Below are 72089 nucleotides of genomic sequence, written 5' to 3'. Positions count from 1 at the left end.
GAGTCTCTTAGCACAAGTTATGGGTGCAGTTTAATTCTATGCATACCAATACCTCAAAACTGTATAAATAGTTTTAATAATATCTTATAGATCCTCCTTGCTAAATATAAGCATTTCGTTCTTCGAGTACTTTTTGCTAGTACTTCATCCGGTGTCGCCGTCTTTAATATCACCTGGTCATCTTGATGAATATCTTTTTATACCCTTGAGAAAACTACTCGTTTAAATTTAAGTTTTAAGGCTTTACAAACTTTTCAACTTGTACCTGTTCCTATCAGAACTTAATAATAATGTCAAATATAATTGATTAATTACCTTTTGAGGCACAGAAAAAACTACATAAAATTATACCTGATTAATCTTTACTTTAGTTATTTAAATACGAATATCTTAGTTTTTATAAATTACTCACCAACCTTCAAACCGTACACCACTTCTCAAATTGGATCATTTTTAGGCGACATCGACTTTTAGGCGGTACGAGGTTCACCGAGTCAGCTAGAAAGAATATAAATTAAACAATTTAATTATGGCGGTTGTTACATTTTACACTGTCTAGATATTGAGCTGATAGCCGTAAACCTAAAAATACCTCGACTTGTTTTCTATCAATGATAATTAGCGCGGGAATGTGAACAGCTGATGCGTAAAGGTTTTTATCTACTCCTTGATAATTACGGTGTAATTAAAGTACAATATTGCCTCGCTTAACAGGGCATTAGGCCAGTATAACAGGACTTGGATGTACTATATAAAATTCATTTAAAGTTACTGGCCAAGATACGATCTGAAAGGCTACCATCACCTGACAAAAACAGCTAAGACTTCTGGAGTTGTGAGGGCAAGACGGTGATATTCATATTGTAGAGCGGCATCTTTTGTTACCAGCTACAACTGTATAACTAGAAAAAGTGGTATAGGATATTAGACCACGATACGATCAATATTGTACTATAAAAAACCTCTTAAAATGGTATACTGTATTACACAGCATCGTATAGATCTGATCAGTCTCTCCCTGTAAAATACTATCATCAGCTCAACCATCCTTATAAATTAAGCTATAGAAATACGCAGGTACATTTAAAAAAGTATTTAAAACTTTAAATCGAGACATAGACAAGGTAATACCTTCAGTAACTTACAATAAACGGCATCTAATTACTAAAAACATGTTCCTTAATGTATATTAAACGCCGGCCGACGCTAATAACGTACCTTCACAATTTAGATTAAACGTTTAATGGTTTTCAAATGAATCATTCATCCTAGTTATCCAGTCGGTCTGAGGAATCCATTCTGAGAAGTGGTCAGTTGGTTTCACAGTATTTAAGCAGTATACGTAAGGCAGACACGACTAGAATCAACTTAATTTATTACCTATCAATTTAATTATGTTTTTACCTTGATGGCTTGTAAATTGGTGGGTTTGGTTGACTACTTAAGGCTTACTGAATATGCAAAAATAAATAATTGGTCAGATATCTTCTAACTTGAAATGACTCATAACATCACATCATATTACTGAGACCCGAAGACATGGTGTACCGAAATTTTGGTAACCATGCTCACCGAAATAAAAGTTGAATACAAATTAATGAGCTTTTAAAGTTAAACTATTACCATGATTTAGTAAAATACACAACTTTTCACGTCGCAGCGCCTCTTTCACACTTCCAAAGCATTCCAGTTTCAACTAGCAGTACCGTGTAAGCGCATAGTTCGACTATCACCAATATGACAGTTTATCTTTAAGTTTCGAACATCAAATAATATGTGTAAATGTTCTTCCTAATAAGTGACCTTGACCGGCGGTCGTGGGATCATATTCCACCTCTTGAACCATTGTGGTGAACTCCTGGCGTGAGAACCTGTAATTAACTTGCAGTGAGGGCTGACTCAGATGTTTACTTCTGCCTCACATTAACGTGCTATCATACTTTATATCTATGTAAACATTGTTGCTAGCTGCGTACAAGAGAATCACATGAATAGTCGAATGTAAGTAGCATGGATTTTCATGAATAGGGTAATTTGTTTTACCGGTGATGCTTATACACAAAATCTCATCGAAAGGTCTTTACGTATCTTTGTTATAATTCCGTACCCAAATTATATTAAAAGCTTATTTAGCAGTGATGTTATCACTAAAATGTTTAGACTAAGTGATTTATATTGTGGAACCTGCTAATATAAATATCAATTAAATTGTAGAGAAATGTAAGATTTATTGGGACTAGTTTCTTTGATTTGCAAATGTTAATGTATCTTGCATATGTCGCAAACGCTTGGGTGTTTTCGCTAAAAGCATGTGATTTTAATCGAACACTCGATTTATTATTCAAGTTAGAATTTTAATTGGAATCGAAATGTAGACTTGTTTAATTAGAGTAGTGTTTGTAAAATAATTAGTATTGATATATTCTGGTGTCCGAGAAACTCCGCTTTCTGCGGCAAAGGTCACTTGATTGATCTCAAGCGATTTAACTAGAACAGATCGCTTAGTTAGCGTGTACGTTTCAACGGTAAACGAGTGACACTTAACTCTAATGAAGTTTCTGAGATCCTAATGACTAAACACCATTAGAGAATGAAAAACAATTGAGTGCTAACAATATAGGCAAAAGAAGACCATCTTTAATATTGAATGTCATAAGTTCTGAAGTAGACATTTGAAGGAGATTTCCTTGGAGGACGCTCTGTATTTTGACACAACAAGAAAGGCTACCACAAAAACAGGTCGTTAAGCTCGGATACATATATTTGAACGTTTTATTTCGTTATTTAAATACAATCGTATCTCGAACTGTACATGTGAAGCGAAACAGGCCGCATAGTTCCGTAACTGCACCCAGATTGATTCGTTATCACATCCCGCGTCCCACACTACGTTGTATCGGACAGGAACGCGATGTTCCGACCACATTAATTGACAGCTGAATCGGTACGGACCACGAATTAATCGGGCGGCGTTTTGAATTATTTATAGGATGCAATGCGCGAGTGGCCAGCGGGGGCGCAGGGGCGCGGGGCTGAGGAGCGCGGGGCACGGGGAGGGCGCGGCAACAGGTCCGCATTGTGTCGGGATGCAGGGGATGAGGACCGCTTTAGGGCTGCCACAAAAATTAAATTTCCATCAAGATTATAAGCTCTCTACCCATGGTGATCTATTTAATGAAAGTAAACAATTGTTTATCTGTTTAGTTTCAATATACTGTAAAATGTATGTAAACGAAAGACTATTGTTTATTGTCCACTTAATAAGGTTCGGTGGAATGGTCTATACGACATTGATTTATCTACTTATTAACCTAAATAGGACCTACATTCCGAGATAATTGCGCTTACAATGGAAAATGTATATTATGATATTAGATTAAAGTAGCATGGACCTCATTATGGTAAACACAAAGTTTACCATATCAAGAATTTAAAAAAGTTAGGTAATTGACTTTGGTATACAAATTAATTTCTTTTAATCAAGTGTTTATTTAAATCATTAGATGTTATGGAACCGACTTCAAGAAGACAAAAGTTTTATCCAGTAAACATTTTCGAACTTAGAACCAAACAAAGAAACATCGTTCTGCCACAGACTTGAACAATGTTGCTACCCCGAAAAATATTAAGATATTATGAAAGAAAATTATTATTCATATGCGGTTTCCCATTACCTGTGCCTCATTAAACATTGATATTGCCATAGTGGTAGAGAGTCGGTATAATCCAAGGGGTAACGTGGCCTTGCTTCCACAAAGGCATCTCCTACTTTCAGATCTAAAAGAAGTCCATAGACTCAAACTCCGTCCAGACTCCAGAGGGTCGACCACCTGTGCTTAATAAAATAAATAAATGCGGACAACATCACATACATTGTTCTGAACCCAAAGTAAGTTGCTTAAGCACTTGTGTTATGGAATTCAGATACAACGAAGGTACCACAAACACCCAGACCCGAGACAATGTAGAAATGAGAATTTTTACATTGACCCGACCGGGGATCGAACCCGGGACCTCAGAGCTAGCGACACCTTGAAACCGGTGCGTACGCCACTCGACCACGGAGGTCGTCGAAAGCTTAAGGTTATACTATGGTAGTTTTAGAAGTGTGACAATAAACTATATTCCCTAGAGCGGCGTCTCTGTTCTACAATAATGGTGGTACAAAACATGGCAGTAAGCCTCCATGGTTAATGTCAAACAGTTATAAGCCCCAACCTTACAAAGTTAATTAAACTTGTACGTAGCAAATCGTTTAAGCAATTTCGTTAATTAACTAACATGTGCTCAGCTTAATAGTGTTTGTATGAATTTTATTTCTACTATACTAGCTATGAGTCATTCGTTTATTTTCTTATTGCTGTATTTTTCAATCACATACTTTTTCATTTAATAAATTGATGTATGGACTAAGGTTTAAACCCAATAAATTAATTAATACAATTATTATACACTAGTTATCCCGTGTATACTGTGTTCATTATTTTTCGGGTTGACCGTGGCACTCACAATTTTTATGATCTAGCTCTTTCATCATCATCAGCCCATTCGTCTACTGCTGGACATAGGCCTCCCCAATTGCACGCCATCGAGATCTATCTTCGGCTGCTCGCATCCAGCTCTTTATTGATTTAGAATTTTCAAAATCGCTGCAGTTTCAGATATTACTAATGATACCCCCTACCCTACAAACTTTACCTGCTTATATTATTAGAGTAGTAATTCTAAAACTGCCTTAAAATTTTTGAGAAGGCTTGGATATAGATTTGAACATTCAAACAAACATTGGAATTAAGGCGTGAACACAGAGATCAAATATTTCTATACAAAATTATAAATAATTCTATCGATTCCGCTTTCCTTTTAAGTCGTGTATCTTTTAGGTGTCCTAGGTCTAGTAGTCGCTCCAACGCTGTATTTTCGGTTCCTACTTGCAAAACGAATTATTCTAAAAACAGATTCTTAGTGAGAGCTTGCAACATACGTAATAATCGTTACCATGATATTGATATCTTCAATTGTAAACTACATGGCTTTATTTCGAGCATCAAGAAAGTTTGTAATGTATAATAACAGTACCTTCTTTTTTTTGTCTTAAAAAAGTAACATTTTTTATTTAATTTTTTTTTTAGATTTCAGCTAATTAGAATAATATATATATATATTGCATTAATTTTTTATTGTAGATTTTTGTTCTACATAGTCTTCGTATTGTTTTGTGTGTAAATTACTGTTGGAAACTGTTTTGGCTAATGAATAATTTACTGTCTGCTATATCTTATGTAATTATTTAAGCCGTATGTTTCTTTACTGATAAATAAATATTATTTTGTCAGTTATTATTTAGCGCGTGTGTTGGCACCCCTAGGCGGCGGGTGCGGGGGTACAGTGCGCGGGCGGCGCGGCAGGAATGCGCGCTCTTGTTCGTTTTGGGGAGCGTCTGCGCAGGTAGGCGCGCACCTCTCCCCGCGCCGCGCAGCCGCTGTTGCCAGGCGCATACCCGACTTACCAAGCCATGGGATATCGCTGGATGATCGGAAAAGGGTTAAATAATAAGAATTATTTTTGAAAATATTTTATTACAGTTGTAAAATATCGGTTTAGTTGTTACTAAGGGATTGAAATCATCTTAGAAAGAAGTAATTGAAATTAGTTTTTAATACAACGATGATTAAAGCTGGTATAGAGACTAGATTAAATTAAATCTTATCTTCAAAGTTTATTGGTTCAATTTAGATGTACACAAAAAATATTTTAACAGGTGTAACCTGCAAATCAACACAGTAAATACATCTTAATCCTTTTAAAATATCATCGTTTCGTCCTACATAAAGTTCGTCAGTCGAGTATACCCCGGCGGAGCCCTTCAATATTTTTTATTCGTTTACTCGTCCGGAGGTCATTCGAGTAGTAAAAGTAAAGTATTGAGTCAAAATAAAACCGCCCCGACCGCTCATGGGAGCTCAATCCAGGTCATAAATGGAGCCCACGAAAACTGCACTACTAATTAATTAGTACAGAAAATGCAATTATGAGACTTGCATGTTCAATACTCTACTTATACAGGGATCGAAATCTATATTTTAAAGCTAAGAGAAGAAGGTTATAGAAAAGCTAAATATAGATTCTGATTAGTAAATTATGGTTATAGAAAAGCGTTTCTCATTAAAAAAATGAAGAAGTATCAAATGATAAGCGCCATGAAATGCTAAAGGGTTCGCTTTGACGACGAGAAGTTTGTTTATTAAAAATGCAGATTCCCTACTAAGTTGCTCAAAGTGTATGACGTTAAGTTAAAGTAAGGTCCGTTACGTTAAATATATAAATTCTGGCGAATACGAGGAAATAAAATAAACTATTTGCTTAACGCTGCGATATTATTTTCCACACTTTGTCGCCACTTAGACACACTATGAAGACTTTTAATTTACGAGCATATTTACACTTTAAATAAACTTAACTACCAACACGTCCTACAAACTAGCGATGGCAACTCGATGATAGATAAAAGATTTATTTCGAGATAAGGGAAAAAATATAGCAACGATAAAATCCGGCCCTGTAAAAATTGACGCAAAAATACATACATTTTAATTAAACGGGAGGATCTGATAATTTAGGTAACACGCCTGGTAATTTATTTTGTATTAAAATGAACATGAGTTTAATATTATAATTAGTGTAATTAACGAAGTGGGATCACAATTGTAGGTGTTGCATTCTGCAGGTTCGTAATGTATGTATAAGTTATGTTAGGATATCAAAGTCTGTGGTCACGACTGTAAGAGGCTGCGGCCCGTCTGTGGTCGCGCCTTTCACCACAATCAATAATGCTTTTTGTTTCGCATCTATTGTCTTGTATTTTGAATGTTAATTTGTGGCGGAGGTGATGTTTTGTGGTTGATTGGCGTTAAGATAATTATTATGAGCGGTTTTCATCTAGGTTGCTTTCGTGCCTGCTTATTGTTATATTTTATGATTAGCCTTTTCTAAAAACTATTTTGTTTATTACAATTTTGTGCCTAATGCTAACCCTTCATTTGCTAGTGAATCATAGAACGAATAAAGACTTTTTGTAGAACTATAACTACCGCACAAAACAAGCTATTAATTTGTAAACAAAATGTTCACAACCACATCATCACAATAGACCACAAACCACACGAATTAGTCCTACTGTAGAAATATGTATATTTACGTTCGTTCTTCCAGTGAACATCGTTAAAACACTTTTGTGGTCAACTCACAATTCGAGTGGTACACAAATGGTAGCATGTCCACAATACTAGTGGTTATATTAAAACTGGGTGAATGAGTCAAATGCGATTACAAGCTCTTAAGAAATAAACTTTCCTTTATATATGTTGTAAGGATTTTAATCTTTTTGAATTGTTATAGCTTTTTTACGGGACTTTATAGATTGAAGTCAAGATTATGGTGCAAAAGTATCATTGGGCGTTGTATAGTAAAACGCGTACCTGTGTAGTAGCTGTATAGAATTTCTAACGGATTTGCAAAAAAAAACAACGTTTTAATGTAGGTACACAAATAGTTTTTAAACTAATTTACCAAAATACATTAAACTGTTTAGTAGAGCAATTGGTTCAGGAAAGTCATCACAGCCTTCCTCAACTACTACTAACTAAGCGCTTACGCCATTTCCCCACATAAAGAACTAGCATAAAATATTTAATCTACACCTCTATACTGTTTATACCCATATTATAAGGAGGAAAAAAACTTCATAATTTTTTTTTTGGTATGGACATATGTGTGCTACCTATATATGTATATCAACACGCCGTCGTCAGTAGGTGTACAGAAGAAATGGTGGAAATGGAAATTTTATAAAGTGACCTACGTATAAATCATCTATGACGGTTATTTTTCCCTTAAAACGTTCTAAAAATAATCTTATATGGTTGACCCACTACTTAGAACGATTTTTTAGTTCTAGTAAGTTTAGTTATAATAAGCTAGCATTAATTAAAAGACTAATATAACACCCCCTTAAAGCAATGACCGTACTCACCTTAAGCTGTCTTTGCTTTGGGATCTGGATTTGATTAAGGAATAGTATAAAATCTAAACATTCTGTTAACATAGTATACCTGTAAATCATTTCCTTATAATATCAGAAAGTGGGTTTTGACGGTTTTGTCGACGATTGAGAATTGCAATGATAAATATTATATTTACGTTGGTATTAAAGCTCGTTCACCCGCGGTCCGGCTTTATCTCCGACTCCTACATAACTTGACACTAATCGTTTCTGAATACATACAATTAGTGAATTAAAAATGTTCATATTAAAATCAATTAAAGCATATAGTAGTAGAAATAAACGTTTTAAATAAAAACTACGTAAATCTTGTTATGTTAATTGTTGTAGAAGCTAAGGTTGTTTATTATTTTTCATGACTTATGTTTAAATAAAGATCGTTGAGTAAAACACGAAAAATACTTTACACGCATTTAATTTAAGCACTGCAAAAGTTTAAGCTGGTAAACACCTAAAAAGACATCAAATTCATTCATCTCAGTGTTATTTAAGTCCGGTTCAAAAAGAGGAATTCGTTATTGGCCAAGATAATCGCGGTCCTTATGTCCGATTAAATCCTTTAAACAAAGCCGACCGTGACAATGGTTGTGGAATGTACGCTTAGCAATAGCTAGCCCTGCGGAATAGGCCATCACTTAAAATTCTTTTGACTGTTATTACAAAGTACAGACTTATAGCCACTACAATAGAAATCTTGGAAAACATTAAACATGCCTGTGAAGTATCCAGACGCCTGAAGTATTATAGCCTTGTTACAAAGACTATCGCGATCGTTAAAGAAAATGTCCATCCATTTGAAATTGAAATTTGTGCTGTAAATGTTGTAATAAGATTTTGTGGTCCTTCGAGTCGGCTTTAAAAATGTTCTGGATTAATTGAGGGTCTTTATTTGTGCGGTTCTTGTTCTTGTCTTGTTTATTTTTCTTTCGGATTGATTCCTCGGATCGGTTTCGTGTTTGAAGAATATATTACAATTTGGTTCTGTTGTATTACAGGATTACGTGCAGTAAGCTTGGGTTGTTTGGTAAGTTTTGTGCTGAAGTTCAAATAGTATCGAGTGGGTAAACAAAATTTAATAAATTCCAGACGTGTAAGTATTTGTTTTTGTATGTTTGTTTCTTGCTGGTCTGGATTATGAACGAAATTCAGTCAACTTTGACCTTCGTTTCTAACCGTCTAAAATTAAAGCTCTCATTCTTTTCAACTTTTGTTTAACTAATGCATTGCATTTAGTTTAAGAGAAAAATAGGCAAGAAGTTAATTAAAAATATTTTGTTATTCCATAAATAAAACATACCATGTTAATGTTACGACACGTCTATTGTACCCTTCCAAATTCTTATATTTTGGCGCTTAACAAACAAGGCGATGTGAAAGTGTTAGCTCGAACATAAATCGCGTGGAACAAGTCGTGTGTATTTCGAGGGCCACGATCACGCCGCGCGTGCTGTGACAAATGTGCGCTATGAACTATCGCCGTGTGTGGCAACCCTATTGTTTCCGAACATTTGTACTTTTGACGACCCTAGTTACAAACGTTACTTCGAATTCAAACTGAAGCGTTTATTAAATATGATATTCTTTTTTTCCATTGTAGGAATGATTTATAATAATTTAAATATTTTTTTTACTAGCCCTTGGCTGTGTAAAATCTTTTTCAGAAAAAAGAACTCCATTTGATTATTTAGGATCTGGTAATGATTTTTTGGCATAGTTTATCTTTTAAGCATCTAGCTAAAGTAGGATTATCTATAACATTCATGTTCAGAGGTGAAAACTCCGATCATTCTAAGTCTATAAGGATTAGATTAGGTGGTCACGAAGAGGCTCTCACGATTGTTACAAATGCGTGTTATTAATATTCTGTGTGACAACCCTATTGTGGCTTAGTAGTAAGGTTAATGTGTTTTTATGAATTTGATATTTTTAAAGATTTTATTTGTTCTGTTGTGTCAATGATGCTTAAGGGTACCGATAAAGACTCATTCTCCATATTCTTCACTTATATTTAAAACTTAAAATCATTTTTTTTTCCTCGATATCCATAGACGGTTTCTTATCACGTTTTGTTTTGATGTTATTAACTCTTGATAAAATGTAACGATAATAATAGGACAGATAAATTTACATGTTAACAATATTTACCATCCACTTTTAGCCTCGGGAAGCGAACTCAGGAAAGCCGGATTGCTTTACAGCCGTACTTCCAATAGTAATTAACCATTATACTGAGAGTACAGTCAGCAGAAGAAGTCGCTTATCACAATCAAACAATTGTACAGAATACGTAAAATGAGATTGTTTTTTTCGAAGGCAACGCTAATAACACAGTGTGAGGATATGTCGGTTTCTCACTGACTAAAACCACACTGGGACAAAAACTTCCTGATTTAGAGCCACGGTATCGCTTGCGAATGCTATGCGCGAGTCTGGCTGGCATTTGTCCGTTAAGACTCCTACACGAAGCGTAGGTGTAAAAAGCTCAGCCCTCACTCTTCGTAAGATGTAAAAATATACTTGGCATCTATGTAGTATGGTTACAAAATTTTCAGCTTCAGTAGGATATAGAAGGTCACTGATAGTACTGGCACTTAATTAATTGGATTTTGTAAACCTACTCAGTTCGCTGACTGTACTTAATACCCCTTGCTTTTAGCATCTCTCATTTACATGGTATATTTCAAATAAATTTATTGATATACAGTGTAGTCAATCTATAAGTTGTTAAAATGAAGAAATGGATATTATTCCTTTCGCAGAGAAGCCCTTTTAAAAATATGATTTTGTTAATTGGTCTCTTGAGTCGCATATAATGTTTCCTAAGAACTGATTTTTGAGTGTTTATAGAATATGAACTGTTAACACGAGGTTGTCCAAAATATTTAACCATATTATTATGTTACATCCCTCTAATACGTAAGTAACGCAAAATTTTACGAACGCAAGAGTTCGATGCGCTGTGAATATACGAACTATTTAAATAATTTTGTGTATATCATTTGTATATGTTTTTTTTTGCAAAAAAACTTATCCATCTAAAATATTTTTTGCTACTGGGCAGCTTGAAAACATTATAAATGTATAATTTATGAAACAGTAATTATGATAATTTAATTTAATACATGTATTTCAGAAGTTGTTTAATTATCAGTTAAAATTACCGCCTAACATAATAAAACTCAATTCAAATTAAATTTAACTCTATAACAAGTCGTTTGGCTTAGTTTTATTGTAATAGAGCCTTGGTTAAATATATATTGTTAGTTTAACTTCATGTTACTGTAATTGGATTACAACCAATTACGGTTTAGCAATTACTGCATCCACGGTTACTATTACCTTAATACGGGTATTCAAAGTAATGGCTTCTCTACTTAACTGAAACACGACTGGTTAATAACTTAATAACACATTTGTATCTAAGGACAATAAGGAAACGTGAAAGGACCAGTTTTGTTTACGTTCATACAAAAGACATCAACGCGCTCGATTTAATGATTTCGTACTAATTATGTTTCACACTTTTTCAATTATTTTAGGCAATCGGAAGTAATATGAGGATAGATATAATGATGTTTGAAGCAAATACACATTTACTCAAAGCACTTAAGCCCAACTGTAAACTTAAAAAATAGAAATTACGTACTCAGTATCGTAGTTGACAATCACTTCTACTACACAACTCACACTATTATAGAAGAGAACCCAGCGGGCAGCCGTCACATTGAATACCACCAAAGATATGAATAACGATATTGTTTAATAAATGGAAGAAAGTTGCAAACAATGACCCGGGGATCAGGAGGTTGGATGGCTTTAAATGTCAGCCTTCTCTCATGCTCCGAATGTCAAAGCCTTTATTTATTCAACCAATAAAAATATTTAAAGGTCCAACGTGCATGAATAAGTACGGTTTACGAATTTTTACGTCACTAAATCGTAACGCGTGTATTAAAAATATTTGGGGGGACAGATTTCTAGCAATTGATAAATCAGTGTCTGAAATTGTTAATATTAGTCCAAAGGACATGGGAATAGAAATATAAAACCCAAGTAAACCACACTTGGACCGTTGTACGTAGATCACCAATATTATCTGAAATATTCATTAGCATTATTAAAAAATCCAGTTACTTCCCTTAAATAATTGAATTAAATGAAAATGTAAAAAATATTTCTCTGAAACTATAAAACTGACTCCACCGGTGAGATTTAAAACTCACATAAAACGACACACCTCAATAAAATATCAACGTTTTAATAAATAATTTTAAACAAAAATTATATCTCCTTAAAATCGTATAAATTCATTTAATTTCCCAGAGCGGTTAAAAGGGACGCAGTAAACATATAGTAAACGTGAAATATGATTGCTCAGTCGTAAAGTATTGAGCAGAAATGATACCTTCAGACAGTCGCCCAGACCGAGCGTATTGCATACTACGTGTGTAAACGACTACCAACCATGCCTGACTTTGCCTACAAATATATATATTTGCTTCTTGAATATATAAGCCAAAGCGTAGGTAGACTATATCAGCGATCGGTTTAAATGACTATGCTAAAAAACGAACGAAGGACCAAAATCTATTGTTGAATTATTCACCATAAAATTCTAGTCCTTGAAGCCACAAAGTAACTTTTTATTACAATATTAAAAATAAGAACAAGTATACGAACCTATTCATCGAGTAGTAAAAACCAAAACAAAAGCGATGTATTAATCTGTGAGTTCAATAATAACAGACAGACATAAAACCGAACTTTTATTATTATGAGCTGTTTGTCTGTGTGTGTAGACGTCGGCTCGCGAAAAGGTAACCTTGGTACAAAAATACGTGTACGTCGGGTCGCCGCGGGCGGGGCCCGGTTTTAGAGATCACTAAGGTTTTTTGAGGTCCGTACAATTTGTATGTGAAATTATTAGTATTAGCAGTTAAGTATAAAGAAGTTTTACCGTACCGTTTTTGTTTTATTTGTAAATAGACAGCAAAATACAATATACTCTTTAAAAATTAAAGAGCAACAAATTATAAATTCAGCTCGTGATATACGGAACCCGTTAGACTACAAAACCTGGTACTACCACCGTTCCTAATACATTTTTTGTTCGGTTTTTTCCCGGCGCGGCCGTTGGAGCTGATGCTGTTACTGATAGATCTATCTTTTGTAGTAATTGTTTGGCTCCGGAGTTTTTTGGTGTTATGTAACCTGCCAATTATGAGGAGGTACAAAATGTCAACGGTTTTGATAGTAATGAAAATACTTATGACAGATTTTTTGTGAGCATGTGCAGTCGAATAAACTCACTGCACGTGTTATGGTTTTATAAGTTTGGAAGAACCGGATTTATTCTTACAAAAAAAAAAAACGTTTTTAAGATATCTATTCAAATGCAGGTGCTACTAGGGTTATCTGCAATATACATTTTTCTTTGTTACATTGAAATGACTGTACCAAAGAAACTAATAATTAAAAATAATCCTACTCAATGGTAGGACTAAAAGACCTACCTTTAAGTACATATTTTCATACCTATACATGATATTGTATATCATTGTATACTGTCTTCGAGAAACTGTATTTGCTGCATACGTTTTTGTCCGCTGTTAACGAGCGGTCGAGATGAATGGTGGCGCTTTCAACGTCAGCTATCTGAACCATGCTGTGTTTCAAGATTAATGACGAAGTGTGGGACGAGTTTTATTCATTTACGTATCGAGAACATAAATGTGTTTTGTGATTAAGAAGGCTTTGTCTTGAACAGCAATGGGCAAAATGATTGCGATTACGTAATGCAAAAAGAACCTATGTGAAAAATACGAAAGCCTGCAATCATTTCATAAAATTTAATGATAGTTATGAAATGGAATTTTGAGCTGGATCTATCAAGCCAAATTATACCCTTATGAATAAATTATCCGTGGTGACGATTCTTTTTTAAACTTACTTTTTTTAAGCACTTGTTATTCTAGAATAAGTTTTTGGTCTCTAAATTAAATATTTACAGTGCAATAAAAATATAAATTGCGATTGCACAGAAGTTACATATTTTAAACGAGTGAAAGGACCAATAAAAGATCGAAGGACCACGTCATGACCGGCACAGATACTATACTTAAAGTATTTCTGTGTAAAGTGATTCATAATCCCACATTACCCATTCACAATTGACCTCTCGAATATTATTTACGTTGCATTTAACACCTACAGGATAATTATAAAACATTAGATATCTTGTAGAAGGAATTAAGAATGTATTATTAAATTTCAAGAGATTACGTAACTTACGTAGTTAAGAGATTCTTAGAACATAGATATATGAGTTGCCTGGTATGATCGTCCACACACCAAGGTTAAAGAATAATTGCTTATAAATAAATTTAAATTTAACATAATTTGTAGCCGATTGAATAAAGTCAATTTTACAACAATTTGGTCCTTTGATACTCGGCGGCAGAATAAAGCTTCAGGTATAGTGAACACGCGTCTTGCTGCACATCGTATACTTGACCTTTGAGAGATGAGATTAACCGCGGCTTGCGGCGGACATATTGATTATAGTGCCGTTATTTAAGCCGGAACTATGTATATCGTAGTGCGCATAGGTCGTCAGTAATAAATATTATAAGTAGGTGTTCTTTCAGATGAGCAGTGTTTTTTTCTTAAAAAAATAATAGAGAGAAATAGAGATCGTTGCAGAGGAAACATTAAAAACGGAATAAAAACTATCCTGTGTTAATTCTGGTTGTAAACTAACCGTGTACCAAGTTTCGTCTAAATCGTTCAGTAGTTTTTTTTTGTGAAAAAGGAACAATCATCCATAAATACAAACTTTCGCGTTTATAATAAACTCAAATTTCATCGCATTATAGTAAAAGACGCATAATAGATAAAGGGCGTTTATGTTACATCAAGAGCACATAGTGGGCATAGTAAGCCGGCACGAATGCTTAATAACACACTATCATAGAGAACAGGTCACAGTGTAATTATGACGGATCGCCATCTTGCTCTCTCCTGTCAAACATGGCCGCCATTACTTTGTTGCGTTTGACACGAAACGTCAAGTTGACTTTGATTTTGACAGTTCTGAAGCTTCGGGATGTAGGTAGCTAACGTGTTGGGGTCAGGTTTTGACGATATCAAGGTGTTTCGTAATATGTTTTTGGCTTGTGTTCTTTTAAGTAACTTTATTTGAATATGCAATGTTTCAAATAAAAAAGATGAAGAAAGAAGAGAAGTTTGAAGGTGATGGACCTTAGCCTAGGTGATAGGCTTTACAAATAACGGCTATCACTAAATAAGAGCAAGTCAGTTACGTAAAAGATGACACAAGATAACTAATATATAAGGCACATAAAATTTCTGAAACGCAAAGTTATTAATAAACCATTAGTTAACCATCTGCGGAGACATAACGTATTGCCTAATTACAATTTCAACGATAAACAGTGGCATTGGTGTTACTCAATCCCAGATCAATATGGAAATATTCCAGATCCGCCGATAATGCTGTGCGTGCCAAATAAATCCAAGTTTAGAAACATGATCATTGATGTTAAACGCTCGTTGACAGCTCATAAATGTCAGAAATAACGTTTTATTTAAGATCTATTGCCCATTTATAAGTATAAAGGCGTTAAGATAAATGTATATGGTTAAATACGATGATATCTGTTTTGGAAAAGCACTTCTGTTTAATTCATTTATTGTAAGTGATTTTATTCTTTCTTAAAAAATAACTCGTAAGTGTTATTTAAAATGGAGGAATGCGAACACCGTTTAGATATTTGTAAAATATCATGAGATAAGACTGGCGTGGTCACAGTTTGTCGACCGTTTTAGGTTAAATCCATGTTTAGGTTAACTTTAAGTTACGCAGTTTTTTATTCAATTTAACACTTATTTACAATGTTCTGGTTTAGTACCTATCCAGGCGTAAGCTTCTTGTGGGCAGTTTTTTCAAACAATTAATTGAGGTTTGTAAAGTTGTTGTCCTCTAGAATTTATGGTGCAAGAATACTAGTATTATAGACAATATCCATAAATGCGTACAACACATGAATGTATGAACTTATTGTTTAAAAAATACAATTATGTGAGGCACTGTAAAGTCAACCAAAATGGCCAAAATGGATTGTATTTGACGTGACGAAAAATAAGATTAGATTAGATTCTTAAGATTCTTTATACTATAAACTATAAGGGTAAAATTGCTATTAACCTCTTACTTGCATAATTAAATTATGCAAACAAATCGATATCAGACATTCACAACAATAAACGTTTAGCTTTGTCCTGCAGCTACTCAAGTAATAAACATAACTTATCTTAATGTTTGCATAAATAAGCATTTGAAGACACATTAAGTTGAACGAATATGTGTAAGTTGCGCCTTAGGCTCAAGATACTCGTATATCTGTAGCTTAGGCCTTAAAGCAGCTTTCAAAAATAAATATGAACTATTTATGTACCATTTTTTATCTTTAGCACTTAGAAGGCTATGAAGTGATCATTGCTTAAGCATGTTTATTCTAAGTTCTATTTGTACAATGCGATCTTAAAGCAGGTATATTGTCTTGACGGTGATAAGTAATTTTCTGTACAATCAGAAATGACATGACTCAAAATGATTGATTGAGTATCTTGGATAAATCATTGCCGTATATGTAAGTTCTCTTTCTGGTCACTGGAGGGGTGTCGAATAAATATTTACAGGCATGCGAATTAAGTCGTCACTTTTTGTGTCCCAGAAGAGTATGTTATGAAAAAAGTAGTTTTTTTCTGACAAATATACAATTCGCAGTAAGAATAAAATTGTACACAAACTAGAATGGTTTTATTTAAATAATTTAATTGTAATATAAACATTTCATTGTGCTTAATACGAAATACGCGATGCGATGTTATAAATAAAAACAAAATAAATATACACTTGATTGATTAGTTACCTCTTTTCACAGTCCAGTAATAAAAAACAGAGCTAAGTACGTCTAGACGCGGACAACTATAAAACAGATCTGTGGCAACAAGAATGTGCTTCGTTAGAATAACGTTTTATATGTACTCGGAACAAATTTTATTGAAATTTCTAATAGGGAATGCCGATTGCCGGCTACAGAGATTTGTCGCTAGTACTTTCAATGTGGCCACGAAACAAGCGTATCATAAAAAAAATAAAGTAAAATAGTGTTTGTTGTTGTTATTTTAATTGTTATTAAGATTGAGAGTTAGTTATGTGTTATGTTGTCTGATTTATGCAGACCTATTCAGAAAATAGAGTTTCAGGTTTACGCAATTTTATTAAAACTGTATATTGAATACTTATTTCCTCTTTCTTTCAAGGTCGGGTTCATAAGAGTACCTAATATCTATGTTGCAAGGATGCAAGAAGAATGCCCATTTTATTTGTTTTTAGAAAGATGGATCTACTATTGAATTACTGATGGCTTCATTCATTTTTATTTTATTCTCATCACCCGCTGAATTAAGAGCCCTATCCTCAAAATAGCTTTTGTATCGGCCCTCGAATGTTTATAAAGTAAGATTTAAATGCAACAAGAACGAATTGCTATTGTTCTGCAGATAAGCTGTTACGGAGGCGGGCTAACTGTCCCGGATAAGCCTTAGATCTAGATAGCTAGTACTGTGGGATCGCTCGGGAATTCATTTGGTACCAGTAGGTACTAGGGACACATAAAATACAGGGTGGCTAAGTACTTCAGGATAATAGATTATAATATCTATGTATTATCGCTTCTGTTTATGACTGCCAATAAATCGTAATCAGTAGGTCTGACTAGTTCTTCAAGTGATATTATTCCAGTTGTGGAAATGAGATGCTGCTCTATGTTGTGTATTGCGCTGCCCCGCTTACACAACCATCTGTGAATTTTATTTTTAGTCGTTTTTTATAATATTAAGTAATAAGTCACAGTAATGAAACGTATTGACAGAATGCTAGAATTATCAAGCTAAAGTTATTTCAAAACAGATCATTAATAAAATATAAGTCAACAAAAAATGAAGGTATAGATTTACGCTAGTGCAATTGTCAACATTGTTTTTTTAAATAAAATTTTCAAAGTGAAATAACCACTTATTGTGATTAAAAGTAAGCCTCGCAACCAACATAAAATATAATTACTGTTTTGTTAAACATAAAACTAAATGATTTACGGTGCAGCTATTATTATATTTTATTCCGTCAAATCATAAATAAATTTTATTTAAGTGGTAAGTTATAGGATGCTGAGCAGTATAAATTCACTCGTAAAGATAATTTGGAAAGCCTTAATGCAATCGTAAAAGAAAGATGTTCAGCATCAAAGGACAGACAAGACAACCTATCATGTAAATAAAAGTTCATTGTGTCAAATAAATGTAATTTTTTTTAGATTAGAGGAATACCAAAACGATTAAAGTTAAAATTAAATATTCTTCGTTCATAGCGTGCCAGTTGCTTAATCCGGGACTTTTATATTTGTAGCTACTAAAGACATACTTACATATATTATCATCTTTAGACATTTCATCTGTTTAGCTATCACGAATCATGATGGACTATGGAGACACACAGCGGAGCCTCAGTGCCTAGGTAATAGAGTTTCGCTTTTCCCTTTTGGGCACTGAACCCTCACAATTAATTCCGACACAACGAAGTAAAATTGGTGTAACACACGACAAAGGTGTTTGAAGTGTGATAACTAATAGCAACAATAGATAGTACCAGAATATCGTATGTATTTATGTTTATACAGAAACTTAATCGTAACAATAACAACTTTACTGCTCCGTTACTCGATACGTTTCCGAACGTAAACATAAATAAAGTTTTATGCAGTCTTAGTAATGGGTACCAACAACAAAACACCTAGATACGTATATTACCGCGTTATGCACTGGAGCTATGCTGAGATCATAATCTTGATTCATACTGTCCACTGAGTTACGACATGTTTGTATTAGTGATAGTGCGGGGATTACCGCCGAAACCGCAATCAAGTCAGGCCGAAAGCCGAAACCATATTTTTGTAATATGGCTAAAGGTTGCCAAGCGATCAACCACTTAACGCAAGCTGGAAAAAGTCTTAATAATTTTTGATATAATAAAAAAATGTTTACAGAGTATTCATTTCAAATAAACACATATTCTTTAGACTACTTGTAATATTGCGTGTCAATGTAAAAATGAAAGCCGAAACCAAAAAGGGGACATGGTAAGCTCTATAGTGCATGTCATAACTTACTCCTTTATTTACTGGCACATTTACTACTTCCAAACATCAACGTCTACCGAGAAACCGTCAACTATGGATTATTGCTGAATAATCCAATAGAGGTTATAGAGTATTAAAATAAATAGACAAGTACCTACTGTACACATTAATAACCTTTACTGTGCTACTTCTGTGTTCTGTGTACAGAAACCAACAAAAATGAAGACAATTAAAAGTTCATTGGGATGAGATAAAGAGATGGCGACTCCGCAATAGGTTGAATGGACTCATCTTGTCTTAAAAAAGTGTGGGTTGAAATTAAATTACTTAATTTATTAATGAGTTTTTATAAAAGAATATATACAGTTCTTTTCGAAAATCCACATTTCAATAAACATCAGATAATAAATAATTAGCCCGTTTTTCGATAACGGCCAGTTCCGTATTTGAAAAAAAAAACCATGCCTTGAAATAAATTGTGCTTTTCTCTTACTTGCTGTACTGCGATGTGGGGGACATTTTCAAAGTGACAGATATCCTTCTAACAACAACATTGTATATATCATACAGTCCTATTGTACACCAACACTATGCAGAATGAGAGAAATATTCAAAATGCTCGTATAGCGCCGCTTTTGAATGCGTTCTGTTCGCTTTATGTCTTAACGATATGAGTGAGGCTAGACAGCTGAATGTTCTGTTATACGAGCTTTGATATTTAGCGCCATTGTTGTCATTCAAAGTAGGTTGGCAGTTATTATTAAGGAGTGATTAGACCAGGGAGCCCCGTCATATCTGAAAGTAATATTAGAGCGGGTGACGGGCCTCCACAACCATAATAATTCTTCAAGATTTAGAGGTAACATCTGTGCTCTTATTATGAGCTAATTGTGTAAGTACGACACTAGCCACTATGTGCAGTGTACTCCACCGTCTTTCTTACACAACGCTAACACTTCTCCAAAGTCCAAGACTTTTTATTTTTAAATTATCATGACCTTATCGTCCCTGAAAATATGAAACAACACTGTTATTATAACAATACTGTCACAATGTTATTGCAATGTCAAATGGTTTAGTCCAGTTTGGGTCTTGAAATATTACACTAATATTATAAATGCGAAGGTATGTGCGTCTTTAAGTACGTTGTGTGTTTTTTTGTTATTTCTTCACGTTTAAGCCGCTGGCCGACATCGATGAAATTGGTCGTGGAGGCAGCTGACACCTCGCATTCAAACTTAGGTTTATTCTACCTTATTCGACTGCGTAAAGAATGGCAATGTTTTTTGCAGCTATAACTGTCATCTAGAGGCGAGGCCTCGAGCAACAGCTCATTTAAAAACAATTATTCTTTAGTAGCAGAATCCACAAACACTTTTTAAATTGTCTTAATGACTTGTTAGAAATATTCGTAGGCCGTTCTTCATCGGTCATTATTCTTCACTACCGTCAGTCATCGCCAGGTATTTCCTTTAGAAACTGTGGCTACCACATAACCGGTACGTTACCAATCAAACAGAGATTTCTTAACGAATCGTTTGCGGTCGCCATTATGTTGGGGGTCGATGATTCGCGAACAAAAACCACAGCAAGAAACGGTAAAATATACGCAAAAAAAAACTTTAAAGAGTAATTAGTAGGTACTTAATGTTTTTCTATTCATCTTTCTTTTTGCCTTACCTACTTGGTTGAAGTTTTATTGAATTCGTTAGTTGTTGATAGTAAATGAGTAGGTAATCAAGCGTATTAGTATTTTAAGTATAAAGTTTATGTCATCTTTCAACAATGTTTTATAATCACTCATCGCGTATGGGCACATGGGTTACATTTAGTAGCCATTTTTGCTGCTGTTGTTAAAATTCATAAGGACGTGTAGTTTTTGTATGTTCGTACTTCGTAGATGTCTGAAAAATTCTTCTCCTGCGTTAAGGAATTCACAAACATTTGAGTCACGCAAAAACACCCAGACTTTAAACAAGCGTTCGTGGATTACACAAATGCACGGGGATCGAACCCAGGATACGCCACGTGCAGTGGGTTTGGCTTGTTGATCTATGCCACTCGGTTGTCCGTACTGCCAGATATATCTCACACTAATTTGCACTATCCTATTTTGACATACGCTTACGGTTCTCGTACATTTTCCTCAACATTAAGCCGAAGCCTTAACTATTACGCGCAACGGGTCATCAGATAACGATTTATTTAGATATCTGTGTCACACGTGGTACCGATTAGCGGATACATACTAATTGCAACGATATGTACCCCGTTACTGAGGTCAAACCAGTCAGCTGGCGAAAAACTACGGCTTTTTTATTTACATGTAGAATTATTTAAAATAATATTATTTATGTAGTTAAACGTCAGAGGTTGATAACAATTATAAAGATTTTCTTTCACGTAAGAGGAAAATGGCAAATTTGATTGTTATTTACATACTTTTATACCAATGTTATCTAGAGGAAAAGTTTCTTTTGATTGTGACAAGTAGGCTCTAAAACTACTGAACCTATTTAAAAAAACGTCACACCACGTCCCGTTGTAATCACTAGGAGCAGAACAGCAATTTTAAATTTTACGAAAACGAAGAGAAATTATATCGTGATCGGTTGGCGACTTTGTTATTCGATTTTGGAAATTAGTGCCTTATGTCATCATAAACACGCGGACAAAGTCGCGGGCCACAACTAGTTAGTCAGATGATACTATTATCTAAGATAGCATATCTACCGTTTTCGGAAACATATTTATAGTGCTATAATGTGAAAATATAGTCTAACAAGTATATCTTATCTTTCAATAATACACCTGCAAAAGGTTTTTATACAATCTTCTTAAAATGAATTCGCTAATCTCTGCTAATTTTATGATTATGAAAATGATTATGACGTTTCCGTCACCAGTTCTTGAGCGGGTCGTTCACCTTACGATTCGTAGTAATCACGTTATATCATCACCAAAAATAACAAAGGTATATTATGTTCCGCAGTGTATCATACACATTTAATAAGAATACTGATAAAAAAAACGTCATTTTTGCGAGACTGAGAGTTCCGTAGAAATCGCCTAAAGAAAAATAAATATGGAAAAAAATTGTCCCTATAAAATAAGCAATCGTAAAAATCGTTACCGAAACTTAATCCTTATTTTACGTTTTAACACTTTGGTTACGAAATCAAAACTTTTCATCGGGACTCAATGCCAAATAATTTAAAGATTGTTTAGCTACTGTATCTTATCAATAACTGCTAACCGTTTTTTCAATGACTGGATGTATCGACGACGTAGAGTATTGTTGGTGTCTTAATTTTTCCATGAAGCAAATAATTTATGGATGTGTGATTCCCCATCCCATGCCTAGTAGTTCAATTTAATTATTTGACCCTGAAGACTAAAAGTAAGTTAAAGAATCAAAAGCTTTCAGGAAAGTAGACAGTCTACGAAATGCAGTTCGATGAATATAATATTCAAGTTAACAAAGTTAGAAGTATATTTTATCTTTCTGTAAGTGGAAATAACGTAAGTAAATGTTGCGAACTAATTGTTATTAACTCTTCAACAATAGTTGCGTAATGAACGTGGGAAATGTGTTCTATTGATACGAGATCGTTAATGCGTAATTGTTACGTTCTAATTATAATTAATTGGTGCGAAGCTAAATAAATCTGCATGGATACAGATAGAACAGATGTACAGACAGATGAGAAAATGTTAAAGCTGTAGTTTGCAAAAGCAATCGAAAGGCTATAAAATCGGGCAGGGTTATTATCTATCTTGCAACGCCAACTTACCACCGAGTGGTCGTTAACACAAAATCGATGTCAGCGAGCCAGAACGAGGCGGAGATGGCGGGATGACCTGGATTCATTCAGGAAAATTGGAAGAAAAGTATGCAGACCTTGGCTCAGCAGTAGGGCATTCCAGGATAATAAAAGCCCGCCGAGCGCGTCGTTCCACGGGTTCGATCCCCGCGTACGACAAGCATTTGTGTGTTGAAAACTCAGTTGTTGAAATGTCACTGTCAAAATTGTCATTCCTTGTTTCGTGCTAATATTATTTTTAACGGTCGGGTCAATGTAAGAATTCTTATTTCTACATTGTCTCAGGTTTGGGTGTTTATGGTACCTTCGTTGTATCAGAATTCCATAACACAAGTGCTTTAGCAACTTACTTTGGGTTCAGAACAATGTATGTGATGTTGTCCGCATTTATTATTTATTTATTAATGATCTCGTGATGTACTATAATAAAATTAAACGAATTCGATATTTTGCTTTAATTATGCTAAAGTTCAAGACATAAGAACTGTTTTCCTTGAATAAAAACCCTAATATGGTTAACAAAAAATGAGCATAAATAAGCAAGCATTTCATAAAATTTAGGCATTTACTCTATAAAAATCTATCTTTTTAACGTTAAAGGTCTAATAAACAGCTTTGGAATTGATATAATTTGTATAATAAAGCATAAAAATTCATGTGACGGAGGTAAGTAGGCGCGTGGTTCACATGGCGTGTGCACGCGCCGGCTCGCCCACGCGCTCTGCGACATGTCGGGTCATAGCCAGGGCTGGCCCTTGGAAGTTTTCCTTTTTTATTGTATTATTATTTAGTGTGTATTGGATAAGATTTCAAAGTAAATCTGTACGCTTAATAAATGTCTGAATGCAGTAGGAGAGATTAGTAAAGTACGTAAAGTATTTAATTTGTAATCGTTTATCTATATGAAATGTTATGGCATATATGGATTCTTTTTATATATTTTGATCACTGTTGAAGTAAGCTTATTAGTGATCGCAAACTACATTGCAAAAGGCCTAAATCCAACAATGACATTTAATGTAGCTAAAACAAGCTCAAGCCTAAGTTTTTCTGCATGAAATAAATATATTAATCATAGCTTTAAATGAAAATTTATGTCTCATAACAGTTTGTTTATTGACAGCCCTAACGACACGTCATAATACGTTTATCTAGCCTAGATATAGGTACTGTGGCATCCGGGATAAATCCCTAATACCTAGAATGTACCTCGTTAATCATGTTTTGTGGTGATACCGCGAACTGACCGCTCGTAACAGTTCCCATTCTATACTAGAATTCATTTGACAATATTCACTGATACTCGTATTTTATGATTCCGCTGGATTTATAATGGTTATGACCTTCTCTGTACGCGTAAATGGTCTGTGATTTATATTGCTCCACCAATGAGAGTTGTGACCTGGAATATGGATTTTTCTTTCAGTTATTTATTTGATCGTCTAATGTTTTCTTTTATGTAAGTTTTGGATAGGGAAGAGTTATATTAAAGTCTATTCTTTTGACCGATATATTGTATTGTCCTTACAATTGTAGACTTTTTTGGCATTAAGTAAAATTTTCAAAGAATACTAACAATAGATGTGGAATCGAAAGACCAAATAAGAAACAAACTAGAAGGCTATGTTTATTTTTTTCTGTAACTTTATCGTTCTTTCTTAAAACTAACTCAACATCATCATCGTATCCATGTCATAATAGATAACTGTCAATATACGACTAGTAAATCTAGTGTTCAAGTACAAATAATCCAATCAGAAAACTTTCAGTATTGGACCAAACATTGCCAAATACATCTATGTATCACTGCTTTACTATATTAATGCCGTTGTATCATTTGCGACAACGATAAGGATGATATAAAGGCCAGCGTCCGTGTTGGCCAAACATTTGTAACCACTTTGGGCATATAATTTATATTAACCAATCTAATTCTTGTGAGGTCGATGCCTCGAACCCGTTCTTTTAATAATGACGTTCATTTGTTGTATAGAACGTTATATATGATTATGTTAATGTACGAGATAAGAGTACTCCGCCTGTGCTTGGGACAAGTTAAGTGAATGAGGAGGAAAATATATATCTGTCTGTTTGTGTGGTTTGTAGGACACATTGAGGGTTTGATGAATTAAAATTATGTCTGTCTATCTTTCTTGCTTCAGAAATTGCGGAATGCAATTCAGACTTCTGCTTGATATAGTGAAATAGAATAGTCAAGGCGCTTCTTGGTTTCGGTTTTCTTGTTAGTTACGACAAATTGAAAGCATGCAACTAAAATAATTGATTTGGAAATTCGAATGTTAAAAATTCATTCCATTGAATGGCTAAGCTATGGAAACATTTTTATTTTTAACAATGATCTCGTTGTTGCTTGTTCATAACGAAAGGAGATGGCGCCAAAGTTGTTTAAGCAGTTTTCAGATAATTAAAAAAGTGGTTGAGTGGGTTCGGCGCTTATACACATCGCTGTCGTATGATTTACGACAAGACAACCGCCAAAATTTAATTGGCCGTTTTTCCTATATAATTATTTTTGTAAGTTCCCGCTACCTTAACCTAAGAGCTTTGACCAGAAACCAACATGAGTCCTACGCCTCAACTTTTTCAAATTTTGTTCTTCTTTCCTACACGTTTTTCTTCTTTACTTGTTACAAAGCCCAGAAGTTATATTCTTAAATCAAATTTTCTATTACACCGTTTTATTCCTCTATATCGGTGGACCACTACCTACTACACACAGATGCCTAAACCATAATTACCTCATCGCGAAACCTGCCCCACAATCACCAGTTTTATTGTATTTGGGTGACCCGAGAATCGATCATGGTCAGCCGTTATACTGCTTTTATACTCACCGACTACTTAGTAATTCATCATTCATATTTGTCTACTATAAAAAAATAAAATCAGAATTTTTTGTTTTTTTGGTGTGAGGTTTGAGTTTTCTAAGTTGCAAAACATTTTGAATGATTCGATTAAGACGTTTGGTATATTCAAGCATTTATTTTTGTTGCGAATAAACTTAATTTAATTTTCACAACTAGTTACTTTTGAAATGTGATTGCCCATTACTTCCACAAACAAATAGCCATATTCATGGTCGTCATGCCATGGTATCTATGGCTGTCAAGTGAATGACTCAGACAGCATGATAGTACTCTAATAGTCATCAAATCAATATTTCGTTCTTGAAAGTTCAAATTAAAAGAAAACCCTCAAACATTTTGTGTGTGTTTTTAACAAAATATAAATATAAATATATTTAAATGTGGTAGTATGCGTGTCAGAATCGTGATATATAAATGTCTTATAAGTGAAGTAAGCTCCGCTCCGCCTACGTCTCGCCGGTAATAGATAGACAATTGTGACGAACCGGATCCGGGCCGGGCCGGCCCTCGAACCTCGATACACATTAACATAACGAAGACGGCACTCAACTGATTTCAATACTTCCAACCCCGTACCTAAAGACATTTTCTTCTTTATTTTTTATAACATTTTAATGTTGTTTTATCAATAATTGGATATCTGACAGATGACTATACCGAATTGAACATTTTGACCACAATAGTAATGAGATAAGGAACATCCGCTCTGACAGAGAAATCATCAACGCGTCAATACCACAGGGTAGTGTCCTCGGGTGTCTGTTGTTCCTCATCTACATTAACGACCTGCCCAAAAGTATACCAGTACCCTGTGTGTTGTTCGCCGATGATATTTCTCTATTAACTTCATGTCTTAACAATAGTAACTTAAATGAAAAGCTAGAACAATTGCTTACTGCCACAATAACTTGGATGAATAAACATAACTTGGAAATTAACTACTCTAAAACTAAGATAATGACCTTCTACCCACCTCAAAAAATACCACTTAATATAGATTTTACATATGAAAATAATAAAATTGAAGTTGTAAAGGAATTTAGTTTGCTCGGCCTCAACATAGATACTCACGTTAGTTGGAAATCCCATATTCAAAAACTTAAATCTAAATTATCTACATTTTCTTATGCTCTTTCTGAAACAAAAAAGACTACAGACCTTCAAACTGCACTTGCTACTTATTACGCTTTTGCATTTTCGTGGTTAAACTATGGTGTCACCTTGTGGGGAAACAGCACAGATGCACCATCATTATTCACCCTGCAAAAAAAGCTTATAAGGATATTAGTAAATATAAAAGATACAGACAGCTGCAAACCTCATTTTATAAATTTAAAAATTTTGACTCTCCCTTGCATATATATTTTAGAGACATGTAAGTTTGTTAAAAAACACCAAGAATTTTACACAACGAGAGAAAATAAACAAACCAAGTATGTGTTAAGGCACAAAAATAGACTAAACTTACCACAATCGAGATTAAAGATGCATTCAACTAGCCCATATGTCATGTCTATAAAAATATTTAATAAATTACCCGAACATATAAAGAAAGAAGATAAGCTTAATGTTTTTATTCATAAATTGAAACAATTATTACTACAAAAAAGCTACTATCACATAAATGAATATTTAAACGACAATTTTTAGCAACATACCTGCCTATAAAAACAAAGACATTTTTAAACTAGAAGACGGCACAAAGACATTTACATAAAGACATTGACTAACATTGACTAGATTGATTTTTTTTTTTTTATTGTTACGACATTTCAATTATTTTGACATTTATTTAATATTTGACAAGTATTTGACATGTTTTATTTTTTATTATAATTTGAATTACAATTGACATTGAATAATTTATATATTTTAGAATATTTATATGAATTTATAATTTTGCATGTAAGTATTTTGAAAATAATATATACACAACAATCATATATGTACCATTTATATATATTTAATATTTAATTAAAATACTGCAATAATAAGACAAACTTGTAATTTGTAATGCGTAAGTGATTCGAATTGTCTAATTACCTTTTAGTATTTAACATTGAAAGTTTTCATTCCTCCTCTCTCCTACGATTGCCGTGCCCGACAGGGTCCATGATTGTTACCACTATATTTAAGATCTATATTACATTGTGAAGTGCAATAAACGTATTGAGTATTGAGTATTGAGTATTGAATTAAATAAGGTAATAAATCTCCGAACCCCAAAATATTATATCGCTTAAACTTTCAAACAGCATCAAAATCGGTCATTTTATTTAGGAGCTACGATATCACCGACAATGGGTGTCCATTAAAGTTATATCATCATGTTCACTTGTACGAGTAATATTTTGTTGCAATTTTTATTTTAAGTTATCGATACAGAAAAAAGTTTTCAAAACTATGTTCCTGTGCGTCTATAGCACCATAGTTCGAAGATTATCTATGCTACTGCAAGTTACGTATCTATTGCAGAGTCTTTGCACCCATTTCACATTCCTACAATATATATTTTATGATTCGGTTCGTCGTTAGATCCGGTCGGCTTAAACGACTAAAGATCATTTAAATATTACTTCCTCAGAGACTAGTTTTCTTAAGTGAGCCAGTAATTAAATGAATATACCTTTGCTGCTGGAATTTCTAGTTTGGTAACGTAATACATTAAAATAAAATTGATACAACTGTTCCTTTTATTTTAATGGACCGAGTTTTCTTTTGTTAACAAGTTTTAATTAGTAATTACGACTTTGTAGTACCTCTCAGTGATAGCAGAATATTTAAAACACAATTACAGCTTACCAGGACTTTTGTTGGCTGATATCGAGTTAGGTTTTAAGATCTTGATTTTACCTAGACTTAAAAAAGTGTGTGATAAATATATGGGTATGAGAAGTCTGTCAGTTTGAAATAGGTGCAAACCTAGTACGTGTACACCTAAACTTCGAGAGTGGGGGCTCATGACGTCACGTTTTTTCTCGTCATGTAACATTTAAAATCGATATGTTAAATGTGTATACTATGCGCCTTTTATAAATCTATTAGATGAATTTAAATTTCCACTTAATATCTTACCTATGAGGAGCTCGTGGCTAAGCTATAACCGCATAAGTGAAACGCTCACAGGTTAAGCTATGCTAGACGCGGTTGGTAATTAGATGGGTGACCACCTATGTCATAACGAGTTCCTCCGTGTTTCGGAAGGCACGTTAAATTATGGGTCCCGGCTGTTATTCCTACATCTTTGACAGTCGTTACAGGTAGTCAGAAGCTTGAAAAGTCTGACAACCAGTCTAACCAAGGGGTATAGTGTTGCCCAGGTAACTGGGTTGAGGAGGTTAGATAGGCAGTCGCTCCTTGTAAAACACTGGTACTTAGTTGAAACCGGTAGCCGACCCCAACATAGTTGGGAAAAGGCTAGGATGATGATGACTTAATATCTTACCTAATGCTTCAGAGAGGTAGCATTATAAGCTTTGTCATCTCTATATACTGAGCTACAATCCTAGCCTTATAAATGTACTTGTACTAAATTAATATTTAAAACGTTTTAAAGTAACATATTATGACATATAATAGCGTATCATATTACGATCAAATAGGCCCACCTCATTGACTTCTGACCTCAGCTCAGTAGTATACTTAGAGGCTATATCTGCGCCCACGCGTGGGCTTTATATGGATGTAACTTGATTTTCTTGGGTTTTTATTAAGCATTTTTAGATAAGGTTGTCACGGAAGACAAATGATATACCAAGAGATTTTTGTTATGTAAGGGATTTTCCCAAGTTTTTGAGTTTTAATTCTTTTTGTAAATCATTAAAACTTATTCTGTTAAGCAGAGGTTGAGCTGTTGGATAACTAACAAAAATAGAATCCATGGCGTTGTCGCTTTTTCATCGTTTCATCGTTTTTTTTTAAATAAATACTATTATTTTCCCAATTTCTATTGCAGTAACAATTGTCATACAAACAATTTGAAAATACTCTACATTTCCAGTCTGTCTATCAAGCAGTTTATAGTAATGACAAAGGGACAGCCATCATGAACGCATGCTATAGTAATTGGTTGTGTCCAGTCCCAATAAGGATAAGAATTCATATGTTAATGAGAATACTACTGATACAAACTGGGGCTTGTTTTGACCAACTTTAGCATATCTATGGAAATATTTCCTATTACAAATTGAATAAAAAAGCAGCATCGGTTTTTTTGCCGTCTACATCATCTATTTTAGGATGAAGAAAGTATGTAAGGTTTTGTCGAGTAAAATTAAAGTTCGGTTGTGTAAATATTAGATATATTTATAAAAAGATAGGAAATAAAAAAACCAATGTGACTTAAAAAAAATATTCACAATGGATAAAATGAAAAATGTAATGTGAAATCAATTCCGCAGTTTTTTCTTAAGTTCCGTAGTTACTCAAAGAGTAAAACTTAAAAAAAAAATATAAACCTACATTTATGGTACCTATATGTATTAAGAGGCCTCCAGCAACAAAATGTATTTTTTAATCTATTTGTATTTTTCCCATAAATGTGATCTAAAACGTCAGCTATCTAACAGATACCAGCTACAAACGTTTACGATATTAATATCAGTGGTTCATTTATAATATTAAAACGGAAATAGCTATAACTGTTAAATTTAATATTCTGTACAACGTATAGCTCTTGCAAAGTGGTTTGGGTGGTAATAGCTGATATTTACGATGTCATATTGGTTTCCTGTTGATCGAAATTCAATATGGAAAAAGTTAAAAAAGTGCTTTTGTATTTCAAGTTTTGGACAAGGAATTCATACTGACATCTGGTAAAATATGTCACGTGTCTGTCAGACAATGGGCCATAGTTTTCGACTCCTAAATCTTCTTCTAGTCTCGCTCTTTTATGTCTTAGTTAGCGCAATAAGCTCTTTCAGATACAGTTCTACTGATTCAAAGTTGGCAATCCATATCTAGACATCGTATTGAATTGTGATATCTAGATACTTGAATTTATGTTAAAACTAAATAAAAGGCAGAGTGCTTTATATGCATATGTGGAATCAGTTTGAATCTTTAGAGTATACTCATATACTCTTACTTTAATAACAATAATACATTGTAAGTAACATGATTACGCTTACATTATTTCCTAACGTAATAGAGTACCGAGCGAATCGTTTTGCGTTATTAAATTATTTCAAGTGTGCAATTTCGTTGAAGTTCATTACAATGATAAAATAGCAAATGTACTGAGCACTAGACTAGAAATATTAATGTAGTCAGCTTTCTAGATTTACGTCAATTAGAAAGGTAAACTTGCATAAAGGCGGGTGTAGACTGAACCGGTGCAATACTAAAAAAAAATATGACTGATAATGAACCGAATAAAGCGTTACAGATTACAGAAAAACAGTCGACATCACATGACATCACAGTGAATAGAATCAAAATAAATGAGCGCCAATTTTGTTCTAACAAAAAAATAAAACTAAATTGGTCGTCACTGCGGTTATTTAGATTATTATAACGGACTTTTTTCTCCCTAAAGTCATAACAATATACGTAAATATTTCTAAGTATTTGGCTGAACTACTTCCATAGTCCACTAAAGACGTTTCTAGAACTAGTACTCCGATGTGGCCGAGCTCTTAGCTCCATGAGTCATAAGCCGCCTACACTAGGACGCAGCGCCTATTGTATGCAGAACCAGAATGCTTGCATATTTCGTGAAAGCGCGTTGAATGCCAAGTAATAAGATACGTAAAATCCCCATATTTTATAAGGATAGTGATTATTTTAAAGAATGGCGAGAGCTTGGGCCCTCCTGCGGGTAAATAGACGTTGTAGTTCCTTGGCGCAGCGGGGCGCACTATGTGCCAAGTATCTACGTAGAGTACGTACTGTGGTGGACGGCGGCCGATGCGCGAGCGCGTGTTATCTTGAATGTTGCGCCAGTATCTTTTTTGCTTTAGAACAAAGATAGGCTTGATTGTAAGCCAGCTATGAATATGTAGATGGAAATTACTTTTAGTAGTTTTATAGAGTCATTGAATACCTTTTGTTGTTGTGCAGAGAAAGATGAGTTTATGTAAGTAAATATTAGAATAAATTGTTATGGTGACGTAAGATGTTGAATTTCAAATCTGAATTTCCATCTCAGTTTGCTCTAGCGATAAGCATTACGAAACCTACGATTGTATATTTTCAAATCAGAGAAAAAGCCAATTAATTAATTTCTAATTTGCTTTTAAACTAACTTAAGCTAACCAAGGAATCTACAGATTCAAGAAATTACAAACTGCGACATATTAAACAAACTACGTCTTAGTGTTGTTTTGTACACCGCACACGTGTTTAATATAAGCAATAACTTTAATACTTAGGCCACGATTATTTTAAGTTATGTCTGACAAATCGATTGGAACCGATTTCGTGACAGGAACCTTGGTAACTGACCTCCTGGCTAACTTGTAAATGTTGTACTCTAGTCTAAGTGATAGAAGTAATTTAACGAACAATATTCTGTATCTTTGATCTTGTAAATTAATTAATTGTTTGTTGCTATTCATATTTCTCTAAGGTCAAATGTTTTTATTTTTATATATTATATTATTTTGCGAATTAATTCATTCTTGTACATTTTATTGATGTTGAGTGATATTTGAATATAATAAGCGATAATAAACAGTTGTTACAACAATTATCAGAATTTAGTTGTTTACTTTACTGCGACAGTTAAGTTATGTATTTGGTTTCATTATACATTATAATAAGTAAGTATAACTAATATCTTAACCGCACCTAACAATTTATACGTTTTGTAACACTTGTCGAATGACATTATTAACTAAATTGAGTGATATTTTACGCAAATCTAAATTTGAAATTAGGTAAGAAACGGGTAATTTGATATAACAATTTATGTTCCGGTACAGTTGTGTTCTGAATTCATTGTTACCCACACATATAAAGGTACGCACACAAGTAAACGTGTAATTGTGAGTAACGATTGTGCAGTAAGGTGGAGGACACACGAGGATAGTTTAGAATTGTTTTAGAAAAATATATTGATAATTTTAAAGTTCTTTGAATGTGAGGAAAAATGAAATACATATAAATTAAACTTAGTTTTTACTGTGAGAGTAGTTAAAAATCTTCCTTTTTCTTGCTCCGGTTTTCACTTATAATAAAGGAACAAAAATACGAAAAAAGTCGTCTTTGAAACTTTCAATAACAATAAAAGTGTGGAGAGCAACACAAGACTTTAAAAACCTACAATTGAAACGTGCAAAAGCTCTTGTGGTTGCTATTTTCTTAAAACACCATCGGAATATTAAACATCTGAAACTGTTAAGGTTTAATTATGAAGCGATTCGAATTAAATAAAAAACTGATTCATAATTTTATGAAAATATTGTTGAGCTTATAAAAGCACTCGGATTATTCTGCCTCGAGCTTTTTTCTCAGTTACCAAATTAAATTAAAATAAAAATGGAACCGAATAATTGTACCGATTTTGCGTTAATAGTTCTCCTATACACATTTTCTAATATTAATGCGTATTAAGGTGTTGTTGCACGTTTTCAAGCCAAAAGCTTACCGCCATCGTTTATCAAGCCTCCTGGACTAGCGGACACAAAGCGGTATTTTTATATTGTATAGAGTTTCAAGTTCATACTAGTTTCTTACAGCGAACATGCTAACAATTGTCAGCAAATATACCTTTCATTGACCACGGCAAATGAAAATACTCATGAAGTATTTTCACTACATTAAAAAACTAAATGGCATAAAATTATTTTGTCAGGATTGGTCAGTGTGCACCTCCCCTAGTGCGCAGGCGCTCATTACGGAGTATCCCACGAGTTGAAGCAATTTGTTCTCAAATTTCTGAGCTCATTGTTTTAGGGTAACGCGGCCTTTGTTTTAAATTATATAAACATTGTAAATAAGTTTTGTTTGTGTAGTATTTGTTTTAGTATAAATTCGGTTTAATACAGTTCGCCTTCTGAATAGTTTTAGAATATTCCTCATAATATTTTGAGATATCGGATGATCAGCTGTTTCTCAAGTGGTTTTGAAATTTTTAGCCTAATTAAGACTAATTTCTTGGTGTTTATGATTTTAATTACGAATATCGCTTTAGATGTTTTTAAAACAATTACTTTTACCTGAATAAGTTATTTTGTCTTTTTAATGGATGTAACGTATTTGCAAAGCAATAACCCTCTTTCAATAATAGTCACCTGTTGTAACTTATAACGTTTATTAATATTCCTGTTTACGCCATGAACCGTACCCTCGGCATGTGTTCTCACGTCGTAGGGACCCTCGCGTTCCACCAAATCTTACTGCTCACCACCCAAAGCAGCAAGCGTACCGCGTCGAGTTTGTTACGCCATACGCGTCTCCCGTGACGAAGAAAACCGACCTCAAGTTACTCTCATCACGAAAAAATTACACAGAAAAAACACCTTTGTTAGCATACTTTTAAAACTTACAATTCTGTGAAGGTTTAAGGATAGTTGAGGGATATGTGGTAAGAGTTGTACTCGAGCGTAGTCGTTGCGTAAGAATAATTAAGATTTCGGTGGAAACGTATTAATTTAATGTAATGTTGTTTTTTATATCGACGGGCCTGTTGGTCTAGTGGTTAGTGACCCTGACTGCTATACCGGAGGTCGTGGGTTCGAGTCCCGCCCAGGACAAATGATGTGTGATGAGCATGATCATTTGTTCTGGTGTCTGGGTGTAATTTATCTATAATATGTATGTATTTAGAAATATATAAGTAAGTTTATCAGTTGTCTGGTTACCATAACACAAGCTCTGCTTAGCTTGGGATCAGATAACCGTGTGTGAGTTGTCCCAGGATTTATTATTATTATTATTATTTATTATATTATATATATGGAAATGTTGATTTGTGCCAGCAATGAATGTTTCGATGGTTTACACAAGGAATCGATTTGGGACACTGTTTTTGTGAGAGATAATGTATACACTTTGTTTTGTTATAATAGTATATCTTAAGTACTTAAGAATGTATCGTCAAGCCGTTAATTTTTAACATTCTTATCATTATCATAATTTTGCTTTTCAATAAACGGACTGTAAATGTATGTATGTACTTAAATGTTTTGTTTTAAATTTAGCTTTAATTCTTTAAGTCCACATTAAATAATTCAATATACTCGTAACAATAGTTAAATCAACCTTGCAAATATCACTTGTAAGGTAATTCCAAAAAAACGGTTGTCATTGTTCAATTGTGTAAACTGCATCTATTTACAAGTTGAGTGTGAAACAAACTTTACAAGTAATTCAACTGTATTATTCAGAACAAAATATTTAATTCAACACTTGCGCGTGCCGCTAAATTGTATTTTTTTATTTATTTTTCGTAGCACGTGTCTAAATGTCAATTACAACGAACAAGAACAGCTTTAAATTGTAAAATTGTTTACTTTTAGGTGTCAGTGTCTTGATTATAAATAAACAAAAAATGTCAGCCTTCAAGAGTATTACCACTGGGCACACTAAATTTTTCTATTAAAGTGAAAATAGTTTTACTTCAATGATGACTAAATTTGAGACTGGAACCGCAAAAAGCAACATGACCAGAGTAATAGCTTTATTAAAAACGTTTTTTCTTATCATGGTAACCTACAACATATACGTTTATATAACAAAGTATACCCAAAATACGTTGTACACTTCTTTGCTCAACTTACTACAGAGTTTACTGACATAAGGCATTACAATCATCACATCTTCATCAAAAGCGACGACAGAGGAACATGCATTACCCGTCAGGACATCATTAATCTTAAAACCATTTATTTGAGCACCATCACATACATACATTCACGGAAACAGTGTCTTTTGTATTCATCTCAAATGGCCATTAATAGGTATTTTAAGAAGCGGAGTTTTATGAGTTATGGCGAACTAGTTTGTTACCGGCGTGGCCTTCGGGCGCAGACGAAAATGTTTATAGCCCGGTTCCCTCGAGACATGACGTGGTTTACTACACTGTAGATTAATTCAAAGAAGGTCCACTGCACGAAGCTGTTCAAGTTGACTAAGGAACTTTGCAGGAAATTTGTGATAAAAGTTTCGCATTGTGTTTGTTAAATGCGTTTGTAACCAATCAAAGCATTCCCCGTTACTTTAGACGTTCGCTGCATTACCATTTTCTTCTAAACCTAATCACAAACGTAAATATGCTTATCATGAATGCAATTAACAACCACTTTCTATATATTTTTTTACAGATTTCATAGCTTGTATAGAAGTTTAGTTCAAAAAATCAGATTATACTTAAAATTACTGTGACACAGCTACTGTTGAATAAAATTCACCTTTTGAAAGTGTTATTTATTGTGTCTAGATTGCGTAGATCACGTGTCCAAGTGAAGTCGATTAACAGCATGCGCGGCGAGCGTGATCATGCCGATAGCCTACACTATACCTAGCGCAGCCGGCGAGCTGAACTGAACTGCTTAGACTGTACCACGCCACATACCTGATACCTAACTATGTATTATGTACGGTACCGGAACTAAGGTGCAGTTTTGATTTGATGTTTTAGGTACTCGTTTGAATCTTTGCAGGGTAAGTAAGGGATATCATAATTAAGATATCAAAATTCTGGAGCATTGAATGTAAAATTGTGCTGGCTGTTACTTGTACCGAAAGAAAGTGATCTGATTTGTGTTCGCATTTGGTTAGAGAAGATGAGGTATTAAGTGATATAAGATAATCGAATTCGAAAATACGGGAGGAGCTTACATTTACATTATCAGGAAAGCCTCATCTTGAAACATAAACACAAGGGGTTGATGATACTAATTATCAGTCATTAAAGCTCGCCACCGCTCGTTAACAAAAACCACATCAACATTAATAGAATCATAAATGTTAACGTTACGCCTAACACAAGAGTCCTAATTTTTTCCAACATTCTTTAAATTCGGCGTCTTTGTGTAACGGCCTGTTTGGCCTTCGTCGTCCGTGACTGTTGAGTGCAGCGGGTCAATACCACCAGAAAACCAACCATCTCTTTAACTAATACTATTGTAGTTGTGGAAGAGAGATAACGCTACATGCCGTATAGTGCGCTGTCACGCTTCCACGGCTGCAATAAATAAATTTAAGAGATAGTTAGTAGGCCCTCAGGTTACTCGAAGTCTGGGCGATGGCTGACATCATAGTATTTGAGGAAGTCTAGCGATTTCGGTCACTAATTATAGGTATTAGGTGGGCTATAGATTTAGCAGATAGCTTTTTGTTTTAGAATTAGATTTTTGTTGTATCCTGTTTGGTGTCGGATCTATTTACTTTAAAGGATGTGTGTTTCGTCATTGTCTAGTATGTTTTGGATTAAATTCTCTTTTGTCTTATCTTGAATATGGCAAGCAGTATTCTCATCGCTCAGAATGTGGGATTATTCTGTGTCTGCATGTTTACTGTTCCACTGATGGACAGTTGGCTCTTACTTCATAGAGAATTACTGAGCATTGGTACAACCCTTGTTCTTTGCTCTTTGGCGATTAAAGATTCCAATGATCGAAATTCAAATTTATTCACAACGTTTTGCTGTCACATAGTAATTAAGATTACTGCCCACATACTATAGCGATAATAAAATGTCCGCTTTTCTTAAAATATAACATATCTCGATAAAATCTAAGCATGCAGTTTTATTTCTAAACGTTCAACGCATTACCCTTAAAGCCGTGGCTTATTCCCATGGAAACTAAACGCATCTGTCATAGTTTAATGAGCAGGAATGCTAAGATTAACGATGGCGCGTGATTGACGGACAAGACAAGCGAAACATGTTACCTGGGACTCTATACTGATGTTATTGATGCGAAAGTCTCTTGTCCTAACAAGTAAATTAAAAAGGGATCCGGTCAAGTGCGAAGCGAACTTGTGACACTGACGTTTCGTACAAATAGGCTTAGAAAACAAGTATTTTTAAAGAAAATGGTCTTCCATCAATAATAACTCACCAAATGATGCACATTCTTGACTTCAATTGTTATAATTTGTTAGCTATAACAATTAATGAGATAAAGCTTTGTAACAGACGGACTGACAGTGGAGCTTTAGTAAAGGGCTCCGGTTTGAGTAGGAAACATTAGGAACAGTTAGGTAATATAATTAGGTAGTTATATTTAGTTTAGCTTTTATATTTTTCACTTTGATCAAAATTAGATAGAATTAAGTTATTTTTTGTCTAAATATATTTAGCCAAATTAATTAAATTAAACAGACATACATATAAAAAATCCCAAATAGTATTTACTTATACCGGTGAGCTTACTGAGCTTCGATTAAGCCCATCAGCTGGAAATTACACTGTCTTCCTACGCTCAATATTCAGAATGCCAAGTGCCCAATAGTGGCCAGTTCCAATGTAGACATTTCTCGGGAATCTGTAAAATACGAGTGTTTCGAATTCGTACGTGAGACTGTTCGACGACTTATCGCTATGTGACCTCCATTGTTGTAGAATTCAGCACGAAATGCGATTTGCGTCGCTCCAAAGACCGAAATTTGAGACCGCAGTCAAAATATACACGTCATTCACACAACCACTGTACATTGATCTACAAAATAATAAACATGTCGTACTTTGGAAGGTCGTCTAAAATGGTTAACGGTGAACTTGTGATAAGCTTCGATATGTTTTGAAATGGTTCACATGTTTACTTCATTTATTGATTAATTACTTCTATATCTCGAAAAGTATTCATAAATATTTAAATAAAACCTTACAACTTCATGTACAGAACGTATAATAGGCGTACTTGATGCATAATTAAAAAATACATATCTTAAACCTGAAAGCAGAATTCTCGAGCAGGATTATGCAAATTACAATAACTTAATCCAAGCTGGAAAATTAATTAAAATAGTCACCGTATAAATCTTAAAACAGCTTCTCATTACTCAATCAACGAGGTGCGTACAAAGTTTTGAAAGCGTATTAATTGATAAATTTGCAATTGAGATAGAGCAATTATCCGCGTAATTACTGCGTCTGCGTCTGGCGCATAAAACTTCGTCCACGACATTGTCGTTGATTATTAAACACTAGACATTCCCGCGAGTCTATGCTCATAGTTTGTTGAGTTGTGATAAAGAATACAAGAACTGAATTAGTTAAATGTATTTACTAATAATATTGACAAAAACCGTAACTAAAATGCAAATCTAGAGCCAAAATGATCATTGTTTGAAGAAGTTATCGCTTGAACAAAAATCCACGTCTCGTACTTACGAGAATACCCGATTCAACAAGCTTTCTGTAGCTTTAATTCAAACTCAAATGGAATTCGCCACATAAAGCGCAAAGAGGTTATCACAATAAGTATACAAATATGGAATCGAATTCTTTTTAATCGTTGCGTTAATTTATAACGTACTTAAAGTCTGAATACACATTCATTGCAGCGCATTAAGATTCCTGCGACCTAGCACGGAGTTCGAAGTGTGAGGTATTTATAACATTTCTTTATAAGCTCGGTACATTAAAGGCTCATTTCGACGTGGCAACAAATATCGTGCGATTTTTGTTACATTGCCGGCGAAGATACGTCACTTTTGATACCAAAACGACGCAGCTCCGCAATGTACTGCAACACGCACGATATTTGTCGCGTCGTTTAAATGAGGCTTTTGTACAATATTTTCCTCTAGTACATTTGTAAGGGGAATCGATAGCATTCGATTCAATTAGCATTTAAGGGCCTGTTTTTCGTCCGTATTTAGCAAGAGTTGCTTGTTCCTGTCGGTGCCGTGTCCGAGATATCTATTGCTTATTTTATCGCCAATATTATATTGCTACTGGATATTCTGTTTTATGTGACATTAAATTAGTAAGTGTTATAGATTGCGCAGATCGTTTCTTTAAAGGAGAAGTATATTTTGAAATTATTGCAAAATAACGTGTTTAGTGTCTGTTATTGCAGTATAATTATAGTTTCTAAACCGATGTAATATAGTTTGGTTAATAGCGTTTTTATTAGGAACAGAACATGATATTCCATTAAGAGACCGTTTGCTTCCACAGAGATTTTGTATTAAGTCGTGACTTTTGCAAGCGAAGCGTCTGCACTTGGTAACGTTACATCTACTGGCATCTTTGTAATACTTGGGTGTCTGTGCTGTCTGATATAATAAATTAATTTTCTTACTCTAGAAATAATTTGATATATCGCAGGGAGAATGCAGAGCTGTGCTGCAATGTAGCAGCAGTGTTGTGTATTATATATACGACGTTATCATATACTTACGTATTTTAAGGTAATTTACAATCACTTTGGGGTATAAAATGCTCCTCATCTAGTATTCAATGATCAGTACATCCACTCCCGAATATACCCTTTTTTTGTTAAGGCCGGCCATCGCCATGATCACCTACCCCCTCGAAAAGGGGAGACATAATGTCAGACTCTTATCCGGCAAACCTGAACCGTACCGCAATGTCTCCCGTGTTTTGTCTGTGCGAGGCAATACATGGAGATTAATCACGCAACACTCTTGTACATACCTAACAAATATCGCAAGTAGTACCGCAGAACAAAACTAGTAAAAGCCCTATTACAAATACTTAACGCAGAAGATATCAGACATGGTGTTGTTAACCTACAATCACTAAATCTAAGTACAAGCAATAAATTATTTATGTACACTACTGTGTTCGGTTGCGTGTTCGACTCCCATGAACTGGCGCGCCAGTTAAACCCGCGTTAATTAGAGGAATGTTAGGAGTGGTAGCAATCTTACGCTGAAACTTTAACTAATACGAATAGTAATGGTGTCGGTTAGTGTAATGGTGGGAATTAGTGTAGGGCTGCTGGTTGCTTAGCAACAGGCTATTAGTAACTTTAGTTCTTAAGTTTTGTAGCGTATTATTATAACTACACATTCAATTTTAAGACTTTCTTGAATATCTATTTGCCGCTACTTTATACTTAACTGTGATGAAGAGTAAGATTCAACTGCGTCTTAAAACTGAGTGACCTTTTATAAACAGGCTATACGTTTAAAATTAAAATGTATTTCCATTTCAAAATAATATAACAAAATATGTTTTTGCTATGACGTGCTAAATATGAACGTAGTTTTTAGAAAGATTGTCTGAAAGTTTTATCGCAGTCCCGGTTCGGCGGCATGGCGTAGAAAGGAACATCGGTGGGTTTATGTCAATAATTCTTCTAAAATTCTTACAAGGTAATAATCAAACACGAATAAAGGTCGCACAATCAACATGTAACACAATGTCAAAAAGAAATAGGATTTCAAAAAAAATCAGAACATAAATATTATTAGAGATCAGCCTGTAACTAACCCACGGCTGGGCAAAGACGCTGCTATGTAAAGAAGAACAAAAGAGCAAATAAAATTAAGTTGTATTGCTAATACGTGTAAACACAATATCCAAACAAAAGTAAATTATTCTTTAATACATTGCACAAATAAGGCAAGTGATGAAATAAGTGAGTATAACACACATAGAGTCCCAATCGTGACGTCACGAAGTGTTGCCACCCGACACCTCTCACCCGCCGCTACTCAAGAACAAATAACTTCTAGTTACCCTTTCAACAAATAACTTTAAAACACAATACAGAAGCTAGTATCCTAAATCTCTCTTGTGCCGTGAGTCATTTTTGAATACTGCTTTTGTTTAGGTATTGTATCTAGTGGTGGAGTTACTAGGACAGCGTACTTGTTAAAGACATACACATTGGACAAGTCGTTAGAACTCTTACTTTGAGGGTTGGAGATAGAATTCTTTCTTAAAATGAGTCTGTTGCAGTTGTATCATATGCACAGTACCATCAAGCCTTATTTCCGCGACTGCAATTATCTATTTAAATCATACAGTTTCCGCAATCGGATTTATTCACATCGCCCGACTAGTTTCTTAGCAGTTGATGATTAAAAAAATAAGAAGTTCGTAAAAAAATATTTTTATGTGGCAATGATTAAAAAGTTGCGGGTGGTGATTAAACAACTTGAATGTTTACGTTCTATTAGTATTGAAGCAAGAATATGTTGTTAGGATTTGAGTTTGTTAAATTCTTATTAATTGGTACTCATTGTACCAACCTCTTTTGTTTAACAAAAGTGATGTATATGCTATTATTCTCTGTAGCAGATAATTCTAATAGAAAAAGAACATAGAAAAATATTTACATTTAAAACATTTATTATTTACTGTTAAGTGGCATCATTGAACAAGCACTAGCCATTTAAAGCATTATCAATAAGTTAATGGCTGAAGTAAGTGTAGGCCCTTCTTAGGGCTTATCTTTATTCCCACTTACACGCTATGAGCCTTTTTGATTAATCCTTTTAATTGACTATCTCCACATTAGGCGCTAAGAGAAGTAATCATTTGTCCAATTTAAATGTAGGAAGGAAAGTTTCCCGATGCAAGTTTAGTACAGCAGTATTTTATTTTAATTTATTCAAAAAGAACTCGCCTGTTATTTACAAGTGCTTACAATTTTAAAGAAAGTTAGCACATACGTATAGTGAAGCAGATAATACGAACATCCATATAAGCAGATAATATAATCAATTATATTGGATACTAAATTAGCTAGAAGTAATGACAAAATGAGTAGAGCTGTCTTTTACACTCGATCTTAGAGAGAACTTAAATATTAACGTTTCACAAAATTGAAGAATCTCATAAGTATAAAAGAACAGAATTTTAATGCTGTCCATTTACTACACAGTTAGCATCATAGAAATACAAAATACATTGTACATTTCAAAGAGAAATCCAATAAAATTAATAGCAAAACACAAAGTCATAATTCTTCAAAGGAATTAGCCTAGATATAAGCTGAGACACGATAGAATACAATTTGCCTAAACAGACAAGTAATTAAGGATATGTATCGGTTGGTTTGAGACGATGTTGTTAGTGCAGTGTGCACGCACCTCGGGAAATGTCGCGGAGAAATCGGAGCCACGCCTAGCAGATAAGCCTTTCGTTGCGACGGTGAATTTGCATGCAACGCAAAGATTAATGAACAGACCAGACAAGTGTCAATTTTAAAATAATGTATAGTGCCAGTAGAAAATACTAACTAGAAATGTTGTTCTTGAGACAACCCACAGAGGGAGAGAAACATGAAAAGTGTGAGCATAGAACTTTGTTATAAAAATTCAATATTGATTAGTCCCAAATATGGATAACACAGTTGCAGTTAAACTAAACTCTCTCAATACTTTATAAATAGCAAAGAATTTAAAATCTGCTACATTTTAAATATGTCGTTTCAAAATCGATACCGAAACCTCATTACAAAATACACTATTTTGACCGAAAATACATTATTTTAAACAAGTCAAAGCATACGATTTCAGCAATCTTTATAAATGACAAATACTTTAATTCACCCATCTCATTGAAACAAAATGTATAGGCAGAAAACTTGATCCAGTCACCTCTGCACAATACAATATTCTATGGCATCACGTTCTTGAGAGCTGCATAATGAGTTGCATCGGCACCGCGAATCACGTGGCCGGCCATTAAAGGCGTCGCCATACAAGCTTCGACCATTATACACCACATATTGTAAGAGCGTTTTGTTTTAATATCAAGAAAGCTCTCACGATTTGGAAATATCAAGAGACTTTCGTTGCGATTTCTGGGAATTAATTTTGTGGTTTCAATGTTTTAGTCGATTTCATTTTTTGTTTTATTTGTTTTCCTTTTCTTTGTAATGTTGAAGAAGTTTGATTGAATGAAAAACTACATTTCTACAAGACCAAGTTTAGTAGCTCTTGGAGGTATTTTATGTTAATTAAACTTATGGAGAGAAACAAAGAACATGAATTAATAAAGTTTTAGTTCCTAGTAAAGGAAACATCACGTTTCGTTAGCACAATACTGATAGTTTCCCAAATGACAGCAACAATGCTTACGGGATCCCCCTTTTTGAGTTCGTTCATTACATAGACTCGCTAATCATATCACTTGTTGAAGAATGAAACATTTTTTACGTATTTACTGTATTGTACTGCCGTGATGTAGCGGTTTTATAACCGATGTCATAAGCAAAAATCGTATATCGGAAGCAAATGTAGAATACCTAATTGAACATAACGAAAATATAAAGAAGTAAAAAATAAACGACCCCAAGAACAAGAGTCAGATTACACCAACTCACAAGTTAGCGATTCTCTTCTTCTCAATTTAAGAAGCGACAATCGTTCCATAGACAACTGATTTTTTATCGTCTATTAAATGTATGTACCACGTTTATAACCATATAAGTTAGACGAATACTCCTAATTTGGTTTTAAAGGAAGTGAACTGATTTTAAGAATTAGCATGTATATGTTAGCTGCCCACACGACTGTATATAAATGGCGACATTGACATTCGATACATGACATGAGTACTGAATAGACGGTGTCACGCTGGTAAAGCACTTTAATCCTTTAGTTTGGCTTTTTTAGTAGATGTCCTTATCTATCTATATCTATACTAATATATAAAGCTGAAGAGTTTGTTTGTTTGTTTGTTTGTTTGAACGCGCTAATCTCAGGAACAACTGGTCCAAATTGAAAAATTCTTTTTGTGTTGAATAAACCATTCATCGAGGAAGGCTTTAGGCTATAAACTATCACGCTGCGACTAATAGGAGCGAAGATACAATGGAAAATGTGAAAAAAACAGGGTCGGTATAAATCGTAACTTATATCTTCTACCCACGGGGACGAAGTCGCGGGCAACAGCTAGTATGAGATAAAGTCATTTATGATTTAATTACAAATTTTGTTTTTATCATTCATATTTTTTGTTAAAATGTTATAACATTAAAATGATAACGTTTCTGCTCTAGTTGAATTATGGTTCACAGACACAGAGACTCCGAATCATTAGAACGATTGACATTTGTTTTAAAGTACAAAGCTATTTTATAATTCCGTTCCCTGTTTAATGTTACTTTTTATCCACTTGTACGACTTTTTCCCGAGGCTAGGTGTTAATTTAAAAAAAAATATTCATCGCTTATTAGCAAGTTACAGTTCTAGCTACTTTTCTTAGTCTTATTCTGACCTACGCCTATTTTCAGTACAAAATAGAGCATAAATTATTATCTGGATTTCCGAAACAGAAAAATAATACTGGATAACATTTAAAAATGATAATGGAGTCACACAAACACAAAAAATAAATCCTAAATTGACAGTTCATCAAATACCTATTTACTTGTAGAAGGCTTTGTCACTACAACTTAAATTCACAAGCTTTATCTAAACTCAACAAAAAACCAAACGACGTTTGGATGTGTGCTACACAGCGGACGAATTACTAAGCTTGTCCTCTAACATTCTATTATTACTTGTCTATTTATAACTTGGTGTATAGTGCGATAGCCCAACATTGCCTTAATCCTTTGTATTCGCTTAATTGAACTTTACTAATGACGTGGACTCGTATCAAGATTTACAGAAAGCAACAATGCTTACGGGATCCCCCTTTTTGAGTTCGTTCATTACATAGACTCGCTAATCATATCACTTGTTGAAGAATGAAACATTTTTTACGTATTTACTGTATTGTACTGCCGTGATGTAGCGGTTTTATAACCGATGTCATAAGCAAAAATCGTATATCGGAAGCAAATGTAGAATACCTAATTGAACATAACGAAAATATAAAGAAGTAAAAAATAAACGACCCCAAGAACAAGAGTCAGATTACACCAACTCACAAGTTAGCGATTCTCTTCTTCTCAATTTAAGAAGCGACAATCGTTCCATAGACAACTGATTTTTTATCGTCTATTAAATGTATGTACCACGTTTATAACCATATAAGTTAGACGAATACTCCTAATTTGGTTTTAAAGGAAGTGAACTGATTTTAAGAATTAGCATGTATATGTTAGCTGCCACACGACTGTATATAAATGGCGACATTGACATTCGATACATGACATGAGTATGAATAGACGGTGTCACGCTGGTAAAGCACTTTAATCCTTTAGTTTGGCTTTTTTAGTAGATGTCCTTATCTATCTATATCTATACTAATATATAAAGCTGAAGAGTTTGTTTGTTTGTTTGTTTGTTTGAACGCGCTAATCTCAGGAACAACTGGTCCAAATTGAAAAATTCTTTTTGTGTTGAATAAACCATTCATCGAGGAAGGCTTTAGGCTATAAACTATCACGCTGCGACTAATAGGAGCGAAGATACAATGGAAAATGTGAAAAAAACAGGGTCGGTATAAATCGTAACTTATATCTTCTACCCACGGGGACGAAGTCGCGGGCAACAGCTAGTATGAGATAAAGTCATTTATGATTTAATTACAAATTTTGTTTTTATCATTCATATTTTTTGTTAAAATGTTATAACATTAAAATGATAACGTTTCTGCTCTAGTTGAATTATGGTTCACAGACACAGAGACTCCGAATCATTAGAACGATTGACATTTGTTTTAAAGTACAAAGCTATTTTATAATTCCGTTCCCTGTTTAATGTTACTTTTTATCCACTTGTACGACTTTTTCCCGAGGCTAGGTGTTAATTTAAAAAAAAATATTCATCGCTTATTAGCAAGTTACAGTTCTAGCTACTTTTCTTAGTCTTATTCTGACCTACGCCTATTTTCAGTACAAAATAGAGCATAAATTATTATCTGGATTTCCGAAACAGAAAAATAATACTGGATAACATTTAAAAATGATAATGGAGTCACACAAACACAAAAAATAAATCCTAAATTGACAGTTCATCAAATACCTATTTACTTGTAGAAGGCTTTTGTCACTACAACTTAAATTCACAAGCTTTATCTAAACTCAACAAAAAACCAAACGACGTTTGGATGTGTGCTACACAGCGGACGAATTACTAAGCTTGTCCTCTAACATTCTATTATTACTTGTCTATTTATAACTTGGTGTATAGTGCGATAGCCCAACATTGCCTTAATCCTTTGTATTCGCTTAATTGAACTTTACTAATGACGTGGACTCGTATCAAGATTTACAGAAGGCCTGGGGGTCTACCATCGGCTTTTAAAATACATTTTCTTTGTAGAAAGAGACGCCGCTTTACTCAATGTATAGCTCCATCTCGCTTTTACAACGGCAAAGGTACTGGTTTAAGGGATGATAGTAGACCCCTTGTTAATCTTAGATACTGCTGACTTTTTGCTTCCCCGACTATAGTGTGATTGTACTTTACTGTATCCCGATTTGGTCAACGACCGATTTCGTAATCTAATGTTGTTGGACGTGATAAATGTTCCTTTGTTCTTGTGCCGAAAATATGTTTGTTTGTATTCAAGCTTCTAGTGTTGTGTTGTTGGTGATCGGGAATGTGGAAAAGTAATGCTGAGATATTTAAGATACTAACTGTAAGTAAAAAAAACTTTATGGGAGATAGGCCTCTTGTACATTGACACATTGTCATTATACTGACGTCATGACGAAACCTTAGATTAAAGGCTTTAAGGAACATATTATTTGTTGAAAAAAGTGGTATGCTTTATCTCTCTTATGAGTAAAGAATTTGCATTTCAAGCAATTATCAAATATTTGCACAAAACTTAACCAACCTCATTTTAAACCGTCATCTCCGTCCGTCTCACGCGAAATAAGAACAGCTGACATTCTTTCAATCCCCGATCAGATCAGATTGCAATCTCGACGAGTTACAAGATGTCTGAGGGACATTAGTCATTAATGTTGAGCAATAGGTAGCTGTCAGCCTACTGTACTGTCGCAATCTTCACGTCTAGATGTCATTATAGGACTTGGGAGATAACAACCTCCTTACGTTACATTTACGAGTATGACGGCTGAGATAGAGAATTATTTACTGTCAATCATTAAACTGTTATTTCTTCTTCTTTGCAGTTTCGATACGTCTTTGTTCTTTTCTGATATGGAAGTAACAAGTAGAGCGGAGTTTTTCGAGTTATTGTATTTAAATTGAAATAAAGCTGTGCTTCAAATAACTTTACCTTATCAGTGTTCGGTAACGAAAGCCTCTTTTCAACCGAAAAACTGGGAAACATTCCGAACTGGTGAATTACAATCAAGTTAACCGATCGATACAAATCTTTCACGGAATATGGAAAGGAATCCATTCCACATTATTCGAATGCTGTTTTCGGTATCATCAAGCAGTCGCCAAGTTTGTGAAAGTTTATTGCTTTGTACATTTACGAGCAAAACATAAATGCCATACGATTTTCAATAACGATCATGTTGTTCAAATACTATGCATTCAGGTAATATGACTTTAGGTAATCGTTGTGCAGAAAAGTTTGGAAATATTTTTGCAGGTGACTGTTCTACCTAAAGTTAGCGTCGTAGGTACAGGACATTTTTTACTCTCATTTATAAAATAATATCACCGAATTACTTGGAAAACCCAAGTTGCCTTTTACCGTTTAGCGTAGAGTCATGGAGCGTTCACGTCCGTTTAAGTGTAGTGTGGGCAGATGATAAATTTATGGGGCCAGGAGGCCTACTACCACATTTCAAAGTAAGATTGATGTAGGTGTAGAAGCGTGACAAAGCAATACAAGGCGTAGAGCGCCGTCTCTCTCTCACAGCTACAATGTAACTTTAAGTGCTGGTAGTAGGCCCCTGAGGTCGTGCGCATGTACCCTTTTCGGTTGTAGACTATTTATTTATTAAACAAGTAATTCTGGTCACGTCTCATTGCTTACGATGATATTCAATTTGACTTTTCGTCTTTAAAAAAGGTATTTGTTGTTTTTGGTGCGGAAAGAACAAAAGCTTGCGTCGATGTATTTGATTTGATGAAGTATCTTTTAGGTTTGAGATATTGTGAAGTATTTGCATTACCGATGTAAGGTCGGATAAGTACTCATTCCAAACATCTTATAAGTTAAAATAATACAAGCTAATTTAAATAACTTACTCACAGTAATTTATTTAAGCCAAGCTTCATAATAACGTGTTTTGGGATGTTAGATGATGTTCTCCTAGAATGTTATTTAGTAGCCGCAACAGGCTTGTTGGCTTGCGGCGATGTTGTGTCCGTATTATCCGTATATTGTTGTCAATATTTTAAACTAGGCCATGTAGACAATCAATATATATTATGCATATAGTATAATCTAAGGGGAACTTAGAGAACTAATCAGAAAACTAAAATTGATCAACAAGCAAATCATATTCTTTCTCGTACCAACAATCAGCCTAATCTCAAATCGTATTGACGTTATAAAGAAAAACCGGTAACAATATAAACTAATATCGCTTGTACCTAACACAACCGCCATCTTGTAAAACAGGTTTCAAACGAACGTTAGCTGCAACAAAATTCAAATTTAAATCGAACGTTATTCGCATTTGCCGAAACGCATGACCTTCTCACAGAGTTTGTGATACGGACGGGGTCGATGAACTTGGTTGATGCAGATGCGTTGCCGTTCACATGTAGCGTTACAACCTCCCACGTGATGCGGGGCCGGTCATAGGAGGAAGCGGGAGCGGTAAGAAATGTGAAACGAACCAAAGGGAGTAGATTAAAAAAAAATGCATGGTGTTATAATGTACTACTTCTTATTTAAATGCAACTAAAAAGTTACGTTTTCTAGTTATAATATTTTTTAAATTGTAATGTAACTTTACTAAATTTTGTTAAGAGAGTAATGCACGGAAAGTGGACACTATTGTTGCTACATTACTTTAAGTGGCAAGTGCGTTTATCTGTTAATAATGCTCTGTGAAAAGAATCAAAATATCCAAATCGTCCATCATCATTTTCAAATATTTGGCAACAACAAAATCTATTACCAGATAAAGCCTCGCCATCTCTTCTCCCTTGCGCCACACGCCCATATGAAATCCGCCTACACGAGTCGAACTAAATCCGAGGTGATTTGAGAACTTTTTGTTGGTATTTAAATTGGGTGCGTCGTTATACTGTACTGGCTCGCTTACTCGCCGATTCGTGTGAAGCCTCCAACATTGATCATTTCATTTCGTATCGGTTTATTTGCTTAGTATTCTACTATATCATATGGATCAGTAATTTTATGCATATGTGTATGGAATTTAGTTCTATAATTTAACTATTCTATTTTGATTGTAGTAAAGGCGTTTTTAAGTTTTGAAGTCGTAAAAAATACGTTACTTTTTCTTTCGTTATGTTAGGTTAGGCGATTATGATTAATGATCAGTATTACACTTACATATTATTAAACACACCTATACCATAACTTAGATGGTACTTTCCTACCTTATATAAGTGTAAACTATAAGTAATATTTTTTACAATTGAACATAATTACTACATACACATGTCTAGGAAACTTAAACCCCTGAAAGCAGTGATTTGACGTCATAAACCGTCCGCAGTAAATAGTCAGGAGGGTGTTTTGAAAACGATACGCGAAGTGTTAAAGCGAAGCGAAGTGGTAATGGCCCGAGCTGTTAGAGAACTGTTTTTGTCTAGCCTTTATACTTCATGTTCATTTTGTAGCTTGTAATTTACGACTAGATTTTGTTGCACGAAGATTGACATATTTTCTTCTGGACAATATGGAATTAAGACCAGTCAGGGAAATTCATTTTTGCATAAGAAATATTAGTGGATTTACTTTAGAAATTAATCATTATTTCGGGTAATCAAATAATAAAGTATTATAAATCATTTTTATTCAATCAGTTTTGGCCGCAACTGTACCTAAAAAAATAAGTTAAGACTATTTTATTTTTAACGACACCTATAATTTCAAAATCGTTTACAAATAAATACTAACAACGTCCAATAGTAAAAGCCTGGTTTTAAAAAGCTATTTGATAACAGGAAAGAGTTGTGTACAAAGTATGACGGTACAACTAGCCGCTGAGGCCGGCCACGGCCTGTGGGAATACTGCCGAGATTGGATTCAGATCGAGCAAACATTACCTACAACGGTTCTTTATATTTCCTCTCGTACGATACAATCACCACTGACATTTGCATAAGGCTCCCCGTTTTTATTATTGACCGCATTTTGTACAATCAAGAACGAAAGAGAATCAACTTTTTGGCAACATTTTTGATGGCGTTAATATTACTAATATTGTTCCATTTTGTCGGTTTGGTTTTCGAATGTTTCGTTTCGTATTGGATTTTATACATTTGAAAGGTGCGCGAATATCGGTTCTGTATTTTGAATAAATAGAAATTTATTTCTCCTTTGGCGAGGTATTGGCGTGGTTTGCCTCTTTTTGTTGCACCAACGTTTGTAGCAATTTTGAATCGCAACCTTTGCCAAATGTATTTAAATTTGTGGCAATAAATACTCCTTGTATAAAAAAAACAAACTTGTCAACATTTGTTGTCAAATATTGTCAGTCAAGCAAATTCAAGTTGATTATTCCATTTACTTACACAAAACACATAAAGGTAACGTAGAATAATGGTTTCGCGACATCAAGAGATTTTTTCCGCTCCAAATATACACTTGAGTGTCTTACATAAGTGTTATAGAACATTGTGAAGAACTTTCTTCGGAGTGAGCGACGTCGCGTGTAAGTAATATGTTGTGAGTGTTGACATGCGCTGGTATTGTCTCTCGAGGCAAAGGTCACGCCAGGTCTGTACCACCATGTTGGAAGTTAATAGTATTAAAATGTTATGACAGTGTTAGTTAGTGAGTTGTTCAGAGGCTTAAATTGTCAGTGGTTGCCGTTTTTAATGTGAAGATTACTGTGCAGTACTGTGCAGTGCCTTAGTACGAAACATTTTGTGTATAAAGAGGAGAGCTATCGCTACTCTTTGTAACAGATTTTTGGATGATTTTGAAAAAACATAGTCACCATCATAACGGCCAAGTCAAACCTGAGTGTGAACAAACGGTACTTCAACATTAAACAAGAAGTATCAACACCAAACCAAGAACGCAAATCACCCAATCTAACTCCACAATCGCTGGAAAGTTCAAAACAAATACGTGGGCCAGTCGTGCCAATAGAATCGGATAGATGAGTCACGTGTCACGCGCCGAGCCGGCCCGAGCCGAGCCGAGTCGTCACGAGCGCGACCCGACTCCCCCGCCCCCTATTGTCTGGAGAAAGCCGGCGTCAAAGGTAAGTACTGTAACAGTGCCTGCACACTTACTACAAACTGCTTAAAGTAACGCTGATGTCTCTGTGTAAGAAGGATGCCGCTATGTGCGTGCTAGTGTTCCATCTCGCTTCCACAGTAAAAAACATCCTGCCAGAAAACTCATAATACAGGCACTGATGCACTATTGTTAGGTTAGCTCAAGATGGGGTTAGACGGCCTAGATTTCTTATAGCGCTGGATGTGGGTTTATATCCAACTGAACGTTAAGGAAGCTTTTCAAAGTTTTATTGGACGCATCTTAACATAATTGAAACGTAAACCTAGAACGATTGTTGTTGAGCATTTGAAGTGGAATTGCATGACGAGGATAAATTCTAAGAAAAGGGGAGATTGGAAAAGCTAAACAGAGTTCTAATTTCAGTAGGAAGGTAACCATATAGTCTTTTGACGAAACCCAGTCATGAAATATCATGTATTTTATTCTAAGAAAGTCCATTACCAAAAAAATGCAGATTAGTCACTGACTTTGATTCTGTATGGAAAACCTATAAAAATATATGTACCGTAGTATGTTTCATATATGACTGTGGCGAAGGTTTAAATATGGCGTATTCGTATTTTTCTTCTTATTTACTTGAAAAATACTTCTCCGGATAAATAATATTGACAGATTAATTCAAATTAGTCTAGAATCGAATATCACCGGATAAAAGAATTGACAAATAAATTCAATTTAATCTCGTATCGAACATCAATCAAGTCATCAATATAAACTGTTTATAATGGTTATTACGACGGATTTCATGAGTAACAGAACTATCTGTTATTACGCAAGAGACTTTCGCAAGTTCCTATTTATCGTCCTACTGGTGCATCCCACTGGGAAATGTTTCAACGTTTAGGTATTTTGGTATTTCCTTGTTAGGAAGGGGTCATTTAATTTCAACTGCGAAAATATCTCCGTCTGTCTGTTGCATTTTTTCAGACCAACTTTAACTATTTTTTATAGAATTACATACGGAAAGCGCTGGGATCCAAGTAAGAACAAGCCTGATTTTTTTAGTAACACCATAAATATTTATACAAAAAGAAAAATACGTATTATATTTAATTCTAAAAATTCCATAAAATCATAACATTATTTGCTGAAGTAAGTGTAAGTGCTACTGTAGCCAAGTTCTTTTTAAAATATTTTAGCCCTCATAGAACAATAAAGTTTTTTCTTTATTAACCATTCTTTCACCTTCAAGCTACGACATATATTTATGTAGTACTCAAAGACTTTTCCTTTAGCAAGAATTTTGTACAAAATGGACCAACGCCCCCGGCCATACATTACGTTCCGTTGAAATATTCGCTGATATTTCGTTCTCATTCCATTTTGGGATGAAAAATATGTTTGTGAACAAAACACGGTAGCGAATGGTATCACCTGGGGTATAATATTAGTTGAAACGGTTATTTATGATATTGAAACAGGTATTGATAAAATATAAGGCAATCTCAATCTGATACATACGTATGAGACCAGCAAAATGTAAGTTTGACTCGCGACAACGTTCCGTACAGATAGAGGAGATTTTGTAGAGAAAGACTAATTTACAAAAATAACTGTCTTCCATCAAGCTTATGATTGTTAAGTTATATCGATTTTAATTTTTATTAATCATTGTAATTTGGCAACAAATACACATTTTGTGGAATTCCAACTATCCAGCAATCTCGGTTCATGAGATACGCCTCGGCTGGTGGCAAATTGGCAAGTAGACCGCAAGACAGCGGAACCTAAGGGTTCCGTTTTTACTCTTGGGGTACCCTAAAAAGTCTGAACAACAGTTGCTTTGTAATTTGTCTGCTTGTATTTTACTATTCTTTCTTGAAATACACGTTAACGTCTCGGACGATACTTTGCAGACAATTTGATGAACAAACTTAGTTTATTAAGTCATATCTCAAGAACAGTTTGAAGACAAGCGTCACATGCTCTTACGTGTAATCAAAACTTTTTTCATTTGGACTTCGGTTATATTATTGTTTATTCATGTTTTAGGGCAATATGATGAAATTATAAAGTTCACGTAGGAGTCTCTACTTTCTAATGATCATCAATATGTCTAAGCTATTGCACGCGAAGCCGCCCGCTTAGATATCGATTGAACCTGCAAAAACATAACCCTCCTTTGACAAAGTCGGATAAAAGTAACCTATGTGTTTAATCCAAGGTGTTAGCTACCTCCATACCAAATTACATCGGATGGGCTCAGCTGTTTGGGCCTGAAAAGGCAAAAAACTCACACACACAAACATACAAATACACTCAGATGCTTTTGCATTTATAATATTTGTCTGATATTACCAAGTTTTTTCATTCCTCATGTTAGTGCTAATAGCTTCAAACTATAATATCAACATATATTTTAAATATTGTGTTAGAACTTGATATTATATTTATTATTGGCAGTGTTGAATAAAATAAAAGTTTTCCAATCAGGATATACTGTGGGGCACAGTTTAATATCACGCCCCGGTATAAATACAGCGAGGAGAAATGTAACTGGTTTACGTAGCGGTATACTCCACTTTATAATATGCGACGGACAAACTTGGTGTTGTAGGTTAACACATTAATATACGTGTATTTGTAGAGGTTTGGATTTTATTGGGATTTCAGTAGCACTAATGTATGGAGATAAGGATACCTGTCTTGCTAGGAACTACGTTTTGTGCGTGCTGAATTAAGATTTCGATCGCTTTTGCATTTAGTATTTAGTATGTTATTCTTTCTTGAATAAATTGTTCGTGTTTTCAGTTTTGATTCCTCTTCGATACGTAAAAAAGTGTTGTCGAAGCATACCTTAAATTATTATAATATTTTTTTGCTTAACTGCTGAACAAAAGTCCACAGATGACAGATTTTGATCTCACTTAGCTTACATCCATTTAAAATACCAATAGTCAAAAATAGAAAGTAATTTATCACAAAATAAAAACTAAGAAATATTAAATAGAGATCGAAATGAAAAATCGATCTAAATTCATAAGCTACAGTCAATGTTGCCTACAATTCTCTAAAATACATTAATCATAATTTGGGTTTAACAGAATAATAACACCTTGCGTACAGTACAACAGTTACCCCATTCCTAATTTATAAGCTGTTATATTTATCCGTTCACCTTTCTAGAGGCCTACTATATCACTTTAAAGCAAGACTGTCGCCGCTGTGAAAGCGGGACAACGCTCTACGCCGCGTAGTCTGTCTTGCTTTCGCAACTGAATTAGTATTTGTGGTATTACTTTTAAAGTTGGTGGTAGTTATCCGGTATGGTCACCGCCTACTGGATATTTCATTAGAAAACCCGGTCAGAATAAGAATAGTGTTACAGATATGAAATATGTTTAGTTTATGAGAATATTTTATTTATTCAGTTTATATTAGTTTAAAAGACCTCCTGGTTGTACTCAAATATAAGTGGAATTTCTAAAAAGTCACACGATGTTGTTATCCGAACATAACATGACATGTGATTTCGTCTTTAATGACGTTGCTCGAATATAAACGTGGAAAACCATCACTGATTTTTTTTTAAGTAAGTTGTAAGTTTTCTTTTTTGGCTAAGCCTAACCCTTGCTACTGTTTGATATGACACATAAAAGTTAAATTAAAATGTGTGTTAATTTAAGTCTAAATTATTGACCACATAACTTATCCATCTTGTTTAACTATTGAATAGATGAAGAAGGCTAGAAAAGCGTGATCTTAAAATTTTACGTTAGTCTATTCTAATCAATCCCAAAAACAATACTTTAACCTATCACAGCACATTAACCACTTCAAGTGACTTCATCTCACAAGATTTACACACTCGAATACATCTGAGTATGTGCATAGATCCATAAATTAACCGATGGAACAGGTTGTGGGTTGCTAGAGAGACTGCAGACTTCCACCACGTCTTAGAGAAATATGATTGCAGATGTGGGAAAGAGATGCCGCTCTACGCCGTGAATAGCGCTGTCCCACTTCAACAAGTTCTTTGAAACTTTGTGCTAGAGCCTATAACATCCACAGACGGTTGCTAAGGGGCACTTGAAACGCAACCGGTTCGAATTTTTAATAAAAATCGTAAGTATTTTTACTATTATGCTATAAAATAGTCGTAGTGTGGAGAATTTTCCATTTGTTTGATAGATAAAGGATTCTGGTTTTGGTGTTATTAAATCAGTTGGTTTTGGATGCTTTTAAAGTATTAGCTGTAACGTTGAGATAAATCGTTTTGTTTTTTGTGCTAAAGAAAGTTTTGTTAAAAAAGATGTTTAAAAAGCTCTTTTCTAGGTATTGGAACGAACTTCCTAAACTGCAGACGAGGAGTGAGGATTGTGGTTTTATCACAAACCCACGTTGCATTATTGCGTGTAATGGATTGAATATGAATATTTCTAAGTTGATCACAGTTGTTATAATGTGTAATGTAGGGTAAAAATTGTACATTAAATTAAATGTATTTCCGAGTACGTTCAACTACAACCACCATTTAAAAAAGAAACTCAAAACAAGACCTCCAAACTTTACTCACTCCAAATGTCTCCACAAAAAACTTTCAAGTACTTAACCAACGACACATCGAGAGGTATTATGTGTTTCGGTTCGACGACCTCAGATAGAAGTTAAAATACAACCTGTTTAGAGCATGGTCTTGTAAATCAATCGGCTATCCGGTCGCCTGTCAGGTATGGCCCATGATGGATTCATGTGGACTATAAAAAGATTGTTGTACTTTTGGTATTCATATACAGCTTTTAGTGTCATTGTCTGATAGATATCTGACTATATACATGTTGGTTATGAATATTTGTGTAGGCTGATATTGTTATAGTTTTAATAAAAACTAGCTTTTGCCCGCGACTTCGTTCTCGTGGGTAGAAGGTATAAGTATGATTTATTTATACCTGCCCGGTTTTTTTCACATTTTCTATTATATCTTAGCTCCTATTAGTCGCAGCGTGATGGTTTATAGCCTAAAGCCTTCCTCGATGAATGGTCTATTCAACACAAAAATAATTTTTCAATTTGGACCAGTAGTTCCTGAGATTAGCGCGTTCAAACAAACAAACAAACTCTTCAGCTTTATATATTAGTATAGATACATATCTTTAATTACTATGTAGTAGTTTCTCAACGCTTAGAGAAAGAGATAGGAAGGAGTTGGCAGATACTTTATACCGATTATGTAATTATTCTTTTAATGTATAACCAGTGGCAACTGTGACGACCTCCGTGGTCGAGTGGCGTACGCACCGGTTTCAAGGTGTCGCTAGCTCTGAGGTCCCGGGTTCGATCCCCGGTCGGGTCAATGTAAAAAAAAAATTAACATTTCTACATTGTCTCGGGTCTGGGTGTTTGTGGTACCTTCGTTGTATCTGAATTCCATAACACAAGTGCTTCAGCAACTTACTTTGGGTTCAGAACAATGTATGTGATGTTGTCCGCATTTATTTAAATTTATAATTTTTCAAGACATTTGCTGTGCGAACTTAGCCGCCCTTGTCTTATCAATTCTCATATTTTATTATCGTTACAATTTTTTTTTCTTGTAAGCAAATTAGGGTGTATTTTTTAGCTAGTTTGAGTTTATTCTAATTTTACAAGTAATATCTTTATTACACATACTAAAACTATTTACTTGTATAGAAGACAATTATTATCGTTATTATATAAGCGGAGTCTCACAAGTATCTATTCTATTAATGATGCGTTTATTTATTTATTTATTTATTTATTTATTAGGTACACCAACAGCAATACATACAGAGAAGATATAAAAGATACATGACAAAATTACATTACTGGTATGTTTGCCTATTACAGGTATACACATCATTTATAACAACAACAATATTAGTAATTAGAAGAACGTTATTAGTATTTTTGTGCAAGTGTGACTTAGGAACTAGAAATAATGTTTATATGTTTATATGGAAATAAAGCACGATTCTCTAGGGTTATGTAACTTAACCTTCGTTTTGTAATAATTCAATGTAGTGTGTTATGAATTGCGTGATTGTTAATAGCATCACATTATATAATTTCATCCGCGAGGAATTTAATATAAATTGCTTATTTTTCCTTTTTTCTTGCGAAAAGTAGGTTCTACAGGTTCTTGGAAGGATACTTATAAGAAAATTTAAGAACACAGGATTACGCTTTAAATGCATATCCCACGCGGGCGAAGCCGCGGGCTGCCACTAGTATATTAAACAAGTTTGTATTACGTTAGTAACCTAATTCTTGGTTAATTTACTCTTAATATTTTTAAACCTCCGTTAAGTATGTTGTTGCTTCTGTAAGGTGACGAATAGAACTGTAAGAAAATAGAAAAGTTTAAGCTGCCCAATGCCGTGGATATTTTTTTTAATGTATCGCAATCGGAACTTATCATAGTTCGTACGTACGTTAAAAGCCAAACATTAATAAATACGAGTATATAAAATCATGTTGGAGGCAATTTGATAAAAAAACCTGTGACCACTTAGCTGACGCAATACCGATGACTCAAACCTTCAATTAACAGTACCATCACATTTAAATTTAAAGAAAAAACACAATTTTTATCGTACACTAATTTTACTACGAAAAATAGGAAACACGTGAATTGTACAATAAATAAACAAATTCACACAAAACGTGTATGTAGGGAAAAGTAATGATGTTACCGAACTCGAAATGGCAATGTTAGCGGACATTTTGCCACATATTTTTCAAGACTACATTATTAGTGTATATTACGAAGAAGGTTTTATATGAAAGCCTTTTTGAGACACTATTGAAAACAACAAATGACTCTAGTTGCGCGTTCTAAAATGATTTACCAATAGAGAGAGTACAACTGGCAAGAAACTCAACTACTATACTATCCGTTGTGATATGTGATATTGCCACACAGGATGATGTACTGTGAAAACTCATGTAGTTAATTTTCCTCATTGATGACGTGTATTCTATAAATAAGTATGAGTTTTACCATCATACGTAGTGATGCGATATATGAGTTGTCTCGGTGGGTCAAACAACTCAATAGTGTTTACTTGTGGAGGACGGCCGGCTGTGTTTTGGGATGGAAGATGAAATGAGGATTTATCTTGTGTGTATAGGTGCCCATATTTTCCCGTTTTTTTGCAGTTTTGACCTGGTGTTATGGTGTACATATGAGTAGGGTTGAAAAAAACGACAATTCTGGTCTGAGCAACTTCCTACACGGGATTTATACTCAATACTAAATCTTTATTGCATTAGATGCTTAGAGCTTAGGTGGTAAACATAGCATCAGTCACAATCGTGAACTCTGAAGGACACAGCAATAGTAAATAAAACTTTAAGAGGATATCATTTAAGTATCATAAACATAGGCACTGACATTTCTTTTATCATTTTGATCTGTAATAGCCTCGTAGAAAAATTTCAAACACAATTTATCAGGCTCTAAATTTCTTAAACATTAAAAATAATCGGTTTCCCCACCACATTCACTTAACTATTTACGTTTCAAAGACATTGAATCTGTGAAACGAATAAATAAGCTTATGTCTATTAGCATGTGGCGATGCATTAATTTTCACTACAGCTTGAATACGCACACAATGCAACTGTATTCGAGTTTCCCATAAGATAAGAGGTGTTTATTAATGTCCGCACGCTAACTGATTCGGGCCTTCGGTTGCGCATCAACTCGTCTAAGAGTTTAAGAGATAATTTATACGGATTTATGTTTAGTTTTAAATTTGTCATTGCCTTCACTGTGTGGAAAATTTTTGGGATTTGGTGGCTATTCTTGAAAGGGAGTTACTGAAAATGAAACTATTAGCTTTAGAATTTAAAATTTAATTTTCTTTCGAATTTTAAATATGAAGCTATAATTGTTTTTTGAATTTGGATTACTTTTTGTTTCATATTTCTGACATTGAATAACGTTAATTTTAAAAAAAGCTGAAAACCCTTCGTCCACCATTTATATATTACGATATTCAAGTTATTAAAAAAAAAGATAAATAACATTTATTTTTATATCATAAAAATTTCGTCCAATATCAAGATTTGTAAATAGAATGGTAGATCTGCAACATCTTCGGCTGAAATCGGCTATGTTCGTGTTAATTCGCCGGCCGTTCGCAGACGGTGTGGCGAATCAGGCATCGTGGGCGCTTGACCGGATAATTCAGTTAGGTGCTTGAATATTTGAGGAAACTTTAAAAATATTGTTTGTTGTGTTTTATATCCAAGATCTATTATGTTTCTTTTTTCTAATCGATGTTTAGAACAAATTTTGAATTGTCAGTATCCGAAACATTCGTTAGTGTACTTTATGCTTAGCAAAGAAAATTGTACAGAGTTGTGTCTTATACTTTTATTTAGGACAGAAAAATTCTATAAGTCACTATAGAATGTAGTGCTGAGTAAAAATGGGTGAAAATTTAAGGTCGAATCTATTGCTAGGCTTTGGAAGGCTGTATAATTAGTATTTATCGCCATAAGTACTTCAAAAGGCCGCCGGAATTAATGATCGTGGGAAGTAGAAACAATTTTCTTATAATGGGCTGCACAGCATTAGACATCTGCTCATCTAAAGGTTATCAGCAATGAGCGAACATCGCGAGATCGCAATCGCAGAACACTTATCGATAGCTCTTTCAACGCAGACCTCACGACGTAGTCTGACGAGACGTCGAAAGGAAAACTCTATAAACAGACGGAAATTACAAATATTCTATTCCACGTTCGTACTCGTTTCGCGTGCTTATTGCGCTGGCGCCACTCGGTAATTAAACGTGAATTTTCATACCGACATCCGTCAGGCGAGCCTAGATACCTCCACTATTTTAAGATACAGAACCCTTTCGAAACTGGTTCCTCGGAACAAATGAGCGTTTTATTTTTAAACCTCAAAATACTCGTAAATTACAAACGCACGTCTTGTAGTGAATGGCAAGTATGCCGGTAATGGGGAATATGCACGTGACTTAAATATGGACAAAATATTTTTTTTTGTAATATTTATTGCTACTGAAAACACACTATACAATTATTTTTAGAATTTATTTTAATTTAATAATGAAATTTAATCATCAAAAAGTGGCTGTTTTGAAATTACCGCGCAAATTTTCGAAACGCAACACTATTGGTGGAACAAAACGTGACGTCAGTTTTACACGAGACGTCTGCTGTCAACAAGCTATTTGTATGGTTTCTTTTTGGAGGAATAATTGTTATTGTATTGTGTCGCTGTTTTTTTATCTTAAGTTAATAGGTTTTATGTGTTCAAAATATTAATTAATTGTGAAGAAGGACTTAGAGAATGACTGAAACCGGTTTCGTAAAAGCGCAGTCGGATAATCTTCCGAAAATCGACGTGTTTATGATGGCCACGTATTTCGCTTCAAATCCAGATTATACGTCTGCTGAACTCAGAGGAGTAAAAGCTGCGAGGTAAATTAGTTATAGTATGTATGTTCTAATGCCATTATTTTGTATTTAATATAATTTTCTGTATCCTCTTCAATCTGAAACCCAAAAATAATATAAAGGTTAATAAAACTACTCTCGAACTTGCCTCTTACTCTAATAATTTAGATGTTTTTATTCATGAATAATACTTATACATACATAAAGATAAATTTAGAATATCGAATAAGAATTTTTAATAATATCTTTACAACTTTTTGTAAACTAGGTTATGTTTTGTAGAGGTTTGTAAACAAAACAAGTAGGTAGGTAAAAGTAAGAATGATTTGTATATGTATTTTACTTTTTTGATATCCTTTCTTACATTGAAATGATCTTCACAACAGTATAAACAGCTCAAACACGATACATTGTCTCTTCTCATCGCCTTGCACCACTTTTTCCTTAGATTTTCACCTTTCGGCATAAGGAAATACACTTTGTCAGGTGCAGTGTTGATGTTATTTGGACACATAGGAACGACACAATATTTATAATATGGTTTTTTGTGCTTTTCATGGTAATTAAGTCGATATTCACTCACTTTATTTATTTTTTGGTAATTTTGTAAACCAATCACTTTGCTGTTGACATCGAACTCGTGTAATGGTGACGTCACGAGCAAGCGCGCCAAAATGGCCGCGTTTAAATTGATCGCGATTTTAATATTTAATTTTTTGCATAATAGTTTATATTTTGGACGTGATATTTGTATGTTTGGTAATGTAATAACTAGTAGAAACATATAAAAAATAAAAAATAAATCATGCATATTCCCCATTTCATACCAACAGAGAAATAGTAAACTTGACGTAAAATTCTGCCGCTAACCTTGAGCGGAGGTGCCAACTAGCGTGAACTCGTTGCAATGGTAATCATAACTCTGGTGGTTTAGAAAACCGGTTATTTCAGTTCTGTGATACCGCCTGAAGAGGCTGGACGTAATTTATACAAAATTAGTCCATGAAATTGTGTACGGAGCGCGTTCGCGAAATAACCGCGGTCCAAACCGGTCTCGCGTTCGAAGAAAGCCGCCATTGTGGGGCGGCCATTACAAAAATTCGGCCATGTTTGTTTCGCGTAGCAAAAACGCGGCAAAAGTCAGCGATCGTCTAGTCGCGGTTAGGAACGTCGGGTCGTATTCTAAATTCAAATTTGAACAGATGATTCGGTTTTTAGTTGAAGTGTGTCTGTCGGTGTCAATATTTTGCGGTTACATGTCAAAGGCGACGGCGATGATCCAGACTTGTTTCGCGATAGTGTGATGAAGCACAGTACCTGTCCCTAATTTCAGCGGCTTTATTTTACAATCTTCTATATCTCCAAGACTATCTTAGAAGTGGTCTATCAATCTCAACCATGTTTATTTAAAGAATTCAAACCCTAATAAACCCGCGGAGTAAAAAATTAAAAGAAAATATATTTGTACGAGTGCACTAATTACATTGGTGTATTGGAAACCTTTGTCGTTTTCTCAGTCTCCCGGCCGCGGGCGCCTGTGTCGTGCGACGGGGTCATCGCGGGCTGACGTCACCAAGGCTTGAAGCTGGACCAATGGCTGGCGGGGGGCGCGAGGGCGCGGGGGCGCGAGGCGCGGGGGCGCGGGGCACGGCGGCGGCGCTCGCGGCCAGTCGCGGGCCTCCGCCGCCCAGTGCGAGCCGCACGCGCACCAGTGAACCTCATACCCACGAGTACCGCATACCGCAAGCTGCACGCCGCACGACTACCTCCACGCCCGCCAGAGGCCTTTGCCAGGGCACACCGTCCTGAAGCAAGGGCCACTACATCACCCTTGCGTGCGGCAGTTCGGCAGTCAGGATTCAAGGACCAAAGTTCGGATTTCGGGTGAGTTTTTTATGTCTCGTTTAGAGCAATATTCGTGACCGGTTTTGTAAGCGGATTGGTCTGGCGAACATGAATTACTTGTTGGCCGACTTAATCTCGTTGATCTGACTACCGCCTATTTTGTAATTAGTACAAGTAATTTCCTGTATACTTTAACTTACTAATTATGAGTTTATGTAACGTTACACGATAAAAGATAAATAATTTCATGTTTTACCTTGTAGACGTTGAGAAACATTTGGTACGTAACGTAAAATATTTTTGGCTGCATGTTTTGCACTTTGGATTTACGTAGTCGGCCTAAATCACTTCCAACCCTTTCTTATAATCATTTTTATGGCACATTAGAGCATTAACCACGGAGTATCCTGACGCAAACGTACTGAATTCTTTAATTCAAATCTCGTCACCGGTCGTCAGAAAAAAGAGGGTATCTCATAATAATTCGCTAAGTTCTGAGAATTACTAAAGAATTGGGTTCTATTCATTTGATTGTAAGGCGTTATAAGTAGTTGAACATATGTGGGATTTTTTGTGAGGCATTTACATCCGGGTTCGTTGTCTGCGCCGCCCACCGCAGGCCTTGACCGCCGCGAACCCGCCGCGACTCGGCCACGATACGACACGACACGAGACGACAACCGATCATATACTCAGTCTTAATACATGACTTAAAGCCGAATACTGAAACGCAACTTAACTTAAGATGCTCATAAGTATCTGTTGCTAATTTGTACCTTAAAGTAGTAGAGACAGTACATGATTTACCACATATAAAGCCAATCGTTATAAGACGTGTGTTTAGATAAATATTTCTGTACGAAACCTAACGCTTTCTGTACATTAAAAAAATCTAGAGACTTGATGGAAATATTAAAACACTTACTCGAGAAAAATCTTTTTGGCGTACAGACAATAAAAGTTGGAAGAAACTTGGCAATAAAGATTTTTGTACACATTTTCGGCATTCGCTGTAACTTGAGAACTTGATATATGATACAAGTACAAAGTTAAGTTTGGCTGGAGTGGTAATAACTTGGCGAGAATATTATATGTTTAGTATATAGGTAGGTAAGGTTTTTCTTAAGAAAAAGAGGCTATATACCGACCGTCACATTCAGGTTCGAAGCTACCTTCAACATTTTACTTATTTTATTTTTAAATGATGTACTTGTATACAATTTATTGGAACTAGTAGTTGCGTTAAAATGTCTTTGTCTAATATTTCACAGTTTTGGAGATAAACGAGTATGAGTTGAGTCGATTTAGAAGCAGATTTAACCGGTTTAATCCAGTTCGTAACTTACAAATTTAAAAGGATTTCAAACACGACTTTTATCATTGAAAGCAATTAGGTTTAATGATATATCATTTATTTTCCAACTCGATATCAAGCTTCTAATAAATAGTTTAATGTCGGTTGTATCGAAACTTTCAACTCCCACGCATGGTACAATTAAGTAGCCATCTACATATTTGATTAAGAAACCGATTACGTCCACATAATATTATCCAGCAATGATTGCGTAAAATAATAAACGCCTACAAGTTACAAATTTAACTTTTCTTTTTAGAATGTAATATCACACTTACGTTACATGAGCGCGTTGATGTCTTCTGTACTGGGCGGGGCGGGGCGATTGGATTACCATCAAAAATTAAATTATACAGACTTTAAAAATTGGTTTTACATTTCTTGTACATTAATGGATTAAACATTATGATATCGATATCTTATATTATATTAACAGTTTTATTTCTTATACGTTCTTATTCTTGACGGCTTTACTAAGTTAGGAGTTGTATAAAAAGTAACAATAGTTATAACAGCCTTAAGGCCTTTTGGCTATAGGCCAGCAAACAAGGCGACAAGCCTTGTCTGACATGTAAATTAATGCACAAACATATTTCTTTGATATTTTATTTAAGGCGGGAAAATGGTCTAACTTTCTGAAAAGGCTTTAAACGTTTTTTAGATCAATTTACTATGGAATCCTTTCAGTAGTGAAAATAAATACATAGACTTTCCATTAATATGCAATATTTTTTATATTAATGGAAAGTTCTTGCTTGAACTATTTAAAACGCCTTTAGCTTTTATTACTAAAGCAGAGTTTGACATTAACAATAAAACTCCATACATTGTGGCGATACTTAATTAATACTTAAAGATTTAAACTTTAAATATCACATTTCAAACTTTAACAGCATTTGTGTGATTAACCTTCTCTACTAAGTTCGAAATATATATATATACTAACTTTTACACTAACATATACATATACCACACATATGAGAGTAAGTAAACTCATTTTTCTCAATAAAAACTTACGAAATAATACAAATAGGATACATTAACGAGCCTTATAATGTGAAGCTGATGATGTGTCGACATAACCTCACTTATAAATATATTGCATTTTGCCGCCTTGCAACACCAGCGTTTATTGAGCCAAGTTTCCACTTATGTACTTAATGGTACCAAAATGGGGACAGATTTGTAACTAATTGTTGGTAATTGGTTGCAAGTTATTGAGTAACACGTTTTTAATTTTGATAGTGCTTTTTAATTTTAATGCTGTAATTGGATTCACAATTTTTCCAAAACTTTCCAAATATTTCCTTTTTAGTTTCATGCTTATAATTAAAATGACATTTTCTTTTACATCGCGTTTTCCGTAAAAGAGACAAAGACCTTAAAGAATATTTAAAGATATACGTATATTCGTTTTCGAACATATTGTTTAGGTTACATGTAGACAATACTTAAGTATAATATTTCGAGAGAATATTTTCGTGTTAGAATACAAAAAACACACCGATACGAGTTTTCGTAACGCGTACAAGATTCCAGCGATTCGGTTTTGTTTTTATCCATCAACAATCTTTGTTGAACTCCGATTTTTCTTATTTTAAACCTAATCTTGTTCATAAAAAGTATCATAACCAACATCACTCGATTACTATTCTGACTACGAAAACACTCGATCAATTATTAAATTACCGAAATCGATTAGCGCTTTGATGAACTCGTTCCATCAATCACAGAAACAACGAAAAAGGTTTTTATATCTTTCGTTAGTCATTGTTCTGCTAATAATATTCCTGGAGCGGTCGTCGCTCGCTGTGTTAGAATTCAAATACCTATTTACATAGGCAGCAACCGTGAATGTATGTATGTGTAAGTATCATTCACTAGTGGCAACCGTGTGAATCCGCTTGGCTGAGAATGTGAAGGAAATATTCCAAGCATTCCTCGGGTAACCACGATTCTGTTTTCGAGATATTAAAACGATTTTAATAGCAAAGGTCATGTGTATCTCAAGTGTAGGGATTTGGCAGGTCGAATTGCTTTTTCTAAATACCTCGCTCAAATGAATCATCATGATTGTAGAATATGAAACTTATTATATATTTTTGTATAATAATGATTGAAATACGGGCACCTTCGTTAAGTAGGACTTTAAAAATAATTTTCTAATAGTTTTCAAATTTGACCATTTTTTTTACATCGATGCGATGAAAATATCTTTATATCTGACTACAAAGACACCGCTAAATAACAGTGCTTTAGCAGTTAATTCTCAGTCCGTTGTATTTTTGTTGGAAATTAGTATTTTTAATGTGTTAAAAGGCGAAGGCTGTCTCACGTCGGTCAGTGCCGTGCGCATATTCATAGTTCGCGCAACAGTTTAATGACCGCATATTCTTAACATTTTAAGTTTTATGACATTCCCATGCATGCTGAGTTGTATATGCGTCCTTTCAGAGTTCAAGACTTCTATTAGGGTACAAGTTTATGTAACTCCACATCCGGTCTTCAGATATACATAATTTTCTCTTTAGTTTTTAAATATAAATCTTCTGTGGCTAGTTTATAATCTTAATAGTAATTCTTATAAGCGTTTAATAAACTATAGCTTGATGAATACGTTTCACGACCCAATTGGCGTAAAAGCCAAGTCTTTGAACGTTGTAGTTTTACATACATACCATAAAATGCGTAAATAAAGTGACAAATTATTTATGTATAGTATACGTACCTAATGAAACACATGTCACTCTCAATATATGATTTTCCACATTTTTCATTGTATCTTCGCTCTTATTAGTCGCAGCGTGATGGTTTATAGCCTAAAGCCTTCCTCGATGAATGGTCTATTCAACACAAAAAGAATTTTTCAATTTGGTTGACCTGTAGTTCCTGAGCTTGGCGCGTACAAACAAACAAACAAACTCTTCAGCTTTATATATTAGTATAGATAGCATAGATAAGACACGTATATAAGCCGCATTTTTAATTATTTCTTCAAAATTCAACCAGCAAGTTACACACCCTTTGTACAGTATCCATTAAATATTTACACTACCTATACAATTTGAGAACATAACCTTTGTAGACATCTAATAATTTGTTGCGGAACTCTGGAAGCTAAGTTTAGCTTGTAGCATGTAGTTAGGCCGGACACTGGCTGGCACAGTTAGGTAAAGGCTAGGCAGTGATGATGACTAAACTATAGTTTCACAATGTCTGGTGTCGTTAGCCGAGTTTCGTAAGTGTATGTACTCTAATGTCAGACTGACAGACTTCATCACAGCGTTTTGTGTGAAGAGTTTGTTATAAAGTTCTGATGGTAGTGTGGAAAAGTTTCATTTTTATTGGGTGATTGTTGTGAATGTTTGCAGTTGTTTTGGTAATGTATTTTCGTGGTTAAGTTGGGCATTATGTTTTTGAGTTGCGGAAGTTTTTGTTTAGAAGGATAAAGTTTAATTTATTTTGTCTATAACACATTCGCTTGTCTTTCAATAGGAGTTCCATGTCCTATTAATACATTTGAGTTGTGATTGAAACCAACCATGATTTATGGATGAAATGTGATTGTTATTAAGACTCAGTCGTGTTTGTAATTAAGATTGATTATAAATTGAATATTTTTCAGAAACCATTTTATATCTACGGTAGTAACCGCTCGCGTCGCCATTAGCCTCTCAACAACAATTTCCTCCATTGTACGCGAACGCAAGTTCCTTGACTCTTCATATACCTATTATAACGAAAATTACCAGCTATTCATTTGTTTTGTTTCGCGCCGAACATTCAGACAACGGTCCATCATACATCATTTTATTTCACACTTCTATTGTTTCAATATTTACATCGCGCCACTCAAGTCTGCGTGTCTTTGTAACAGTATTTTTGTAGCTCAGGAATTAGTCACTCAGTTTAATGATCTAGAAAGTTCAGAAGTCATAGTTAAGAGACGTCGGCGTCGTTAACTTGTAGGAGTGTAATCATAATCTCAACCCACACTGTCTCCGTATATCTTTAGCTGTTTAACAGTCTACCTGCCGTCTCATTCAAGGCAAATTATTTAATATAAATAAACATGAAGAATAATATGAGTAAACATTGTGGCGTCATGTGAATGTCTATGTATGGCAGCGAATGATTAGAGCCTATTAATACGTACACTACAATTGACATAAAACGAAAATCAATGTTAGTAGTATTGAAAAACGGTCGAATTTCGTTTGAACTTCTTAATCTGATATTTCGAAGGTTTTAATACAAAATGAGTTTATGAATCGTATCTTGCCTTTTTAATCGTGCATGTTACATTGTACGGAGTTAGCTTACTGAGTCTTGTTCTGTGTTTCGTTTTACATTTACATAGTCAGTGACCGTGAATTTCTCGTGTGAAAAGACTCGGGCGTCGGAGCGTGCAACGTACTTCTATAGCTAATGTCCAAATTAAATTAGAACATTTTGTGGGTGTTTTTGTGAAGATCTAAGATTATGTGTGACTTGAACGTCTTCAATGATATTAATTGAATGGTTGTGCGGATTAAAAAAATAGTTATTGGTTCTCAACACGTTTGCTTATTGGCTACTTGGTTCAATTATTCCTCGTTTGTTTTGATGATCAAATATTGACATCCTAAAACATGTGAAAGAAGTAATATCTCAATACAGATAGATCTCAGCCTTCACTGTGTTATTTTCATTGTTAAAAAGCAAGATATTGCTCGTATATTTGAAGGCGAAAAAGAACTAGAAAATATTGAATGTAATTTAACCTCATGATTCGCGTTTACTGGCAACGAGCCCGCCAATAAACCAATACAAAAAAAAAGTATGAACGACAACCAAACCCTATAATTCGTGCAAAGTTCTACGAAAACGATATTTGCATGTAATTTTATCCAAATTTATCCTGTCAGCGTCACAGCGTGTTCCTTATTGCTGTGGAGCTCATTACCAGTGGAGTCACGGACGCGCCACGGACAGACCGCGGACGCTCGCTATAGACATATCTACCTCATCGGGCCCAATGCCGGCTGAATGCCTGATTCCCTTCTAACTGTTAGCACCAGATCAAAAAACTTCATTTTTGTGACTTCACTCCATTTGGATTTCAGTTGGTAGTTTTATAAGACTAGATTTGGCATATAGTGTTGATTGGCTGGTGTCAATGTGTTATGTAAATTTTTGATAATAGTAGACAAATATTTGGTCGGTTATTCTATCATTTTGCTCTTCTTGTTATTTATCGAGAATTGGTCATTGAACTTTTGGTTTAGTCGGCAGATTTTTTATTAATTTACATTTATGGTATTGTAATTGCAGTGTCGTAGTTTAAACATGTGTAATAGTGTCTTAAAACCTTTTTATTAATAACAAAATTAAAAAGTATATCTATAAAGTTTAAATCACTTGTAAAAAGAATAAAATAAATGACAGCTCTTAAACACCACAGGCTCCACTCAAAGTGGTTGTATTACTGTGTTACCTGCACCATAAACTCCTCAAGTATTCACTGAATGCCCATTTAATTTGAACAAAAAGAACAATAACAGACACTGTCCTTAAGTGACGTTGTAATACTTTTATTGTCGTTTTTAAACAAAGAACGCTTTATTTTTGTTTGGGTCTTTCGTAGAATGGAGATGAAGTTGCCAGTGTTTTGTTTCGATTCCACGTTTTCGAATGGCTTTGGATAGTAGCTTACTTGCTGAATTTATAAATTGGATCCAGGTTTGATAACAAAGCTTATCTACTAAGATCTCCGATTCTTTGAACCTGTACCCGAATTTTTTGAAGAATCTAAGGAATTCTTTGGCAGGCTGTTTTACGTGTGGTATTTTACGAGCCACTGTATCTATTATTAATTTATTATCCATTTTGAAAAGAAAACCTGATGTATGACGCATTTCCACGCAAACTGATAACTAGTCTCTCAAAATGATTCTCAAATAATAAAAGATTCTGAGAATAGTTTCAACATCGGCCGTTAAAAGGTAAAAAATAAATAAATATATAATTACATATGTTAATAAGGACATTAAAATATTTATAAATCTAAAGTAGACGACCTCGTTCGCCGGAGTGTGTGTAAAACATTGTTTTTTTTTTATTAAAAAGTAATTGAGTGTTTTAGATTATTTATTACGTTAGTTGTGTTCTTGTTGCAAAACTTTAATGGTATCATTATTACTTGTAGTTTATTTTGTTAAGTGCTTTTTAGTTCATAGAATAACATAGAGTTAATTTATAATTCAATTGTGTTAGGATAATTATGGTTATCGAATTGCGTAAAGTTTTTACATACTTTGAGAGTAATTAGGAAAGTTAATAGCTAAGACATGATTAAACGTCTTCTATTGACATTTCAATACTTAATACATGGCTTTAAGTTGCACTAATGTCTTTGAATTCAAATACTGTGTACTTTTTAGACGAAAAAGTTTGTTGCTGACTACTTGTTAGCCAGCATCCTCCTTGCTAATAAAACTTCAAAGCGTGGTGTTTTTTTTCTAACTTTTTTTTTAACTGTCAATGAAGCTCTTTATACAGCCAGGATTACCGGTTTTCAATAGAGTTATGTATGCGTGAGACCAAAGGCTACACAAAAACCGTCTAGTACTTGTTTCCAAGAACTTATAAGAAATAGTAGGTTACCACCTGTTGTATTGACAACTTGTTTTTATTTATTCTGAATTAAAATCGATCCAATAAATTCAAAGGCAAGAAAGGCAAATTTCTCTGTTTAACTGGTGTAACGATACGTGACTCCCCGATTAAGGAATCGATTGTATTCGAATCAGTGGGTGGATCGATTGCGATAAACGTGGGAACGCTAATCGATTACCAAAATGAGAGCCAATGTGACTGGAATGACGAAAGTACACATCACTTGGGAATATGATCAGATTTTACTCGAATCGCTGTAATCATTTATTTCAGTTTAAGCAAACGTAATTTGAAGCAAATTGTATTTACATTTTCGGGAAGGGTAAAGTGAAAAGAAAAACATAAAACTTAATCATTTCAATCTTTCTGCAAAGAATTTAAGGTGAATAATAAAATTCTTGTAATTGCGTAACTCAACACTTGACCGCATTATAATATTTCTTAATAAAACTTCCCAAAATTAAAGTTACGAAACTTTATATTATAGGCATTATTCATTTTCAAAAATTTGGGCAACCGTCGAGAAGCCTTATAAAAGGGTTAAGGAAAAACTTTCTCGAATTCCTTCCCGTTGAGAATTTTTATAGCTTCATTATAACGTCTTACGTTTACAAGTGGGTTTGTTTCTAACTGGGTTTTTTGATACAAAGTAATGTGGCAACTTGGCTCGGAAACGCCGACAAACA

The sequence above is a fragment of the Trichoplusia ni genome, chromosome 8 (genome assembly GCF_003590095.1).
Source record: "Trichoplusia ni isolate ovarian cell line Hi5 chromosome 8, tn1, whole genome shotgun sequence".
Classification (NCBI taxonomy): Eukaryota; Metazoa; Arthropoda; class Insecta; order Lepidoptera; family Noctuidae; genus Trichoplusia; species Trichoplusia ni.
Note: the sequence above shows the minus strand (reverse complement) of the source record.